The sequence below is a fragment of the Helicoverpa zea genome, chromosome 9 (genome assembly GCF_022581195.2).
Source record: "Helicoverpa zea isolate HzStark_Cry1AcR chromosome 9, ilHelZeax1.1, whole genome shotgun sequence".
Taxonomy (NCBI): domain Eukaryota; kingdom Metazoa; phylum Arthropoda; class Insecta; order Lepidoptera; family Noctuidae; genus Helicoverpa; species Helicoverpa zea.
The window spans coordinates 487,573-545,961 of NC_061460.1; the positions used below are offsets into that span (position 1 = coordinate 487,573).

The 58,389-nt window shown below is 36.7% G+C and overlaps 5 protein-coding genes across 6 annotated transcripts; 1 reads left to right on the plus strand and 4 right to left on the minus strand.

The window, feature by feature from the left end:
* Window positions 1-3,649: 3,649 nt before the first annotated feature.
* LOC124633316 (15-hydroxyprostaglandin dehydrogenase [NAD(+)]-like) lies at window positions 3,650-4,764 on the minus strand. The gene has a single exon (XM_047168494.1). The coding sequence runs from the start codon at window positions 4,484-4,486 to the stop codon at window positions 3,737-3,739; it is 750 nt and encodes a 249-aa protein (XP_047024450.1). The 5' UTR covers window positions 4,487-4,764; the 3' UTR covers window positions 3,650-3,736.
* A 942-nt stretch (window positions 4,765-5,706) lies between these two features.
* On the minus strand, window positions 5,707-6,691 carry LOC124633315 (alcohol dehydrogenase-like). The gene has a single exon (XM_047168492.1). The coding sequence runs from the start codon at window positions 6,549-6,551 to the stop codon at window positions 5,802-5,804; it is 750 nt and encodes a 249-aa protein (XP_047024448.1). The 5' UTR covers window positions 6,552-6,691; the 3' UTR covers window positions 5,707-5,801.
* A 461-nt stretch (window positions 6,692-7,152) lies between these two features.
* Window positions 7,153-8,220, minus strand: LOC124633314 (15-hydroxyprostaglandin dehydrogenase [NAD(+)]-like). The gene has a single exon (XM_047168491.1). It carries the CDS (start codon window positions 7,952-7,954, stop codon window positions 7,202-7,204), a length of 753 nt encoding a protein of 250 aa, XP_047024447.1. The 5' UTR covers window positions 7,955-8,220; the 3' UTR covers window positions 7,153-7,201.
* A 119-nt stretch (window positions 8,221-8,339) lies between these two features.
* On the minus strand, window positions 8,340-9,306 carry LOC124633313 (15-hydroxyprostaglandin dehydrogenase [NAD(+)]-like). The gene has a single exon (XM_047168490.1). It carries the CDS (start codon window positions 9,160-9,162, stop codon window positions 8,410-8,412), a length of 753 nt encoding a protein of 250 aa, XP_047024446.1. The 5' UTR covers window positions 9,163-9,306; the 3' UTR covers window positions 8,340-8,409.
* Window positions 9,307-22,732: 13,426 nt separating this feature from the next.
* LOC124633309 (cytochrome P450 9e2-like) lies at window positions 22,733-35,438 on the plus strand. Of its 2 annotated transcripts, none has more exons than XM_047168485.1 (11): window positions 22,733-22,824; window positions 24,226-24,428; window positions 24,992-25,155; window positions 25,446-25,583; window positions 25,845-26,047; window positions 29,121-29,256; window positions 29,613-29,705; window positions 30,560-30,781; window positions 31,651-31,751; window positions 33,991-34,159; window positions 35,091-35,438. In XM_047168485.1, the coding sequence occupies exons 2-11, from the start codon at window positions 24,229-24,231 to the stop codon at window positions 35,255-35,257; spliced, it is 1,593 nt and encodes a 530-aa protein (XP_047024441.1). In that variant the 5' UTR covers window positions 22,733-22,824; window positions 24,226-24,228; the 3' UTR covers window positions 35,258-35,438. The 2 variants fall into 2 exon arrangements, with proteins under 2 accessions (XP_047024441.1, XP_047024440.1); XM_047168484.1 differs by lacking the exon at window positions 22,733-22,824 and adding an exon at window positions 22,845-23,000.
* The last annotated feature ends 22,951 nt before the right edge of the window (window positions 35,439-58,389 follow it).

The following is a 58,389-nucleotide window of genomic DNA, read 5'->3' on the forward strand; positions in this document are numbered from 1 at the left end:
CTGCTTTGTTTCGCTTACATTATTCATTTGTTTTCATTGCGCTAATGACCTCCTGATGACAACCTTACAATTGAGTTTCAAAGAAAAAGTTCCCATTATCATTTAAACCTAAAGCAAAAACTATCACACCCAGGAGATGCATTAATTACATTACCATGTGGCGATTTCAGAACATTCAAACTACAAACATAATTTAACCAAAATAGGGTAATGTCTAAACCCATACAAATCCGCGGGGAAAAGTATATCTGAATAAGTTTACATCCGCGACGAAATTTACGATTCCCTGTACATTACTCGAGCTTTCAACACTGGTACGAGCAAGTCTACTGAATACATTAACTGGAGGACCATAGCCTAGGGTTGCAGGATCTATTTTTGTTGGTACGCTGGTGAAAAGTGATGTTTTTTGTGCTACGCGGGCTTAGCATGTGGGTGTAACAGCATGTTACTGAGCTGTGACAGATTATTAATCACGTTGGTGACGTCACGGACAGACTGACGCCCGTCATCCGGGTTGATGTTTAGTGGCTGATGGCGCAAGTTGGTAGTCTTAGCGACTGCACTACTCCCGTCATTCATATCCAAGTCGTTGAAAATTTTCTAAGACAGGCTAACCTTGACAGAAAAACTGAATAAAACTATAGTTCGGCCATTCAGAGAATGCGTTCCTGACACGTCGCGATTGAACTGACGACGTAACTTTGCAATGGCGTTGCAGTTACGATAAAAATATTTTTGCTGGTTGTTTACCGTTTTAACAATTGAGGAGCATTAAAACAACATTATTATATCAATAATCAATGAATGTTATTACGTCGTCAGTTCAATCGCGACGTGTCAGGAACGCATTCTCTGAATGGCCGAACTATAGAACATCTTGCAATAAAAAAATCTATCTGGGTATCTACCCAGATTCTCGCAGCTCTGTCTTCAGATTATTTAAAAGTAAAAGGTTAAAGTGGTCAACATTTGAGAAACTAAACAACTATGAAGATTTCAACCATGTGAAATATATGACAACCGTATAGCTGGTTCTTTTACATTCGGCAGTGAAACCAATATCTTATCCCTTGCAGCATTTACATAGCGTTTATTTCACGTTGTAGGCTGACTGCGAACACAAATTCGCGGCTGGTGTCAACTCATTTCGTGCCGCTGTCGGGCTGCCGTCGACCGCTTCGGGAAAAGAATTTATTGAAACCTATAGACTGGCTTATATGTGGTGTAGTATGACTATGACAGATAACTGCAGTCGTATTGCGGGTTTAAGCTGCTTGTTGAAAATGTTGGTATAAGGAGATTTACGGAAGAATATAAAATATATTCGAAACAGAGCCGACCAAATGATGAGTATAAATAGATAAATTGTTACAAAATACCACTTCATCGAAATAGAAAATCCTTTCCAATTGTCTTCTCTAAGTCTCAAGGGCTCCAGGGTCCCAATAAACAAATGAAACACATTGTGCCATAAGCGTCGTCTATAGACGTTAGGGGTCCTTAATCGTGGCCGGCCGTGTTGCCAACTCCAATGAACATCTATCACGGGGCTCATTAGAGACGAGAACTTGCCCACCAAACTGGCGAGATAAACTTTATATATCGCCCCACTGATTAAAGCAACCTTATTTATTCCCCATTCTTTGTTTTGCTGATTGTTTATTTGTTGAATAAAGCTTTCGGCTCAGATTGCTTCTGTCTTCTGCAATTTGTTTTATTAATTGTAGGGGGTAATTGTTTTTTTGTTTTGCTTTGTGTTTTGCGTTTAGGGTTGCTTGTGTTAGTTAAATATCGCATTTAATTTCCGTCATTAGAACCCTCACTGTCATAACCTCCATTTATTTCATTGTTGACCAATGCTGGATACAAGCAGTTCTCAGACTTGTCATCAAGACCAACATAGCTTGTGTTTAAAGCAAACAAAGTATTGTCCCATATTTTTCCTATACATATTTTTACATATTGTTAGCATACTAACCGGCAGTCACTCCGGAAGATCTTAATGGCTGCGATGTTTTAAATTCGCGTTACTTCAGTATTAGGGAGGAAATCCCGCGGCACACAAACATAGAATAATAAAAGTGTAGGAACAACTTTGTGGGAACAGCCGGTTTACGATGCGAGACTTACTACACATACGGGAATCGGGACCAACGAGCATAATAAGATGTAATCCTTACTTCTTTACAGACTATTCAGTACCTCAAATTAATCACCACCTTCCAGGCTCCGGGCTGCTATGTGAAAGTCTTCTAAAACCCACAAAGCGATTTCGGCCCGACTCGGGAATCGAACCCGAGACCTCGTGCTCAGCAGCCGCACTTGCGACAGCTAGACCAACGAGGCAGGCACCCGTGCATCGGAGAGCACGTAAATGTCGGTCCTGCGCCTGATCTCTTTCCGGTCGTGTCGGATTGCCGTCCCATCGGGTTATGAGAGTTAAGGAATAGTGAGTGCACCTGTGTCTGCGCAAATGCTCGTGCACTATAATATGTCCTGCGCAGCTGGCTAATCTCCTTACATGAGAACAGCCGCCGTAGCCGATAATCGGCTAGGAGAACATCATCATCATCATCACCTCAAATTAAATGGTAATTAGCGGGATCGATAGAATCGACTAAAGTTCGAGTCATTCTTTATTTAAATGAAGTAACGACTTTTTTATAGTTTTTGCAATTCTAATAGCTCCTGGTGAAGCCCTTGTACGGTGTCATTTTTACCAGAAGTTGAAATAATTAGAAATCAGTTCAATTCCAACGACGAATAAGAAATATATCTAGAGGTAAGTACATGAAAAGCAAGGATACTTGCATTTGCTGTAACCACTTTCCCCTCGTATGTCTCAACGTCCGCTAAGTCTGTAGCGCAGTTGATAGGAACTAATGTTGCAAAGCTTTTAGCTGCTCCCCCCCCCCTCCACCTGTCGTCATACAATGCCCCTCATTACACGTCACATAAACTACAAACGGTTCTTCGGTTTCTTGAAGAATGCCTTGAAGGATGTTGAGGTTTAACTAATTAGTTGTACTTAGTTATTTTTTGTGGTATTTGTTGGTTAATGGTTTGCTTTCTGTCTTTACGAGCTGTTGAGCTTTTCTTTATGCAGCTCGACAACATATACTTTGCCTAACTGTGAGACTCAAAGTATGTTCACCGCCTCTCCAAGGTATTAGTAGTTAGTCTACAAAAAAACTAGTTGTATTTAGTAAGTAATGCCTAAATTTTGATGTCTTTCGTCTCAAAAGTTTCGTAGTAGGTATATCCAATGAGATAATAATGATATCAGCCGAAGTGCAGCAAACGCTATTTATTTAATTTTGGCATTATAAACAGCAGATAAGAATTATCTCATTGTAAAAGCAAATTAAACTTCTTGTGCAATTATCATTTAAATAAATAAATTGCCTCACATATACTTAATTGCAAAAAAACAACCATATAAAACTGCATTATATTCTTTTCCAGATTTGAACCATAGATAACTACGGATTAATAGTATTAGTACCTATGTCAAACAAATTGAGGTAGTTTCCCATTATCTTAATAGTAAGGATGGTCATAAGTCAAGGGTTATACTTGAGCTGCTATCATTTTCTAAATATTTATGCAAGTACGTAGGTGGTCAGTAAAAGGTTAAACGATCAGCTTTTGAAGATTCAATATTTTTTTTATTTTGCCATTACATCAATAGAGATGAATGTATTACACACGAAGAGTTTATCCAGACGTCTTTTTAACATATTGGTGCAAGTTTGATGGGCTCATTGTTTGCCGCTACCCACACAGTTCCACTGTCCGCCACACCGTAGATCTCTACAGCGGCCTTACCAACTACCTCTGGTACCTGCATCACAGCTTCTGCCATCAGTTTCTTGAAACCAGCTTCTTGAATGTCCCATATTTTGCCATCCAATATTGAAGTTTTTGTGAATCCCGGACAGACGGCAACGACTCTCACACCAGTTATGTTGTAGTTAAACGGATGCCCAAGCGATCTGGTAAAGCCCAATACAGCATGTTTCGAAGTTTTATAGTAGGGTAGCCAAGAATTGTACTCTAATACACAAATTGAAGATACATTGAAGATTGTACCACCTCGACCACCCTGGTCGACTCTCCAGTGCTCGAAGAACTTCATGCTCCATTCCATCAAAGCTATGCAGTTGATTTCCATCGTCTTCCTGAGATCACTCTCGTCTAATATTCCCGCGTTGTTGATTAAAACATCAACTTCATATTTTTGGAAAATATCACTGCTGACTTTTTCCAAATCTTTTGTTATATCACATTTAATGAAAATTGCTTTATCTTTTCCATATTTTTCATTTAGTGTTTGGGCAGCTGTAACGCCGGCTGCTTCAGTGATGTCCAAAAGGATTACAGTTTTGACTCCATTTTGTAAAAACTGGTCCGCCATTTCATACCCTATGCCCCCTGCGCCTCCAGTTATCACTACCACTTTGTTTTTAGGGTTTCGATCCATTTTCAGTTAAAGTTTAATATGAATTTGGGTATCATATTATTATACTGCGGCACTGCACTTAATAAGATACTGAAGTAAAAAGTGGTCATATTCGCTAATTTATATGCATATTACATCTTATCTGATAATTCTTATTTTTTGTAGAGTAGGTATTATTAACGTTTTTGTTTTATATTATGCAGTTCTTTTTCTAAAATAAGTTGAATTTTAATTCATCATTTGAAATAGATTTATCAATTTAGATTATAGAAACGACAAAAAAAAAACTATTTTATTTCCAGGTTTAGGAAATAACCTGGAATCTTGCAACCAATTCGATACATCTTTTGGACGATCTTAGATCTTAGAAACAACTTACACATACGGGAATCAGGACCAACGAGCATAATAAGATGTAATTCTTACTTCTTTGCGCAGATTATTCAGTACCTTAAATGGAACGGTAGTTAGCTGGACGGATAGAATTAGTTGTACTTAGTTATTTTTTGTGGCATTCGTTCGTTAATGGTTTGCTTTCTCTCTTTACGAGCTGCCTTTCTTCAAGTAAGCAAGTTGCTTCTAAGGCTTAAGGTACCTCCAAATTCGTGTGAGTTTGTATCTATGTTTTGTGTGTTTGGTACGAGCAGACTGTCTAAAAAAACTAGCAGTATTTAGTAACTAATGTCTACATGTCGTTCGTTACAAGTTTCATAATAGGCATATCCAATAAGATAATAATGTTATCAGCCGAGGCGCAGCAGACACTATTTATTTAATTTTGTCATATACAGCAGATAAGAATCATCTTACTGTTGAAACAAATTATAGTTCTTGTGCAGTTATTATTTGAATAAATAAATTGCCTTACATAATACACTAATGCAAAAATAATTAATCACATGGAAATGGCATTACATCTCTTCTCAGACTTGAACTATGGATAAGTACGGATTACTAGTAAAAGTGTGACAAGGAAACTGAGGTAGTTCCCCATTATCTTAATAGTAAGGATGGTCATAAGTCAAGGGTTATTGTCGTGTTGCTATCATTTTCTACATATTTATGCAAGTACATATGTGGGCAGTAAAAGGTTACACGACTAGAGTATAAGGATTTAATAAAGTTTAGTTAGTTCTCTATTTTTAGTTTTGTATAAAGATAAGTAGTATAAGTTAGTTGTATGTTGTATATGTACATTTATTATTAAGATATTGTAAAAAGTTATTTGTAAATAAATAATATAATATTTATAAAGTTTTATTTTGCCACAGATTCATCATTAGGGCATATGAATTTACATTTTACATTCGAAGAGTTAGTTTATTAAAAGTTCTTTTTAACACATTGGAGCAAGTTTGATGGGTTCATTGTTTGCCGCTACCCACACAGTTCCACTGTCAGCCACACCGTAGATCTCTACAGCGGCCTTGCCAACTACCTCTGGTACCTGCATTACCACATCTTCCATCACTTTATTGAAACCAGCTTCGTGAATGTCCCATGATTTGCCCTCCAATATTGTAGTTTTTGTGAATCCAGGACAGATGGCAATGACTCTCACACCAGTTATGTTGTAGTTAAAAGGATGACCCAATGACCTGGTAAAGCCCAATACAGCTTGTTTCGAAGTTTTATAGTAGACTAGCCAAGGATTGTACTCGAATCCATAAATTGAAGATACATTGAAGATTGTGCCACCTCGACCTCCCTGGTCGACTCTCCAGTGCTCGAAGAACTTCATGCTCCATTCCATCAAAGCTAGACAATTGATTTCTATCGTCTTCCTGAGATCACTCTCGTCTAATATTCCCGCGTTGTTGATTAAAACATCAACTTCATATTTTTGGAAAATATCACTGCTGACTTTTTCCAAATCTTTTGTTATATCACATTTAATGAAAACTGCTTTGTCTGTTCCATGTTTTTCATTTAGTGTTCGGGCAGCTGTAACGCCGGCTGCTTCAGTGATGTCCAAAAGGATTACAGTTTTGGCTCCATTTTGTAAAAACTGGTCCGCCATTTCATACCCTATGCCCCCTGCGCCTCCAGTTATCACTACCACTTTGTTTTTAGGGTTTCGATCCATTTCTCAGTTAACGTTTAGTATGAATTTAAGTATTATATACTGCGGCACTGCGCTTAACAAAGATACTGAAGAAAAGTAGTGGGTCTATACGCTAATATATATGTACTTGTGTATAACATCTTATCAGCGTATCGAGCGCAACTACAATGGCTGCCGATAAGACGACAACGTGTGATGAGGACATTAACTACGCTTTTCTCTATTTTACATTCTCCTTCTTAGTTAACTCCTTGTTTCCAATATGTATGTTCTCAACATAGCAAAAATGTTGATTCTTAAAATAATTGTCTTCTGCACTGCCCTGCTCACCTTCAGACATTATTCACCCCTCCTCTTTTGTCCAATCCATTCTTCTCTAGACTGAGCTTTCTCTTGAGATCAGGGTAGTTAACAGTTATCAATTTAATTATTAATTAAGCTTTTAGAAAATGTCAAAACACAATTTTATTTCTAGGTTTAGGAAATAATCTGGAATCTAGCAACCAATTGTTTAGCGATTTTATTCGTAATCGTTCCTCATTCGATATATGTATGTATATTATCTTTCGGCCGATCTTATCTTATTGTGCAGACAGATAACGCGCTGGTATATTATGGTGGCTCAGACCAGACTTAAGAACTTTATAAAAATGCTTTCTTGATTATAGCAGCTAACACATTGGTGCAAGTTTGATAGGCTCATTATTTGCCGCTACCCACGCAGTTCCACTGTCAGCCACACCAAAGATCTCCACAGCAGCCTTACCAACTACCTTTGGTTTCTGCATTATTATTTTCTCTTCCATTTGTTTTTGAAACTCTTCCTTATGAATTTCCCAAGATTTACCAGCTAACAATGCAGTTTCTGTGAATCCTGGACAGATGACAATAACTCTCACACCAGTTATATTGTAGTTAAAAGGATGACCCAATGACCTGGTAAAGCCTAACACTGCATGTTTTGAGGTTTTGTAGTAGACCGCAAAGGGATTATATTCGAATCCATAAATTGAAGCTACATTGAAGATAGTACCACCTCGACCTCCCTGGTCGACTCTCCAGTGCTCGAAGAACTTCATGCTCCATTCTATTAAAGCTATGCAGTTGATTTCTATCGTCTTCCTGAGATCACTCTCATCGAGTACTCCTGCATTATTTATTAAAACATCAACTTCGTATTTTTCGAAAATATGACTGCTGACTTTTTCCAAATCCTTTGTTATATCACATTGTATGAAAACTACTTTATCTTTTCCATATTTTTTATTTAGTGTTTGGGCAGCTGTAACGCCGGCTGCTTCACTGTTGTCTAAAAGGATCAAAGTTTTGGCTCCACATTCTAAAAAATGGTCTGCAATTTCGAACCCTATGCCTTTTGCACCACCGGTAATAACTATCACTTTATCGTTTGGTTCTCGTTCCATTTCGTAGTTAACGTTAATATGATATTAGATGTGCTGTGCACTGACTATAATGCTGAACTGAGGTAACAGGTATTTACATATAACCTTTATATACTCTCAATCATCTGATGCTATCTAATCTGATAATAATTATTGATTTTATAACAATAACATTTGTGTTTATGTAGTCCTTGCACTGTCTGGAATCTAACGCACAAACAAAATAGTTTACATAACACTGTTGTCGTGCATGGTATTTTGTACTCACAGTACTTAAATATATTCCAACAATCACAACTAGATGCCGAAATATCTCTATGATAGCCATTAATTAATATTTTATCTATAGATATATACGGTCGATGTTTAGATAATTGAGATATAATAATTTGAAAGAAAACACATGTAAGCAAAACGAACTTTAATAAATTATGACACCTATTTAACAAAGTATAAGTTAGTAAATGTTAGACACATTATTTAGCCACTTCTACTATGGGCTTTCCACCTTCAATGAGCCAAGCGGTTCCACTGTTGGCCTTCTGGTAGATGTCCACGGCAGCTTTACCCACAGCTTCCACTTTCTGCCATAGTTGTGCTTTGAGGAACTTGCCGAACTCATTGTCTTGGCCCATTTCCCACGTGGCAGGCTGATCGGTCAACTTAGTTTCAGTAAAACCAGGACATATGGCTATTACTCGCACACCAGTCCTTTCAAAGTTGGCTACATGTCCCAAAGACTTCGTGAATCCCATAACCGCGAACTTCGAAGCTTGGTATACTGGCAGGAACTGGTCTACTCTGTAGCCGTATATTGAAGCTAGGTTGATGATCGTACCACCATTTCCTCCTTTGTCTTTCCTCATGTGGTCCCAGAAGGTTAATCCCCACTCAGCAACTGCAGTGACGTTGATGTCGATAGTTTTCTTGACTGCACGATCGTTGAGTATCCCAGCGTTGTTGACGAGAATGTCCACTTTGTAGCTGTCAAAAATCCACTTGGAAACGGTTTTCATGTCTTCTGTGACATCGCACCTGAGGAACGCTGCCTTGTTGTTTCCATGTTTAGCTGTAAGTTTCTTTACAGCTTCAGCACCGAGAGTTTCGTTTATGTCGAGAAGGATGGTGATTTTGGCCCCTTTTTGAAGATAATTGTCGGCAATTTCGTAACCGATGCCCTCTGCTCCGCCGGTTATCACAACAACTTTGTCAGTTAAGTCCCGGGCCATGGTGTCGGTTTGTCGGATGCTGTTTGAGAACTAATTGATTTTAGTATTAACCTCGTTTTATATAGAGTAAGTTAAATTACTATTGAGAACGCGATAAACAGTGACAAACAAGTCATTAATTTGTTGTTTCGATCTTCGTGACATATGTATAATGTTAACTATTGAAAGATAAATGCTAAACTAATCTAGAGCTGTGTGGTAATCAATTTAATTCTAGCTATCTGTATTAGTTATGTATAGTTTATAATAACAACCGGTATTGTCTTTCATTCAATTTATCAATAGGTTAAGACATCAGCTACACTGTTTATCTACTTGAAATCAAAATATTATCTACTTTATAGGTTCTGTTCAATCTTAGTACATTTTAAGATTACGTACCTGATGTGTCTTGAGTGATACAAAATACAAATCAGTCGGCATGAATTGTTTATGGAAAACGTAATGAAAATACAACCATGCATAATTTTGCTGCATTTATCATGCGGTTCTTAGTTCAAAACCCAGTTGAAATTGTGGTGGGGTCTTTCAGTGATGTAATTATTACAGAATTTGGTCATTCTTGTAATATCCAATTGAAGACCGGAGATATTCAATTTATTTCGATTTGTTGCCAGGTCATTTAGCCTGTAGTCTGCAAGCCGTTATCATTAATTAATACCTATCTTCAGTATTTCATATTTTGAACAGATAATAATGCTATTTTGATAAACATTATCATGAATAGGATTTATTTGACCTCTTTGCCCGGAAAACATAGGTACCTATTTATTCTTAAAGTCCAAAATGCAATTTTATATTTAAACTAACCGTTTTCCCGCGTTTTCACCCACGTCCCGTGGGAACTGCTTTTCAAACTGGAATAAAATATAGACTACGTTCACGAAGGAGAAAAGACTAGCGGAGATGCCCTAACGCAGGTAGGTCACGCGCCTTCAGGTAGGTCAAATACGTCACGACTACGTCACGGCAGGCGTGGCTGGACACCGCCCATATACCGTCCTTTACATCAAACTGACATCTTGTCATGGTTGTATTTTTACCACAATTTCAACAGATTTTATTTGTTACTCGATTAAAACGATGAAATGCGCTATCATTAATTGTAGAAATTTCTCAGGATCCAAACTCAAACATACCATAGGATAATATTTCACGTGTAAGTAATATTTTAGCTTTAAAACAAATTTTTTGCTAGAGACATCTGTCGTCGAATAGCTGCATTTCTAGAACCTCTAAGTGAATTTGTATTATTTTCGTATCAATCTTGTATCAATGTATATTATTGGTACCAATTTTTGCCTTAAAAAGCAGCTTCATTTTTCCTTGCATCCTACAAGTTTTTTTATAGATTATTTACAAACCAAAACATATGATATATTATCATGAAAATTGAATATTATAAAAACACCATCTTTCGGTAAGTAGTCGACTTACGTATATTTGAAGTAAAATTGTGTTCATCAAGACAGAGAGACCCGTTACAAAATTAAGTGCTACCAGACATCGAAAATGCAATCACCCATTCTTAAAAAAGGTCTTATTTAAAAAAGCTGCAATTATCTTAAAATTAATCATAACTCTAACTATGTATATTTATTTATATTCATCACTAGCCGTTTTCCCGCGGTTTCACCCGCGTACCGTGGGAGCTACTGCCCGCACCGGGATAAAATATAGCCTATGTTACTTGCAGATAATATAGCTTTCTAATGGTGAAAGAATATTTAAAATCGGTCCAGTAGTTTTTGAGTTTATCCATTACAACCAAACAAACAAACAAAGTTTTCCTCTTTATAATATTAGAATAGATCAGCAATGTTTTACATAGGTATGTATATCTCTCTTGCCGTACATACTTTTTGAATGTACCTTTACTCAGAGCAACATCCGACTCACATAAAGTCTGCTACTTATTTAGTGGATGCGCCGTTATGATACAGTTGTGAAAACTCTAATTTGATAAACACTGTCCCTATAATTTTAATTCCCATTTTTCTTGGTGAATTTCGTAATGTGGCAACATCGAAAATAACAACAGTCATCGCAGCACGGTTCTAGAACAAATAGAACGAATTTTCGTGCTTGTGATGCCATAGTGGCTAGTAGACGAACTAACACAATGCCATAAGTTGATACTTAAATTACACCGTGGGGGTATTTTAGACCCGTGGTGAATAAAAATGATTTTTCATCGAGTCTCCGTTTAATGGTTCCTAGATACCTATTTCATTTCTGGAGGAGTAAATAAATTGTTGTGGGGCAAGTTCTCTGCACAAAATAATACTTATATAACAATTAATTTTCTAACTTTTTTATCTCTCTCTTTTTCTTCGTTCATTTCAAATGAATACTATTTTAAAAGAATTATTAATTTTGAGTATTTACTTTACTTTTGAGTATGTCACTAGTGGTCGATGTTAGTTTAGGGTTAGATTTTAATCATCCTATTCCACGCTAGATGGATTTACAAAAAATGGGTGGCTTCCCATAAAAGGCGTATAAGGGTGGAGCACGGGTGGAGACAGTAACGTTCCTCGTCCCCCGCTCACCCGAATTTTGGCGCGCTGCTTTGTTAGGAGATTTTTCGTTAGGGCATCTCCGCTAGTCTTTTCTCCTCCGTGACTACGTTACTAAGAAGAGTGTAGCTTTCCTTTTAAGTAATTTTTAAAATTGACTCAGCAATTTCAGAGCCTTTACGGTACACACAAACAATGTTTCCTCTTTATTATAGTAGTATAGTAGAGTAAGGCATTGAAAGTAGGTACTATATCAAGAATTTACCTAATTATAGCTACTTAATATCATAATGACAATAACTCACTCATTACATAGGAAAACCGGGAAACCCAACAGACTAACTGACGGCCGATGATCGGCCAACGCAGGTGAAATCGCGAATGGAATTTAATGGTATGTTACCACTACCTAACACGAACACGACGCGCGACGGTTAGTCAGTAAGAGTCTGACACTCCCTCACCGCTTCTAACCCACAGCGGGACATTTGATGATTTTTGGCGTCGTTAGAAAAAAAGTGGTATGTTATAATTTTGTATCAATAGAGTATAAATGAAGTACCTATTGTCTTACCTATTTTCTATAGCTATGCAATGATTGCGTTGTTGCTCCCGCTATGTCTCACAATATAATGATGCTATATTAAGATACAATAATTAATTATTTGTATACGAAAAGTACAGACAAAACAACAGTTATGTCTGTGAGTAAATTTTTCTTTACAAATGGCAAGATATCACCAATTGAATACCTATCTATATTTTTTTTATCAATCCGGGACCTAAGACATTAGGTGTTATTAAATATTTATCTAGAGATGTTTAATTTCGTTAATATTATTTTACAAACATCTGCTTACGTATGGCAGTGATTGAGTAATTAAAATACCCAAAATTACTTTGCAATAATCACTGAATATTTCATTTAAGTTTGGACGGTCAGTAAGATGTTTGTTACTCTTTGAAACAAAAACTACTAAACAGATTTAGATGAAACTTGGCAGTAACGACTTACTCATTAGAATATATCATACCTTTATGCTGGTACTCAACTGTCTTTCAGTTAGACTGGAAGCCGACCCGAACATAGTTTGGGAAAATGATGATGATGATGATGAAGATAAAGAAAGAAGTTGGTACCACGGGAAATTTAATATATAACACGGTCTCGATACTTCTTCAAAACTGGCATAAGAAGCAAACAAGGCGTACAGACAGAATACCGATCTTGTTATAGTTAACAAGCTTGCTCTCGGCATGTGAAATAATTTACATGTAAACCGCTTAGTGCCGTCAAACGTCAGGCTTTCAGGCGAGGAACAAAAACTGCTTATGTATATATTGATGGGCTTATGTGAAACTCTCTAGACGTACTATACATGAACTTTGGCTTTTAACATGTTCTTGTTTTAGCTTTATATCAAGGAAAGGAAACATGCCTCAATTCTGCATTTTCTATCACATAAAACGAGTACTTCAAATAGATTCAGGCACAACCTTATTAAAACCGAATATAAAGCAATATAGTAATCTGGTGGATTACTGAAAAGTTTCATCACAAAACGATCTGTTTTTGGGTGACTGGAAAAACAGCCATCATCAAAACATTCATGTTTTCAGGATGTGAGTGAAGTAAATAGATAACTAAAGCGAGCCCCTAAAATGTACAATTCTTCGAAAGCCTATTTTAAGAATCCCATTAATTTTGATAATCTGAAATACCTTCCGAGAACACGTCTTTTCGTTTATTCACGTCATCGCAAGACGAGGGTGTCAAAATAAATATGCGAACCTTGCAATGTAAGGTAAATATGAAGCTTAGAACATTTCACAAACGAGAGACGCCATTATTGCCGTGTCTTGTCCTTCTACGAAAAAACACATACATACTTGTAATTAGATGTACGCGTCAAGTGTATGGCCGTGATTTCTCGTACATAGATTTATGCTGACGAATCCAGTTGGTTCAATGTTCTAAGGTGTGATTCGTCGCCGATAATACAGCGCTTTTGGCGCTTGTTTGTTCTGGAGGCAGCGCAGTAAGCGCTTATTAAATTACGTGTAAGGGTTGTTAAGAACTCGACAGTTTGCTTTACAAAAAGGTATGAATATAAATTAGTGTTTGATTGTCATTTTGTTGTTATACGTTGCAGTTTTTTTTGATCTCTCTAATCAAATGATCCATGACCATTATTCAGAATTAGTAAATGGAAGGACCCGACGACAGTTTATTTATAGAAATCACTGCCAAATTAAACCACCCTCTTGGGAAAGTATTCACCGATTCTGTAAATAACCCGAAGTAATTGCTTTTGCTTTTTATGTAGGCGGAGTTAAAAAAAAGTCCTTACTTTATTGCAATTCTATCAAGATAGCAGCTTTACGATGGAAAATATAAAAAATGGAAATAACAAGGTGCTCGGATTATGACGAGTTTCTCGTTACCTGCTGTCAGTTTTAATTGCTACCGATAGATGTCGCTAGCGGTCGTAGCATTCGCAAAAAAATACTGATTAAATTATTGTTTGTATAAAAATGCAGTTTTTATAGCATATTGTTTACGCATATGCCAGACCAGAGCCGGGTATACCTCTTCTCATATAAAGAAAGAATGTAAATGTTATAATTATTGACATCAAAATTTTTTTGACATATTATTCCACCTCGCCGTTAGTCAACCGGTACAATAATTTTGTGCGGGTATACCAAAGCTATATAAGAAAACTGAAGTTTCAAGCTATATGCGCAAAAATCACAATAACAAATGATCATGTTATTGATTAATGATCGTGTAGCAAAGGAAGCGATAGAACAAGCTCGATTTAGTGCTAATAATGTTATGTTGGGCTAACACGACGCGGTTCATTTGTTACATGCATGTTATGCGTGATGAATGGTCGCTGTTTAATAATACTAATATTATGTTATAGTAAGTGTATATTGTTTGGTACATTTTGAGTTGATTTTAGGGATTTTAGGTATTTATTTCATTTGGGAAGACAGGACTTGCCAGTTTTCTTAAAAGGCTCACCAGCAACTGTTAACACTTGATGTAAATCACTCTTAAACATAGCTTAAAAATTGTGTTTTTTTCTTATTGTTTTTCTTTATTGCACACTAAACAGTAAATACATACGGGATACAGACAGTTATGTACAACGGTTAAACAGTAAATACATACGGGATACAGACAGTTATGTACAACGGTTAAACAGTAAATACATACGGGATACAGACAGTTATGTACAACGGTTAAACAGTAAATACATACGGGATACAGACAGTTATGTACAACGGTTAAACAGTAAATACATACGGGATACAGACAGTTATGTACAACGGTTAAACAGTAAATACATACGGGATACAGACAGTTATGTACAACGGTTAAACAGTAAATACATACGGGATACAGACAGTTATGTACAACGGTTAAACAGTAAATACATACGGGATACAGACAGTTATGTACAACGGTTAAACAGTAAATACATACGGGATACAGACAGTTATGTACAACGGTTAAACAGTAAATACATACGGGATACAGACAGTTATGTACAACGGTTAAACAGTAAATACATACGGGATACAGACAGTTATGTACAACGGTTAAACAGTAAATACATACGGGATACAGACAGTTATGTACAACGGTTAAACAGTAAATACATACGGGATACAGACAGTTATGTACAACGGTTAAACAGTAAATACATACGGGATACAGACAGTTATGTACAACGGTTTTTTTCACAATTCTTTTTATTTATTTCTGTAATTATGGCTGCACAAAAGAAATTGCAAACGTAAAGGCCTAAGAACCTGACAATTATAAAGTTGTTACAGACTTATCTATGATAACACGATTAGGGCAATGACTGATACTGCAATGTTTGTTATTTGTTTCATAATTAATTTAACGTTATTTAGCTATTATATTAACACGCGATATAAAAGGAAATCCTAAAAAAATATTAAAATACAAAATTACTTATTATTGACGACCTCGATGGCGCAATGGTCATCATGCCGGACCGCCGAACCTGAGGTCCCGGGTTCGATTCCCGGTTCGGTCGACATTTGTGTGATGAGTGTTATGATATGTGTTTAGTTTTTTAGTAATTATGTATATATGTAGCTATATGTAGTTTATCAGTTGTGTTAGCACCCATAACACAAGTTAATAAATAACTTACCATGGTTACCATAAAAAAAAAAAACGTGTGTGAAAAAGGTGTCCCGACATTATTTGTAAAAATCCTGTAGCGACAGCGAAACAAACATGTTTGTTTATAATAATAATAATGTTATAATAATAAATAAATTTATTATTTACTCATGTTTGTTTCGCTGTCGCTACAGGATTTTTACTTAAATATACTAAAACTAACGAACTCGTCGATAACCTCTTCATATTGACATAAGTCTGGCACAGAGTAAATATTAACTTTATTATATTTAAAAATATATTTTGTTTATACTGCCGAAGCACAAACTTTGACATATAAGTACCTAGTGCTTCGAAAAAAATAACGAACGTCCCGTTCTTCAACGTTAATTATTCTTTAATGAGAATACATGTATGTTGTTTCTCTACCAAAGCCGAGCAAAGAAGTGTTTTTAGACAACCAATAAAGTTTTCTTAACAAGGAGAATGTAACTCTGAGGCATATGTAGTAAATGGACATATTGTAGGCAGAAGCTACATTTTCATTCGAACATAATTGCCCGAGCACGAAAAAAATAACCATTTTGTATTTTTCAATTTCCGTTTCCAGCTAAATATTTCATCATCATCCTCCGAGCCTTTTCCCAAACTATGTTGGGGTCGGCTTCCAGTCTAACCGGATTCAGCTGAGTACCAGTGCTTTACAAGAACCGACTGCCTATCTGACCTCCTCAACCCAGTTACCCGGGCAACCCGATACCCTTTGGTTAGACTGGTGTCAGACTTACTGGCTTCTGACCACCCGTAACGACTGCCAGCTAAATATTTGCAGTTTCAAATTAAACAACAGGCTTTCAGCGAGTACTTCAACGTCTTATATAAATTACCAATACCAAGAAAATTAATTCTGACAAAATAATCATTTGTATTATTAACAAATTCCTGGAGAAAGTTCGATGAAATATACAAAGCTGCTTACGTCAAACAAATCAGAAATTGAATTCTAAAAAAATATTGTTTATTTTACGCAATATGATCATCGATTTTTCTGTAAGTAGGCAACTTCAGATCATGAGGAAATCATTTCTTATATCAACTGGGATAAATTATATACCAACCATGCTACTATTCAAAATAAAACAATTAAAATCCTACCGCAGTTACTGTGCTCTGCTATATCGTTTTGTTCGTAGCTGTAAGCTATTGTAAAAGCAGTCAAAACATTGTGGAAAGAAAAATTAATATGTATATCGCCGTAACGAGTACCTTGTCAAAAGCCTAAAACTCTGACTAACAACCATTTATACTGAAGGATATCGGTTTGTCCAGATGACGGGTTGAGGACGCAGATAGGCAGTCGCTCCATGTAAAGCACTGGTAATCAGATGTATGCGAAGCTGACCACACCATAGTTAAGCAGAAACAGAAAACAATATGTACTTACTTATCGGATACAAAATACCTGAAAATTAGGGTCTTACTTTCACCTCTACACTGAATGTAGGCGTTCAAACTATATTCTGTATTGCTATAAATATAATTCTAAGTAACAAACAGTGTACAAAAATGTGTGAAGATAGTTTTTCTTGGTGCCAAATATTCCAGACCAAGTATTAGTTATCGGGATGTTTGCGCGCCCTAGCGTCACTGTCACACTGGCTTTGGTGTGTAGTGCAAGTTATGAGTGATTTTCAATATTAAAATAATTGGAAAAACGTTATTTTTGTCACCAATTTTTTGTATTACTCGCTATAATTAAAATTACATTATTCTTTCGTAAGTTGTCCGCATTTACATTTGTGCCTTATACCTACAAGGGCTTTGGTGTAGAAATATTGTTCAAAAGCAAAAAAATACTTAACAAACTACCATCTTACCTGATTTATCAGCTTGCGAAGGTTTTTCACAACTTTTATAATCCATATTTTATCGACCAACGCAGGTGAAACGACTGAGCTGCCCCATAGGAATAACTAACTGCTGTAAAACCAATTCAATTACACATACTGAAACCTAAATTTTCTAAAATATCGCGACCGCTTCTACTTGGTACCACAATGAGCCCTAACTCCAACAACTCCGAGATGAAGTTGATAAATGACACGGAGGTAATCCAGCTAGTAATCTCCGCCGGTGCGTCCCGTAATTTTTCACCTTTTCTATCTTTTAATCCTGAACCGATCGCGCAGAGGATGATGCGTCGCGTAATGAACGCAGACTCGGCTACGTAATGAGGAACGTTGGAGTTCGCACGAATGAGTTCGTTTGAGGTGTAGGCTTGTTTATTTTCAGGTGGGTTCTTTGGTTTATTTTTTTGTGAAAAGTTGCCTGTTGGCGGAGTTTTTCTTAGCAACAGGAAATATACTTTGTAACTTTACTGGTAACTTATTTCTGCAATTGATTTAATTTAAGCTTGTAATTATTTGTGAATTAATGTACGATAATTTTGGTTTTGACTTTATCATCGATAAAAAATCATTATAAATGACGATTATTACTTTTACTTTCAACCACAAAACAATATAGAAACGTCTGCCATTGAGCGGAATTAAAATAGGGATATTAATAAAAGAGTACGAAACGGTGATAATATTCCGGGCAATCCTACTAATATTATAAACGCGAAAGTTTGTATGTATGGATGTTTGTTACTCTTTCACGCAAAAACTACTAAATGGATTTTAATGAAACTTTACAATAATATAGCTTATACATCAGAATAACACATAGGCTACAATTTGTAAACATATTGTTCGAAATACTAAACCTGCGCAGACGAAGTCGCGGGCACCAGCTAGTATTAATATAAATCAGGAACATTAAATAAACCGAAACGTCAACTTCTGGCGCCATGATTAACCTGAGATAACTTCAATTAACGCCCGCACAAAATATTAATTAACAAAATTATAATGAATTTCCATGAAAATCGGTCTAGACGGATTCGAATGTAAACCTATGAATAATTATTTAAATTAATTTTCATGATAATATCTAGACACACGGCAGTGTGTCCGCCAAGTTCGAGCAAAAAAAGCGACACACCGGCCGTGGGTAATATCTAGACACACGGCAGTGTGTCCGCCAAGTTCGAGCAAAAAAAGCGACACACCGGCCGTGGGTAATATTACACGAACCATTTCGGGCCAAATTCGACCCCCCTGTAACTCAAAATCTATTTTATTTACGCATATCAAAATTCTAGTATCTATTGAGACCCCCTCACTTATCTAAAATACAAAATTTCATTAATATACCTATTGTAGGTCTTGAGATATTGACGTCAGAAAATCGCTATTTTTACCATACACTCACTGACTGACTGACTGACTCACTCATCAAAAACCTAGACCACTTCCAATGGTCGTATTGACTTGAAATTTGGCACGGAGGTAGGTCTTTATGTCAAGGTAAAGGGAAAAATCTGAAAATGGCCAAGTGTGAGTCGGTTTCAAAATAATGAAGGTGTTTTATACCCGGTGTAAATTTATACCCCAAAGGAACTAAAACGAACTAAATTTATCTATATTTATATAATATATCTTCGAATGGTCGTACCGATCTGAAATTCGTTACAAAGGTTTTTATTTAGTCAAAGTAAAGTAAAAATCTGAAAACGGCCAAGTGTGAGTCACTTTCGAAAATAACGAATGTGTAACTTTGATCCACGAACATAATATATGATAACATGTCATGTCAGTCAGTTGGTAAATCTAGTCCATTTAGTTAGTCTAGTTCATTTCTTTGTAAGAAACATAGTGCATATTAAAAAATCTGAAAGATAGTATAAATGAGACATTTCTTTAACTAACTTCATCATAAGAAAAAAATAAAATAAACAACCTTACAAAAATAAATGAAATCCCACCCAAAACAAAAATGTGAAAGACTGCCAAGTTCGATAATATGGGAATGCTTCGCTTATAAAAGAAGTGAGATCTGAATAAGTACCAAGTTCCATACACATACCTCAGTTAAAAATAGTTACTTTTTAATGATGTTACTTGGAAAGTTTTAATAGAAAATTAAATACTTGATTCATTTTAGTTTGTTGTTTAGTTTGTTTGTTGCGTTTAGTAGGTTTATAACAAGGTGTGTGAAAACTTGCCAAGTAACATCATTAAAAAGTAACTATTTTTAACTGAGGTATGTGTATGGAACTTGGTACTTATTCAGATCTCACTTCTTTTATAGGCGAAGCATTCCTATATTATCGAACTTGGCAGTCTTTCACATTTTTGTTTTGGGTGGGATATTATTGTCTCGACGTCGTGCTCAAAATGTCGGTCGATTCATCTATAATATTTAACTTATTGCTGTTTGTGCATGGGATAAGAAACAAAAAAAGATATTTTAGAGCACTTGGTTAAATTTCATAAAGTCTAAAAAAAAAACTGAATACAAAAAACATTGGGGTTTTATCTTATGCACCAATGTATAATTATGCACACTAGTGAAGAAGGTCCCTATTATATGGAGATAGGTACGATGTACTGTGTACGATTATGATAAAACTACTTTTTGCCCATAGCCTTCTTAAGATTCATGTGTCTGAATTGAAATCTACGGTAGGTAAATATAGAGGTATTTTGAATGGGCTAACTGCGTATTGATATCAAGCGAAATTTAAAGATAACACAAACACATTCACAGGTAAAATAAGGTAATCTCAGTCATTCATAACAACATAATCTAACAATATACCTAAGATTACTCGGTGTGTTTATTTTTTTAGAATTTTATTTGTATGTATTTATATCATTGGCACGAGTTTAAAGGTTTAAAATAATACAAATATTTCAATATTTTATTTATATTGAAATATTTGTATTATTTTGTAATATTTTATTTATATTGAAATATTTGTATTATTTTGTGGTTTGGTAATTATTACCATAAATTCAGATCAAGATTTGTACTACAGGAAAATAAGATCGAGGGCTGTCTCGCTTTCTACAAAGCGTGGTTAACCTAGTTCTGCGGTTTAAGAAAGATTAAACCTTCGATTGAAACTGTATCCAGGCTCGAGTATGCTAGTTCATTAGTGTCGCAGGCAAGGTACATGTGTGTAAAAAATACGTTTTAATTTACCGCGCATTAAAGAACTACTGGTATTATTTATTGAAATGGGAAAATAAGAAAAAAATACAAAAGTGAGAATGGTTTTATAAGCTACTGAATATAAAAATGTTGGTGGACATAACCGCGGAGCAACGCTAGTTATGCATTTCTGGAATAGTAATGATGACTTGCAAATATTAATAATAAATAATCTAAAGCCTGTTTATATTGTGTTTTTGATAATGCCCTACGAACAAACTGCGCGCGTGTATGTTTTTAAAATATACGACTCTAATTTATAGTTTAGGTATTATTAGTACAATTATAAAATAACAGTGACTGCAAGTACCAATGCAACTTTTCTAAGTTTGTATGTACTTTCTAAGTATATCTTAGACACCATTGGCTGTGTTTCGGATGGCACGTTAAACTGTAGGTCCCGGCTATCATTGAACATCCTTGGCAGTCGTTACGGGTAGTCAAAAGCCAGTTAGTCTGACACCAGTCTAACCAAGGGGGTATCGGGTTGCCCGGGTAACTGGGTTGAGGAGGTCAGATAGGCAGTTGCTTCTTGTAAAGCACTGGTACTCAGCTGAATCCGGTTAGACTGGAAGCCGACCCCAACATGATTGGGAAAAGGCTCGGAGGATGATGATATAAAATAACAGTGACTATCCACAACCCTTGGAGAGGCCTATGTCCAGCAGTGGACTGCGAAAGGCTGATGATGATGATGATCTACAACCCGATACTCTCAGTGCAAAACAGCCGTGGGCATAAGATAAAAGTAAGGTGATTGAAGGAAATGTGAATAAATATTACAATATGATACCATTCTGTTGTCATTGGAGATTTCAAATTGTAATCTAGAAAGGACAGAATATTTTTTTTATCTAAGCCGACTATAACAAAAAGGGAAATCCAATCATTGCTTACATATTATGAGATTTGGATAAGCAGGTACCAGGCTAGCATTAAACAAAAGAAGCAAGTGGGAATCCCACCCACGAGAATGTATGGTGATGGATATCAGAAAGAAACAGTATGCAGCATGGAAGTCTGAGAGGCCTGTAAGCGAGAACTGTTATGCAAGAGAAATTGAATAGAACAGGCGCCATAAACATGGCGGATTTCGTACAGAAAAAAAAAACAGAAGAAGCATGTTAAGAGGTCCTAAAGTCTGTTCAAACTCACACCGCTAACAATGCAATTGCTTCCAGTTATATTGATGTCAGATAAGGTCACGTCTAATTGACACAATCAATTAACGATTATGTACGATGATTTATATTTTATTATTTTGCATTCTTTTAGCTCAATTGTCCAACAAGAGACTTTGACAAAGAGTGGTACTAATTTTTTAAAAATATTTCGAACGGAACTTCGTGAAATCTTAAGTTCAAAAACATACACATTCATACGCTCAGCCTTTTTCTAACTTCGTCCGGGCAATTACCAGTCTAACTGTATGCAGCTGAGTTCCAGCTTTACATGGAGTGAATGCCTATCTGAGAGCATTAATCCAGTTAGCCGGGAAACCCAATGATACCAATGATGGAACCCAATGATGATCAGGTTTGGTCAAAGACATGCAGTGACAGTAGGGACCCACTAATTTAATGTACCTTCCGACATTATGGTCATTCATTCCCAGATCAACCGCACCAAGGGTTGCTTAATGATCGATGGACCAGTGCAGCTGTTAGTACTAAGACTCCATCCTCTTAATAATCCCCAAATTATAGATTAGATAAAAATATACCTACATGGACATTATCACGGTAATATTTTTCGTGATTATCTAAGTGATATCATAGCACAGGTATATAGGCAAACCGGTACAATGAGTGGCTTTATTTTGTTTCTACATAGCTTTACTGGACACCGGCAGTATCTATCGTGTATTCAGCCGTGAGTCTTGTTTTTACATTTTGTATTGTAATTAAGATAAAGAAATTTCTTTATGTAATTATAAATTAATAGTCATGTAATAGTGATAAGGTTGATACTTCAATGAACTTGTAGTGTTGTCATTATGTGTATTTTGACGATGATTCTGCGAAACTACTGGAAAAGATACGTTGGAGGTAACTTTTTGATGAATGAACAGGAGATTGAGTTTTGCCAAACTTTTCGGTTCAGTTTCATTTTTTCGATTTTAAAATTCATTTTTCTGACTGAATTTATGCAGACACATAGATAAACTAAGTCAGTCAATGGCAAGTCAGTTATGAAAAAAAAACAGGGAGGAATTGAGAACCTCCTCCCTTTTTTGAAATCGTTTAATAATTATGCCCCAATAGTTTTTTGGTGCAGTTAACAGTTGCTGTCAGTCAGTACAAACAACGGTATTTTCTTTTGAAAACTGACAGCTACAACTGCACAAAACATTCGGTACATTCAGTACATCCGTACTTTCGGTGTATTCGGTATAATTAATTCTATGTTCTATCTATAGAGATACACTATCTAACGCGAGTTTGACATTCATAACTCAAGGTCGTACAACCGGTTGCTTGTAAACAAAACAAAACGCGTCTAGTTATTTTAGTTGTTTGTTTGACGTCAAACAATAATCATAAAATCTCTTAAAAGCGGATTTAACATAGTTTTAAGGTTTTTTTTACAAGAATAGCAGCATAGCAGGGTATTAATGATCCTTCGCTCGCAAACCTTCGCTTTGAGCGGGTCGTCTGATTTGGCGATCAATCTTACCTTTAAAATCCCTTTTAAAATAGCTACCGATAATAACACGCGCTATCTAAATCAGTGAAATCACCAGTTTTTACTAAAATTTATCTATCATAGTTCATTCCTTTTGCTACAAAGCCGTATTTATCAAACATAACATTCTCACTAAATGTTCGTCACGGGTCGTAGGCGCGTGACTCCGAAACTCTCGAACAAATCAAACTAGTTACACTGTTATTGGTGTGTTTAAGTTCATAGGTTCAACTCTGTGAAAGAGAAATGTCATGAAAAATTCTGCTTATTTATTTATAAATACAAAAAGTTATGTGGTCTTTACATGATATCACTAACCAGGTTGTTATTCTCTTGCTAACCAGCCCTAAAGTTAGAGTATCAAACGTATTTATATCATTTGTATCATTCGCAACTATCTCAACTGAAATATATGTATTTTTATAATATGACAGCAACTTTATTGGTTCCGTAAGGTATAAAATCCATAAAAATCATTGGATTAATATAAACACGACAGAATATTAAAAAATATTTAAAATTTTCAACTAACAAAAGAAATAGCATCCAAAATCACTGAACACCACTAAACTACTCCAACTTTTACAGACAATGATAGCCCTACTATGGCTGGTGGTGCTCGTCGCAGCTCTGACGCTGTACCTGCGCCAAGTCTACTCCAGGTTCAGCCGCTTCGGAGTCAAGCACTTCGAGCCAGTCCCGCTGGTGGGCAACCTGAGCACCGTGCTGATGCGGAAGGCACATGCTTCTGAGGACTTCAACAATTTATACCAGGCTTTTCCTGGAGAGCGGTAGGTGCTAATCACATCCTCCGAGCCTTTTCCCAATCATGTTGGGGTCGGCTTCCAGTCTAACCGGATTCAGCTGAGTACCAGTGCTTTACAAGAAGCGACTGCCTATCTGACCTCCTCAACTCAGTTACCCGGGCAACCCGATACCCCTTGGTTAGACTGGTGTCAGACTTACTGGCTTCTGACTACCCGTAACGACTGCCAAGGATGTTCAATTACAGCCGGGACCTACAGTTTAACATGCGATCCGAAACACAGCCAATGGTAGGTGCTAATATTGGATAAAATAAAATAAAATGAATACATTTAAGCTCTGTGGGGCCTTATATCAAGTTTAGAAAATCGAATGTTTGTTAAATATAGAGATTTGCAATAAGTGGATGCTTGAAACCAGAATAGGATAAGCTAAAGATGAAACGTGCTATAATTGACGCGCCAGACTCAACAAGTTTGAGACATACGTGATGGGTAAAACTGTGCAGGGTAGAAGAAATATCCAACTTCCTAGATGACACATAAACAGCTTTTATTCGTAAAAATAATTCTCAACTGTGGTTTGTTAGGTTCGTGGGCCGTTATGAGTTCTTAAGGAACATCGTGATGATTCGAGACCTGGAGTTGGTGAAGAGCATCACAGTCAAGGACTTCGAACATTTTATCGATCACCGCATGTTAGCTGATGCTGACGTTGAGCCTCTGTTCGGCAGGAACCTGTTCTCCTTAAGAGGTATGTGTGGACATTTTATAAGGACCAACATCTGTATCTATGAAACTTACCAAAATATGGTAGGTTATACGTAGAAATATTCTCTTAACCCTCCTTATAATTTTCGACAAAAGAGGGTTTCAATCAGGAAGCAGAACGTGTTAGGTAACTGAAACTTAGGGAAGAGAAAGAATATTGTGTCATGATTCAGTTCTACACTCATCGTTAGCGGACAGAATGTCCTTTTAAATCCCACATTTAAATATAAAAACTTGTGTAGACAATACTAAAGTTAGACGAATATGTCATAGGGCATGAATGGAAGGAGATGCGCTCCACGCTGAGTCCAGCGTTCACCAGCTCCAAGATGAAGGCGATGGTGCCTTTCATGATGGAAGTCAGCGAGCAAATGATCAACTTCTTGAAAATGCAGATCAAGGAGTCTGGAGGTATGATATGTGTTTGAACATTAATAGAGGTAAGAAGGATTTAATACAGGGCAAAGGCAACAATAGTCACTTATAGTGTTACTTCAAAAAAGTTCACAGGCATTCGACACTTGTTGAAGGAAATTATTAGTATTAAGACCCTTACTGACTCTATTGATGATGCTGCTGTATTAGTTTTAAGATATCTGGTCTTTTTAAATCAGCCTTATGTTAAGCAGTTCTATTTCTTACCAGTGTTAATATTAATCATGTGATCCACAGGGAAGCATGCAGATATTGAATGCAAAGACCTGATGACTCGTTACGCCAATGATGTGATAGCCTCATGTGCCTTCGGTCTGAAGGTAGACTCACACAATGATAGAGAAAACGAGTTCTACTCCATCGGTACTGAAACTGCTAACTTTGACTTCAAGAAGATGCTGGTGATCTTTGGGTATGCTTGCTTTCCTGCTATAATGAAGGTGAGTGCACATTCACACACACGGTCTATTATTCCTGATGGTCATCCAATCATTCAATTAGGGAGTTGTACTGATTGTGCAGTGGGTCGTGTAATGATGACAAAGAAAATTCAATTAATTGGTCCACTGGAGGCTTAATGCTGCTTTGCAAGTTATTTCTAGCAATGAATCATTGAAGTAATGTAGTGCAGTCATTGAAGCGAAAAATACGGTCTAACCTCCGAATTTTTTTACTGTGAACCGATTTGCATGCAATTTTGGAATTAGGTTCATCTTACCCTTAACTTCAAAAGTGAATATGATTTGAACTCCGCCACCCCCCCTGGGGGTGGTTGCCACCCCTTCTTTGGGGTGAATATTATTTTTACCCGACTGCCAAAGAAGGAGGGTAATGTTTTTCGAGTGTATGTAAGTATGTATGTATGTCTGTTCCTTTGTGACCTCCTGTAGCCTAAACGGCTTGATGGATTTTGATGTATGAGGTATCGTTAGATTTGTCTTGATTACGGGAGTGTCATAGGATACATTTTATCCTAAAAGTCCCACGGGATATTTTTTCTAAATTTCCCTTTAAAAAAATATGTATGCGGTATCATTAGATTCATTTCAATCACGGGAGTAATAATTAATATAGGATACGTTTTTTCTCAAAATTCCCACGGGAACATGTTAATTCTGCGTCAACGCAAAGCAACTCATGCGTTAGCAAGCAAAAAGATAGGGCGTGGCCTGGCATGCGGCGCGCGGCGCGGTGCGGAGGGGGATATGCTCGAGTATACAGCCCGAATGCGGGCACACGCATAAGGGCACACGTCGTTGACGGTCTTCAGCAGTAATGACTCACCTAATTCTTTTTCTTCTTCACTACCAACAGTCCAGATTGGCGGTAAATTTATGTTGCGGAGTAACATCACTCGTAATCTAAAGCCAAATGTCGTCGAAATAATTTAAAATGGTACTTACATATACATAGTCTTCTACATCTACAACATTTTCGTTAAATAAAAACAGCCAAAAAGTTATAAATAAAAGAATTATTATTAAAAAAACAAAATACCCGACTGCACACTAAAAAAAGAGTAAAACAAGCCCCACAATAATATTTAATTTATAAATATTGATGGAAAGCATCGCAGGCGGGGACCACCTTGACCGCCACCAACGAAAATTCTGCTAAATGGTGCACAACCGAAATGACTATAAATAAGCCTCTGTTGGTCCCCGCCTGCGATGCTTTCCATCAATATTTATAAATTAAATATTATTGTGGGGCTTGTTTTACTCTTTTTTTAGTGTGCAGTCGGGTATTTTGTTTTTTTAATAATAATTCTTTTATTGCAAAATAACCTCGGATATCGATAGAAGACCTAATTTTAAGCAAAAGTTGTCTTTAAAGTTTAAAAAAAAATCCAATACTTTTCAAGTTATTGGCAATTGAAAATTCGCAATTTTTTCACGTTTTTCATCGGTTTTTTGCAAATATCTCCAAAAATATACGTTTTATCGAAAATGTATACAAAACAAAATTGTAGCAGGTAAAACAACGAACAATTTGTTTTTTTATAAAGTGTTCTAAGTGCAATATTAAGCTAGATATTAGAGGTCAAAGCCGTTTTTTATTTTGTCTGAAATTTAATCGACGTAGTTTATGCCATCTATTATTTTAGTAAGTTGATCAATTTACGAGTTTTATTATTTTCCGGTGACATATATACACATTACAATAGTTGTGACTCTTTATTATACTGCCTACTTTCACATTGCTCCAAATATTGACACTCCGAAGTTTTCAGTTACTAAGTAGAAAAAAATATGACAAGTTTTTGGACCATAACTCCTTCAATTTTCATGCTATCACAATTTATAAAAAACCACTGTAAAAGTAATTAAGAGAGCTACAACATCCATCATTGCAATATATAGTAAAGAACTTTTTTCTTAAACGGTGAAGGGTTAAAGGGCTTAAGAGAGGCTGTGATTGCGCTGCCACGCGCTCTTTAAACAATCATATCTCCGTCAATTTTTGTTCGACAGAAAAAACAAACAAACCAAATTGTTTGTCAGAAAAATACCTAATTTTTTTTTCAGTACACTTTTATACGTATCTGTCGTAATTTTTGAGATATTATGAAAAAGAAGTGGGTTTTTCTTTAATTTTAAATTTTGTTCTTTTCGTTAATCGTGACTTTTTTGAAAAATATCTGTCCTGAAGCAGCCAAACTGATACTATCTATCAAACTCTTCATAATAAAGTTAATCCTAGGCGGAATACGATTAATTTTAATTTTGGTGGAAATGGCACTTATGAAACCCATTGATTTAAAAGAAAAAATATAAGATGCTCCCCTTATTTGCAATACAGCTCACTTATTTTACGTGGAAAAGACTTTTAATAGTGCTCATCTTAAAGCTTATTTCAAGCACTACAAAACGCATTTGTATTAGAATGTATAAAATGCATCTACTCGCCGCTACATGGCATTGACCACAACGATTAAATTTCAGACAAAATAAAAAATGGCTTTGATCTTTAATATCTAGCTTAATATTGCACTTAGGACATTTTATAAAAAAAACAAATTGTTCGTTGTTTTACCTGCTACAATTTTGTTCTTTATACATTTTCGATAAAACGTATATTTTTGGAGATATTTGCAAAAAACCGATGAAAAACGTGAAAAAATTGCGAATTTTCAGTTGCCAATAACTTGAAAAGTATTGGATTTTTTTTTAAACTTTAAAGACAACTTTTGCTTAAAATTAGGTCTTCTATCGATATCCGAGGTTATTTTGCAAAAATAATATTCACCCCAAAGAAGGGGTGGCAACCACCCCCAGGGGGGTCGGCGGAGTTCAAATCATATTCACTTTTGAAGTTAAGGGTAAGATGAATCTAATTCCAAAATTTCATGCAAATCGGTTCACAGTAAAAAAAATCGTAGCAATAATGCTTCAATGACTGCACTAATGTCGGAATTACAATCTTGATTGATTTACCATAAACATTCGATAATATGTGACGGCTTATTACAATACAAACAGATTCAGAAATACCTATTTTCAATGTTTACAGAAATTCAACGTGAAAATGTTTTCGGAACTCATAGTGAATTTCTTCAAAAATATAGTAATTGGTACTATGAGGAACCGTCAAAAGAACAATATTTTGAGACCTGACATGATACATCTCCTCATGGAAGCCAAAAAAGGTAACTACCAAAAAACATGTTGGTGACAATCTATAAACAAATTATCAAAGAACAACAGGAAGTCGCATGTTGTGCAAACGTAATGATAGATAAAGTCAAAACAGAAAACAAAGCATTATGTATTCATCGCTATGCTTTTTAACACAAAAAATAATTTCATCAATGTCATCCACCATAATTGATTATTATATGGCTATTATCGTAATATTTCCTTAACAACTGAACAGTACCTATTATTTTCTCTTATAGTCGTAAAGATGGATCATAAGTACTCAGCTACACAAGTTAGACTGGAAGCCAAACCGATGAAGGCTAGGCAGATGATATGATAAGTAATGTACTTGACGATTTTTCAGGAAAACTAACGCATGAAGAGAAAGTGGCTGAAGCCAACACTGGGTTTGCAACAGTAGAAGAATCTGATATTGGAAAAGTTACTCTTAAGAAAGGTTTGTGTGTTTCAGATGCCATAAGAGTTGATTTAAATAAGACAGTTTATTTATTTATTTATTAGGGAAAACAAACAAAATTACACAAGTTTTTTTAACAAATAGTCTTAGTATCTAACGTAATTACTATATGTATAACTAACCACGTTATCCATATATTACTTATTATATTTTACTTATGAACTTCTAAGCATGCGAGTGAGTTTACAATATACATAATAATATTATGATTAAGTAACAGTATTTATTACAGTAGATTTAGTTAATTTTGCAATAAGACTACTACGAAATTTGGTACATGATAGTGTGTGTCCGAAAAAATGGTATTAAAATTATTTGCAATGCGATATATATTATAGAAAAGTTATATCTTTATAACTAAACTAGCTTCCGCCAGCGGCTTCGCCCGCGTGATGAGTTGATTAAAAGTAGCCTATGTGTTAATCCAGGGTATCAACTATCTACATACCAAATTTCAATCAAATCGGTCCAGCCGTTTTCGAGTGATTGAATAACAAACATACATCCATACATTCTCACAAACATTCACATTTATATTTATAATTATAATATAAGTAGGATATTAAAAAGCGTAGACTTTGGACTTTTTACTGATTATAAATTGGCTTCATAATCAATACCATTACCATTCATTTAATATTTGTTCAGCTTACATATCATATAGACACTTGCATATCTTAGTATAATTTTAAAACACCTTCTTATCAAAACTGCACCAATTAAATTCATTGTTTTTTCAAGTCCAAAGTAGTTGCTGGAAAGAAGATCAATTACAACGCCATTGATAAAACATATCTTAAAGACGGTAATTTTAATAACATCTACCTTTCTAGAATGGACAGAAGACGACTTGACAGCTCAAGCGGTCCTGTTTTTTGTTGCTGGCTACGAAACCATATCATCAGCTATGGCTTTCCTCATCTATGAGCTGGCAGTCCACCCTGAGGTACAGGAGAAATTGGCGAAAGAGATCAAGGAACATGACGCTAAGAACGGCGGCAAGTTTGACTTCAACTCCATACAGAATATGCCTTATTTGGATATGGTTATTTCAGGTGAGATATGAAACATAATTTGGTGAATACTGTTAGGCTGTAGTTAGCTGTAGTTAATAGTCGTGGTGGCCTAGTGGGTAAAGGACCAGCCTCTCAAGTATGAGGGCGCGGGTTCGATCCCAAGTCAGGCAAGTACCAATGCAGCTTTTCTAAGTTTGTATGTACTTTCTAAGTATATCTTAGACACCAATGACTGTGTTTCGGATGGCACGCTAAACTGTAGGTCCCGGCTGTCACTGAACATCCTTGGCAGTCGTTACGGGTAGTCAGAAGCCAGTTAGTCTGACACCAGTCTAACCAAGGGGTATCGGGTTGCCTGGGTAACTGGGTTGAGGAGGTCAGATAGGCAGTCGCTTCTTGTAAAGCACTGGTACTCAGCTGAATCCGGTTATACTGGAAGCCGACCCCAACATGATTGGGAAAAAGGCTCGGAGGATGACTGTTAGGCTGTAGTCAATTAAAGTATAGAGGAAGAGGACGGCGAAAGATACAATAGATGGATTGTGTGAAAGACGATATGGCGGTAAACGATGTAATTTTAGAGATGTTGAGACTGTTAGATGAGTAGGTATGAAAGAAGACCTTTTGCGAGTGTATTTAGAGGACGATTTTGTTGCTGATGGTGAACAAAATCATAGAAGAAAAAGAAGAAGAAGGGTGATTAAAGCGATTGCTAGAATAGTTCAAGAGGAACAAGACGGGCGAGTAATTCAAGGACCGAATCACGCAGTTAAATTACATTTATTTATTTATTTACAAAGTACACACGCACATAATAAAGAAAGATGACAGGAAATAAAGAATTGTAAATAAATTTTGTAAATAAATTAAATTAAATTTATTTCTAATATTAGATGTTTATTTTACAGAGGTGCTGAGATTATGGCCGCCAGCGGTCGGTTTGGACAGAGAATGCTCAAAAGATTACAATTTGGGAAAACCTAATGACAAAGCAGAGAAGGATTACATCGTGAGTTTAATATTAATTTCACCACTTTTTATTTTCGATTGATAAAAAATATCAGATTAAATTGGACACATTAAGAACGGAAATATTACAATATCAGTGTTATTAATCATTGGTATGAAATAATCTCTATTAAGAAGTACCTACATCTTTTGTTTTGATATTGTTAGGTAGGTATTAATCAATGAAATTATTTAATTCGTAATAGGCATGATGACATATTTTTAAATTCCTTTGTATGATGTAGGTATACGTCTATTTTATATGAAAAATTATTAATTTTAAGAAAATGCGAAGTTTTTTTATCAAATAATTGCATTTTTCTCTGTCCACTTTGAATCCGGCGCGAAAACGCTTGTCAGTGTCATGTCGTCACTTGTGACGTCACGACTGAAATTACAAGACGCAAGTAAACAACGCTCGTGCAATAATTAAGTTTTTTGTGTTATTAAATATGAATTTGAAAGGGCATAGGTGTTGTGGGGTCCCCCAGTGTAAGAACACATCCAAAACAACTCCTGATAAGTTATTTGTGTACGTTCCTCACAATAAAAAAATACGAAACAAGTGGCTTAAACTTGCAAGGCGAGATTCAAAAGCAATATTGCCCAGCGTACAACTTTATTTTTGTGAAGATCACTTTGATGTAAGTTATTACATAGTTCTCTAGATTCTAGCATAGTTTATAATGTAAATAACTATTTCGAGGTTAGGTTTCATCTCTCATTGTTTTTTAATTAAACTAGTATACTTACATGGATTTCTAAATTCAGCTGAACAAAAATCTTTATTTGATGCCAAAAACTTTCCCAGCATTATAATATCAATGGGAACAAATATAATGACCACCATAAAATGCTTTGATACCCTTAGTTTTGTAACCAGAAATATCTACTGAACACCAGAAAAATAAAGTCTAAAAATGTAATAATACCAGCTATTTTAGTCACGACTTCACTTTAAATTGTATTCGACCACCAAATTTAGTAAATGATCACCAACTCTTGACGACCAAATTAATGTATTATTTTTGCCTAAATAAGTCACTGTGATTGCCATAAAATGTAGGCTTATTACCAAACAAAGTATTATGATGCCATATTAAGTTATGTGTCCGGCTTGCAATGCATGCGTGAGTGTGAGTGACAGGGGAAAATGGAAGAAAATGACATATTGCGCCGACCCCAAGTAAAATTGGGAACAGGGCAGGAGAAAGAAGAAGAAGAATGTGTTTCTCAATACACTCCCTCGAAAACACACTCTTATCGCACTGTTTAGAGGCATGCAATAGACAATTTTCCACCCTAGTGCAGGAAAAGGGTCCCCATAATGTTATAAAATTTATTGTATCAGGCCGAACTTATTTTTTTGGAGTCAGTTTACTTAAACAGGATAGCAAGATGTAAAAACTTTGATTATTATTTTATATTAAAACGCTGGTATAATTTTGATGATCATTTACTACTTTTGGTGATCATTTACTACTTTTGGGATAACAATGATTTATTTGAACTCATTTTGCTTAAATAGGATAGCAGAATTTAAAAACTTTGGTTATAATCTTACTTTAAAATGGTGGTCTAATTTTGGTGATCATTTACTATTTTTGGCTTACGCATGATTTATTTTGGAGTAATTTCACTTAAATAGGATAGCAAAGTGTTAAAACTTTGGTTATAGTTTTACATTAAAATGCGAGTTTCATTTTGGTGATCATTTACTATTTTTGTCTGCTATTTGTTACTATATCTGGTGATCAGTTAAACATAAGCCAATATCAATTCTAGGCAAATTAGCGCTGTTTGCCTTGATAAATCCGGGCTCCATAACTCGTGTTATAAACAATTAATTAATTAAAAACAAAGATCGCAGTGGAAGTTCACAATAACGAAATGTGACGTTCGCGCGCTTTCGCGCGAGTTGTTTTGAGAGATGACGTCACGAGCTCTGATTGGTATTCAAGATATCATGGCGGATTGCCTTATTTCGTAATTTTATTTTATAAAAATACATAATTAATCACATTATTAATAAAGAAAACAATGCGCGTTTTATATTCCAAGCTTCAAGTTTAATTTAATAAATATATTATTTTAATGATTTTTGATTACTGTCATCATGCCTATTGTCGCTAGGTGTTGTTTTCATTTATTGAAAGGTGTACTTTGTACCAAGAAACGGTAACAAATAATCAACTTTCTCATTAAAAATATTATAATAAGGATTAAAACTTTTTCTTCAGCTCCGCAAAGGTGAGGCTTTGGTGATCCCGGTGTGGTCTATCCACCACGACCCTGAATACTTCCCGGACCCCTACAAGTTTGACCCTGAGAGATTCTCGGAGGAGAACAAGCACAAAATCAAGCCATTCAGTTATATGCCTTTTGGACTTGGCCCCAGAAATTGTATTGGTAAATATGTTATTTTATTATATTTCTAGTTTCCACCCGTGGTTTCACCCGCGACCTGTGGGCACTATTCTGTGCATTTGGTTATAAGATAGCCTACAGCTTGCCTCGATATCCAACATTAAAATGATTTTTCAAATCGACCCAGCAGTTTCTAAGATCATTTTAATAAGAGAGTGTATTTCACTCTTCATTATTGTGATTTATATTAGCATAGATTTTATAAATTACTAAACTACATACATATGAGAACAGCGAAAATGATTCTTGTTTTCTTCAGAAAACGTCAATAGGTCACCAGGTAAAGGTAGACGAAAGAATTTGAATTTTTGCGGCACAACCTCCAAGGTTGGCACGTCGAAGCTATTCCAGTCATAAATATTCATATCAAATCCGAAGTTACCTTGAAAGAATTGAACCATTCCCGATTCAGACACACAGAGATTGGCACAAAGATTTCTCGAGACAGGTTTAAATATGCATATTCTCTATACATACTCCTTTGAAGGTTAGCAGACAATAAATCCGATTCTATTTATTAGTTTTAATATTGAAGTGCCCCAAAACATGGCACTTTAATACTTAGATATAGCTGGAGTGGTATTTCATGATTGAAGTTATAACACAAAGGCTGGAATCTGGATTGTCGTTATTTTATTAAGATTTGATGGAACATGAATGTCTAATATCTAAAGCTAATATTGAATTCTTTTACTGGTGTAATAAAACATGTAATAACAGTCGAAATCATGTGGAAATTCTGAATGACGAACTAACGTTGTGTGTTCCGCGACCGACTTTTTTTTCACGGAAGCGAAATTTCTGCCGTCGAATTTCAGCAATTATAAGCTTGTTGACTCTTAAACTTGGTTTTGAAGTCTCATCCTCCCCTGCCATTATATTTAACATCTAACATCAATTTTAATAACTCCAGGATCCAGATTCGCTCTGTGTGAAGTCAAGGTCATGGCATACCAGCTGATCCAGCAAATGGAGCTGTCTCCCTGCGAGAAGACTTCCATACCTGCTGTACTGGCTAAGGATACCTTCAACCTGAAGGTGGAAGGGGGGCATTATATTAGGGTCAAGTTGCGCCAGTAAGGAGTTCAAAATAGGTTAAAATATTGTGTATTGGTAAGGGTTATAAGAGTATTATGATATTGTATATAAAATTATTATTGTACATATATTATTTTGTTTTTTTAATATGTAAAGAAGAAAAGAAAAAAGAAAAACGGAGTTCCGGTTAAGGTGTATCGAAATTAAAAAGGATTTTTTTAAATACTTATGTTTTTTTTTCCCGTAGGTACGTGATTTTTTTCAATAAGTTTTGGTTCCATTTGATTTAAGTTATATTGTTAGATGAAGAAGACAATTTTGAAACAATTTGTACACACATGAATAAATAGAATTTTATCACGAGACGAAGGATTATTATTCTTAAAACAATTTCCTCAATTTACCTTAAAAGGTGTTATTTTTACGGAAAGAATTAGTTAAGTATTTAAGAAGGAAGTGACATTTAACCAGCTGGTTACTCGTGAAGAGTTAGAATGCCTAAATATTTTTATTATTAACGGTTTGACGTAAGATTTCCCTGTCTTTACTTAGAATTTCCCAAGAAAAGATTATCACGTGGCTTTTTATTTTAATGTTTTCGCCAGAAACCTTTATCAAAACGGTTTCTTTGTTATTTATAAATATTAATTTTTCACCCCATTAACTTAAGCGTAAAAACAAAAATAGACATTTATTTGGGATCTTACAAAAGGATTCACCCAAAAATAACTTCGTATCGTAGTCTATCCGAACGTATATCGTCTTCGTTTATTTTCTTGACTGTACAGACTCCATACCACAATCCACTCCTTTTTCCCATAAATTAATACTCTATAGGTACTTTTAACACGTAATATTTACTTACACCACTTATCGTCAGCCTTAGGCGTCCTACACACGTAACGAGCTCCCTAACGATACTAGATGACGCGTATTTACGCGACAGAAGCGGGTCGCGTTTCCAATCAAGCGTGTGTGGCCGCCCTTACATCGTGCCCAATAACTACGTTAGAGAGGTATTAGGGCCTGTGGTGAGACTCGATAATCCAACGGGTTGAGGCCTCATTATGTAACTTAAAGTTGCAACTGTCATGAAATTGTTAGGTTATAGTCACAATTTGATTTAGAAGGCTGTGTCCTATCAGCAGTATTAAAATTTTCAGTACTAGAGCCTAATGGTAAGTTAATATAAAATAGTTTTTTTAGTTCAAAAATAAAAGATGAATGAAACAAGGGACATAAAACACTTCGTTGATGATATTTTGTTCTTCAGAAATATATTTTAAAGTGTAACAGCAGAAATAAGAAACGTTGGACGCTCGTTATATTATTCTATGCACGTCGTAAAATGTTACCGAGGATAAAGAATAAGATAAGACGAAACAGACAGAGAAGCGACCAGACGCAATTCACACTGAATCGCTGTTTGTTGCCATATTTTTATTTAAGTTATTTGTCTTTTCAGCTTTGTGAAATATACTGGTAAATTTTTAAATCAAATCTATGCAATACAAGGACAACTAAATATTATACACGGGAAAGTGTCATCTATGTAACATAATAGGAGGACTCTTAAGTCCTAGCATAGTGCAAACTTTTAGTCTGCTAATAGTTTGTTTGGTTTAATAAATTAATATGATTAGGTATTTAGCCGGTACCAAAACGACGGAGTGGAGACCACGTACTAGCAAGCGCAGAGTAGGACGTCCACCAACAAGGTGGACAGACGACCTTATAAAGGTCGCCGGAAGACGCTGGATGCAGGTCGCTTCCAACAGGTATCTGTGGAGATCTAAGGGGGAGGCCTATGTTCGGAAGTGGACGTCCTATGGCTGAGATGATGATGATGAAAACGACTGAAAACTTAAGACTGGAATGTTTTTTTTTTGCTGACTATCGGCTCAACTGTCACCCAACTGTTTGGTCTGCAATAAGGGCAATCTAAATCTTAAGTATTGAATTTAACAATTTACATTCAAAACCCAAAGATTATCAAAAAAATCTTCATTAATTTTCTCAACCCACTTCCTAAGTCATCTCAAAACTCTGATAACAATCAGTCGCGGTTGCCCGATATGCCATCAATCGCTCGACATCGGGCGCTCTAAATTATATTGACCTACTCCCATTGAACAGCTCTTGCTACGGAACCATACAAAAAGGCCCCTGAGGGTTCCGTGCCACATGACGTTGTTAGACGGGTTTAATGGGAGCAAGGGAGTGTGAATTGTAAGTGGAAATGTGTGAATAATTGTAACTACGAGCACTACAAGCGAATGTCCCAGTAAATCACCTAAAAGTACAGTATCTCATGAAAAAATAATTTACATTCAACACTCAAAAAAATATCCAAATAAATCTTCAACAATTTTCTCAAACCACTTCCAAACTCATCTCAAAAATGTGATAGCAATCAGTCGCGGTCGGTCGATACGCCATCAATCGCTCGACGTCGGGCGCTCTAAATTATATTGACGTACTCCCATTGAACAGCTCTTGGTACCAAACATAAAGAACAAAATGACTAGCGGAGGTGCCATAACGGAAAATAGCTTAGAAAGAAGCGCGCCAAAATGCGGGTGAACGGGGGACGAGGAACGTTATTGTTCGCCCTCATACGCCTTCTTTGGATCCGATTTTTTTTTGCAATGTCAAAAATCGTTGACAGATGTCTCTGTCTGTGTCTGTTAATTCACTCGTAACTAATCGTTTTGGTCATGTCCACTGCATTGCATCTCCGCTCATGTTTCCTTACTCCGTGGCACGGAACCATACAAAAAGGCTCCCGAGGTCTCCGTATGCCACATGACGTGGTTACCCGGGCTAATGGGAGTAAGGAACTGTGAATTGTAAGTGGAAATGTGTGAATAACGTTTACGTTGTGACAAACTATTCTGTGTTACGTATTGTGTGAACAATAAGGCTAGTCTATGTTTTCATTACCATAAAAGCTAGATTCTAGACATAGGCCTACATTGATCTATGGCAAATTGGAATTATAACGTTTCCAGGTATTTTTATCAATCAGAAGTGAGTTTGGTCCTGATTTTGCACAAGGTTTGACTGCAAGAACCATCCCACATTTCGGTTGATAGGTCAATCACTTATTATAATATATTAATTCTGAAGTACAATGTCTATATTTATCCCGCTAAGATGATATCAACAAAGCGTGGGGCGCTACCTACGTTTTCTCAAAGCCCTTCGTTGTGTTTATTTGAGTCATTCTCTGATTCATATAATTTCATACGACCAACGACCATTGATTCAGGTAGTTTTATTGTAAAAATCACTGCACTATTGTTTTAAACTATCGACATAGGTACTATAATACTAACGCACGTCTAACAAAGTATCGACAAGCTCGAAGCTCATTTATTTCCTTTACTTCAGTTACAATTTGCGAGAAAAATGAGTTCAATTTTTCACAGATTCTCAATACTTCAGCTAGTTACTGACATAGTTGCGCCAATGTGAACGTGAAGCGGGAATTTAAAATGTTTTATGTTAGCCACTTGCGCAGATAGGGCTCATGGCTAATTGAAACGGAGTGGCTCAATGAATCAGAGAGGTTATTGGCGTAGCTAATGTTGAGATTTAGGACCCTATTTAAGTAGTATTATGTCGTTAAGTTTAGTAACAACTTCAACTTACTGTTCTTCTTCTTCTTTCGTGTCGATGACAAGTCATATATTAAATTGAGACTACACTATGTCAGCCCAATATGCCGCCAAAGCGAGAGCACGATAACTTTCTGATTAATTCTTAACAATTAGTATCAATTCTAATACCACGGAGTATTGATCCCGTCTGAAGCTAATTATTGTTTAAGAAATCTTAAAGCATATTTACACAGATTTTGAAAGGAAGACTTGACAGATTAAGATTGTACAGTCCATACACCAGGTAGCCACTACCTTTAATTAATCTGTCTAGCATGTACCCAAGTACTGTCTAGCATGAAAAAAATCCTGGTATCTATCCTGCGCTCGCTGGGAGCGATGCGCGCGAACATAAATCACAATCAGTCAATACGAAGCCAGTCGTCGCGTTCCAATGGATGCGCTCTCGCCGCTCATTAATCCGCGTTTTTAACGTGTATTCCCTTTAGCATGAGGTAGGTTGGGGTCGCAGTGAAAGCTGCATAACTTACTGCACGCAATAGCAAAAACAATTGACAACTACCGGCACAAACGATGAATCTCGCGCATAGCATCGAGATGAAATGCGCTTGTGTGAAAGTGCTGTAAAACAATCAAAGTCGAAATAATATTATTATTGCTATAAAAAAAATCGTTTTTGTATTTTTAAGTTAGCTGGTTATGTCTTTCTGAATGATCATACCGCGTCTTTAGGTATCTTTACCATTGTTCTACTAAGCTTGTCTTCCACGCTTGGGACAAAAGATATAATAGGACTTCGTGCTATGCTGTGACTTCTATTTTGTGAATGACAAGATTATCTCGTCCCTCAAAAATTAGACACGCAATGTAAAGCATTTTCTTGGCTGTAACAAGAAGAATATTAGCGTCACTGAACCGAGCAATTCATTGAAATCGCTCAAATAGCTGCCCCAACTTATTATATCGGGAGTTGGATGAGCCGCGAACAAAAAAAACGTCTTTGTAATACGCGGACCGAAATTGCGCTCGGAAACCCGCAGATTATACAAAAAATATTAGCTCGAGTGATGTATCGTATCCTTTTTACTTACTCATTAATTTTAATTTTGAATATTCCAGCTTTATCTTAATTACAAGCTCAAACTGTTATCAGTTTTACATTTTCATTCACATACTCAAGTTGCAGATTTTTTATTAAAGACGTGGCAGGTTAAAAAAACCGTAACATATCATATACGAGGTTAGTTTAATGGTATTGTTTTTTATTTATCAAGAACCAACCTCTCGAGTATGAGGGCGCGGGTTCGATTCCAGGTCAGGCAAGTACCAATGCAACTTTTCTAAGTTTGTATGTACTTTCTAAGTATATCTTAGTCACCATTGACTGTGTTTCGGATGGCACGTTAAACTGACACCAGTCTAACCAAGGGGTATCGGGTTGCCCGGGTAACTGGGTTGAGGAGGTCAGATAGGCAGTCGCTTCTTGTAAAGCACTGGTACTCAGCTGAATCCGGTTAGACTGGAAGCCGACCCCAACATAGTTCGGGAAAAAGGCTCGGAGGATGATGTTTTTTATTTATTGGACAGTGGGCAAGGCAAGAGTCAAAATGTCTTAAATCTACTTTAGAACCTTCTTCTTTCATTTCTCATAATAATGTCGGGACAATAATGTCGGGACACCTTTTTCACACACGGTCGGTTAGCCCCATGGTAAGTTATTTATTAACTTGTGTTATGGGTGCTAACACAACTGATAAACTACATATAGCTACATATATACATATTTATAAATACATATCATAACACCCAGACCACGGCCAACAAGCATGCTCATCACACAAATGTCGACCGAACCGGGAATCGAACCCGGGACCTCAGGTTCGGCGGTCCGGCATGATGACCATTGCGCCATCGAGGTCGTCAAAACTAACAAATTCTCATATAGTAATAATCAAATTGAGAACGTTATTCCTTTTGGAAAGTCTGTTAAAAATTCAGAAGAATTTCACTCAACCTAGAAACTGCAGTCAGATTGCTCATTGCACATGAAATTGTTCATTATTTCAGATTTTCCACCAAGTTCAGCTTCCAAATCCTAGAACACACTGCAAGGCCATTGTTCGTAACAAACCAGGTTTCAATGGTACCTACTATAATTAACGCCGATACTCCGGTAAACATCATTAACGCTCATTCCGCCTGAATAACCGCGAGACGTAATTGATAAACCAAACAAACCTAGAAACCAAGTTTTGGTACAAAACATGAATTTATACGGAAAGGTAGAAAACTAAAACACAAATGGATTTGTTTAATGTAATGAGGACAACTAAACATAAATAAATTGTAATTTAACCTAGCAATCATTTGTTATAGTATCCAAATTAAAGAACTATATTCTGTAGTACCTATTATGGGCACTACAACTGTTGATTATTGTTTAACTAGCTGTTGCCCGCGACTTCGTCTGCGTGGGCAATATGGAATTTCCAATTTTCCAATTTCGTTTATTTAATCGTTCATTGCTCAACCCCCGTGGGTGATAGCGTGATAAAATATAGCCTATGTGTTGAACCGGCCCCCAGGTAATAGTCATGCAAAAGATTTAAATCCATGCAGAACTTTTTGAGTTTATCCGGGACAAACATACAGACAAACAGATAAACAGACATACAGACAAAAATTCTAAAAACTACATATTTGGGTTCAGAAACGATTATGGATCACCCCCCAAGTATTCTTTTAAAAAATATTTAATGTACAGTTTTGACTTTCCTATCATTTTACTATATGTATAGATGTTACTTCATCATGCTTGCTCAAGGCAATTAACTTCAATATACTATAAGTTAATGTTTGCAATACATAGGCTTTGACTGATTATTGCAATTGACTCAATTGCCAAGAAGATTATATATTTGCTTTGTATTCTATATTATAATAATTATTATAATATGTATATTATTGTCGGGAATGTATTTTCATAAATTACGTTGTGAGAAGTTATTTGTTTGACAAATGTTTTAGCGAGGGGACATGAACTGTGAAAACTTAGTATTTACTTAGTTACAAAATGCATCTTTCATCTCAGTTCACGAAACAAACAAATACAGAACTCATTTAATTTATTGAACTTAGAAACTTATGAACGAATCGCAGCCATCAAAGCTTCAGGTACTCAAATAGTACAACAAAACCTGATACTTAAGCTACACAATTTAAACTTAAATAACGGTGGTTAAGTTAGCAAAGATAGGACTAAGTTGGCAGTAACGGCACTGTTGGAAACCGCGTCGTGTTTGGCCCTCTCACTTTGTTGTTCGACGCTGTAATGAACGTTCGAGTCTTTGTGAGCGGAGTCGGGGCTCTCACTTAGTGATAATTAAAGAATTAGACGCCAGTGGAGCAGAAACCTAAGATCGTTTAGTTGAGATGGTGTGATATTACTAACCGCCTTTTGGAAAGTTTGTAAGAAGTATTTAGTTGGAGCTTTGATTGAGGTGGCAAACTTTTTAATGTACCTAATTAAAAAATTAAATTATAAATTTAAAAAAACCCCCGACCCAAAAAAAAGCACGCAATTATTATGACAAAAGGTTAAAAACGCTAAACCCTATAAAAATCAAAAAATAACTTTTAACACTACGTAAGTACCAACTAAAGCATGTCAGACTAAACTAAATTTTGTCGTGTCGGGGGACCGCTCTAATTTATTAGCCTAACGTTAGAAGTAATTATATACTACTACATTACATATACTTCTTATAACTTTTTATACAATTTTGTTTAGATACGTGTTTTTTTTTATACGAATGTTGTAATTAGGTAGGTATCATTTGATTTATGTAAGTATTTTTAAAGGTAAAAAGCGGTCCCCCGACACGTCAAAATTTAGTTTAGTCTGACATGCTTTAGTTGGTACTTACGTAGTGTTAAAAGTTATTTTTTGATTTTTATAGGGTTTAGCGTTTTTAACCTTTTGTCATAATAATTGCGTGCTTTTTTTTGGGTCGGGGGTTTTTTAAATTTATAATTTAATTTTATTTCATGCTTTTTGAAGGAGCTCCTTAATTTTTCCTTCTTTCATTTAATTTCTTTTATTTTAAGATGGGGTCGCTATATGCGATCTCGGCCAAAAGAAGCTGTTTAACAATCCTCATGACAAACCAGCTCTGGGAGAATTGCACAGACAACAAAGATTAACCTTTGGTCATTCTAGATTTTCAGCAAAAATATAAATCGGTTTATCCGTTTCATTCCGGCATTCCAGGGTTTCATCCGCCACATCCCATTTCCAGCATCAGGTTCTCGTCAATCAGAAACATGAAGAGAACTCGTCAAGACAAATTCAACGAGCCCAAACTCGATGGGTTTACTAAACGGCAGTTCAGGGTTACATCTCCTATCTTCGTGTCCTAAGCAGACCAGCTCAGTGGTTCCAGAAGACATTAGTATTTCAAATTTCAGATCCCACATATGCTTGCAAGTAAACTGAGCGTGTAACATTCCTATCACACCTAACAATCGAGCTGATGACCTTGAAGACCTGAACCGATTTCCACCAAACATAGCTAAGAACACTCCCGAATGACATTCCTTTCAAACAAAAAAAACCGCATTACAATCGGATCATCCGTTTGGGAGCTACGATGCCACATACACACACACACACACACACACACAGACACGTCAAACTTATAACACCCCGTCGTTTTTGCGTCGGGGGTTAAAAATATTGGGTCTCCTAGTCTAAGTGTGATTGAGAGTTCAGAAACTTGCCTCGCGTGATTTTTTCGTCTCTTTATGGTTCGGAACCCTTCATATGGGAATCTGACTCATTATATCTTAAAATACCACCTATACACCCATAACCGTACGCACTTTAACCCACATACAGTCTACGTCTTTTCCCCTATAAAGGCTCCCCCTAGGTCGGCTCATAACACCAGCAGCTTCCTTTATGCAGCAGCCATTAGCGTTAGTAATTCTATGCAGAGCTAAGTGCGTAATGACTTCCAGCGCTAATTGTGTGTTTGCTCACGCCTGATTACAATGTGCGCGCTGATTGGATGCTGTATTGTATCTTAGGATAGATCTAGAATGTTCTATTGTGCAGGTTATGAGGAGTTTAGATGAGATTATGTTTTTGACGTGTGTTGGACAAGTTCTTGGAACTAGAGGTTAGATTATTATTCTACGTTACTTGTTATAGTCTAGGTGTATTAAGTTGCCTATATTATTATAATGTATTTTAAGAAAACGATCTTCTATTGTTTATTTACTCTGCTACCTATCATGATATGTGGAAGAAAACAACATGTACGAGTGATTGATGAAATACTTTGACGAATGAAATATCCTTTTAAGACTAAAATCTATCAGTCCTTTCATCCCAATATTGATAAGCCAATGTTCTAAGCTTTTGACTTCAAATTAATTGGTGGCTGACTTAGACCCATACGTCATTATGTAAAATCTGCTGATGACTAAGTCGAATAGCCCCACAAGCCTTCTTCCCCTCAATATAAAACAATCCACAGCCTTCGAAGATATTCGTCCCAATTTAGCTCAAAACAGACGACATATTTCCACACACAAGGATTAGTATTCTCGCCAGCTAATCGGCGCGTATCTCAGCAGGGTCGCGCACAAATTCGTATACGTCTCCGATACCATTACTTGCTCGTTCGCGTATGATAACCGAGGGAATTAGCTTTCCTTTCCTTTCTTTTTGTATGACTGTCTCGGATATTGTGATTCGTATTACGTTCTTGTGGAACGATTGAAATCTTTTGTTTTGGTTTGCTGAAGGCGGGCTTCCAGTTAAGGAGTCATTTACAATGCGACTTGTAAGTATTCTTTTAATATACTCCGTGTCAGGAATGTACTAATATACTTTTATGTGCCTACGGGTGGCATTAGTATGTTTATCAAGTTACTAAACATCTCTACAGCTATCACCGACCAAAAAATAAGCTTCATCATATAACAGCAACTTAACATAGACTTTTTTTTTTAACGACGTCAAAAATCATCAAATGACCCCTCCCGCTGTGGGTTAGCAGCGGTGAGGGAGTGTCAGACTCTTACTGACTAAAAACCGTCGTGTTCCGTCATAGGCCTTTTATGTACCAGGGCCGCGGTATCTCTTTCGAACAACTTAACATAGACTTCGGTGGATTTCTGGAATGCTAATTGAAGCTTGTTTTCCACACTACAATTAACAAGATTGACTAGTTCATTAAACACTCGATTGAACACTAGAGCGACCAATACATTGTACGTTTAAATCTGCAAGTAATTATTGCACGCTCGTCTGGAACTACCGACGTAGTTAATGTTGGAAAAACGCGGGAATTCCGGGATCTTGATTAAGCGCTTGTCAACCGCGCAGCGCCGATCCGACACATTGTGACGTCAGCTAGGGATGTACCTCGCGGGACACGGGATTAAGGGATGTAAGGATAATCTATAAGTATAGGCTGTAAGAACCACTTTAGCTGTTTACAATTGAGACTTGAATAGTATTATAAGTATATACTGTCCAAGGGATTTTGAATTTTTAGGTAGGTATTTCAAAAAGTTTGACAACCTAAGTTTAATTTTGCAGTTCAAATATCGAAATTCAACACTACACGCTCCATAAGTACTCGAAATAAAAACCCACTTCTGAGCCTACAAACACGCAATATTGGCAAAAACATCGACATTCTCCCCGTATTTCAGAGCTGCCAATATACCACATCACTTCGCTGTATCTCGAGCGAATATAAATTCCTGTGGCATATTTTTTCGAGGGTAAGGAATCAAGAAAATATTCACCGATAAGATTGATGGCGTGTGTGACAGGTTGAGGATCAGCCTGGAGTAACACGTATGCTGATAAAAGGATCAAAATGGATGTATTTTGTTTTTGGAATGAAAAACAAATTTTGAAGATGCTTCGTTAGTGGGTAAAGAGGTTGGCGGGGTTAGTGTTATGGGTTAATTAGGTACTTTAGCTTTAATTAAAAAAGTGTCTACTACGTATATCAGTATTGTTTGGTAAATTATGGGAAATGAGGTTAGTATCATTCGTCTGTGGATTTACTTGATCAGTAACTTTGGTTTGGACTATGAAATGATCTGCAAAATTTTCTGTAAATTCAGCATTATCAATAAATTATCCAAATTATTGAATTAGTTTTTTACTTTTCCGTTGTTTTCAATTTGATTTTAACTCAACTTGGTCTGAAAAGCTGACCATAATTCAACACTATAAAATTCCGTTTTCAACTTAGATAACAAAGTCATATCTACAGAAATAGTAATGTTCGTGCAACAAACTCGTAATAAATTACAGTTCAACTTTCTCATTGTAACATTCACGTCGTTTTCAAATGAAAGTATTCACTAAAACGTGTTTCATGAATGCAGTCTTTTGTGTCGTAAGACCGTCTATCTATTTTGTTCTACTCTTTGTTGTGTTTCTATTGTTGGCCTGTTCGCTAAAGAATATAAAGACCAATAAAATAGCCAGTCCAGTACGCAGTTTACTTCTACTGCTGTATAACAAACACAGTTTGCTTGCTAATATTTAGAAATTGAAATGAACTCCACCCCTTTTTTGTATCGCTTGAAATTGCTGAATCGTTATTTTTTTAGAAAACTTTGAAACTGAACTCATAAATAATAGAGTTTATCCACTATCTCTTAATTTAAAGCAGCATGCGCAATGAAACTTTAGAATTTAGAAACTAAATTAAATAAATAACAACATTGAAGAAAAGAATTGAAAATTGTTTTGAACTCGTCTGACCATTTCACAGCTTAAAATAAACTGCCAAAAATACAATATAAAACATTAATTAGTTCTTTTATTAAGGCAGTTTGAGTGAAATTATCTGCGAAGCCAGGCGGCCGGCTTAAAAATAAGCTTACTACCACTCAGAATTAAGCCTAATTTTAAATTCCTGCTGAGTGAGTGTTTTAGCCTTCTACTGTATTACCTGCATTGTGAAACGTGTTTAATGTTGTATTAAATATGTTTAAGTATTTTAAAATATACTTGACAATTCAACAGGGGCCAATAATTGCTTATCACTAGCTGTTCCAGGAGAAAACTGATTTGCCCAACGACGTTAAACTCTGGGGGTTATTTCTTCATGAATAGTCGTTTCTTATCAAAATTCACTAAATTATAATAATTTACTTTATCAAAGGTAACAAGTTCAACAAATAGTTGTGCTTATTGTTTGCTGTTAATTAAGTTAAAGAGCTCAGCGATCGAAAGTGGGGCGTTGTAGTGGAATCGCGATCTAATTATACCAGGAGTGCAGCGAGTGAAGGAGTTTCCCAACTCGGAGTATGTTGGGAACGTAAGTAGCTAGCTTCTGCGAGGGAAACGTATTGATTTACGAAGCTCTCTTAATTAGGAGTTTTGTTAAGTGTATTTAAGTTCGTTTAAATGCTGCTTGATGTATTTTTAAAATCGTTCTCGGAGTAATTTTTAACCCCAGTTTTTTCTTTGACCGGACATTATGATGTCTAACTTTTTATATTCTGAAAACTGTAAAGAACGGTTGGACAAAACATTGTTTGAAACATGAAACACATGAAAAAAATTGTCCAAGAGCCCTCTCCAACTTAACATTCAGATTCAAAAGCGATTAAAAATCTTTAACCTATCTTCATGAATTAATTTTCATGCCATCATTAAATAATTTATATCCGACACAATCCCGTCTCGACAAGCATTGAATGTTGCAGTAAGCGCAGTTAAATGATACTTTAAACAGCTGAAAACTGTAACGTTTCCGAACAATATTCAAGCTGTTCATTATTTTCGGATATTTGCCTCGTTTGTAAGCCTTTTGCCAGTTCACAAGTTTATGTTCGACTGTGAACATATTGTTTTGTGTATTTTGAATGTCTGTAGGTATATGTATGGCATGAAAATATGATTTTAGTTTTATATTCGCGATAGCTGGCAGTTAAAAATGTGTAAACTTATAATTATTTATGCTGGTTTTGATCTGTTTGATCTGTTATTGATTTGTTAATTACTGTTTGTTTATTTTTCTGTAAGGTTTATGATACCTCCAAATTAAATCTATATCTATACATATAATAAATCTGTAGAAAAGTAATTTTTGTACATTGAAGAAATTGACAAAAAAAATAGCCAGCATGTTAAAGGATAACTAACAGAACCCATTTCCATCATTTTTGTAATTTTTGTCTGTTTGTCTGTTTATCTGTTTGTTTGTTCGGGATTCACGTAAAATCTACGAATTAAATGCAGACAATGCTTATATACAAAAATTCTACGTAACTTGGGGTATTACTTAGTTTTTGTTTCATCGAAATCGATTCACTCTATCAAAAGATATTATTAATTTTGTGAATTCAAGATGTAAAATATTACGACACGCAATCTATTTGTCAAAACTGTACATTTGAATGTTGTACTTATATTAGTTGATCGGCCTATTATTAATCTTTACACAGAAAATCACACTTTTATAAGTAACTTCGGAAGAAAAAAAAAAATGAAAATTTTGTTTAGCCAAGGTTAAAGTAGCTCCATCTGTGGTAAATAAAATACATCATCAATTTGTCAAAGGAGCGAGGTGGTAAATGACAATATTACCATACATTCTTTATAGAGGATTATTATTTCAACAGATGGAGTTGTGTATTTTCCGTAATTCACATATTTTAACACGAAGTGTAATTTTTCGATAGACATTTCAATTGTGTTTGTCAGTTTGCCGTGCCACATCAAAATCTAACTATAATTATTACCTTGATGAAAGGAAAATTAATAGTTCTCGGCCAAATTTAAAACGGATGGCACCGTCTAAATTATTTTTTGAACATTATGTCAAAAATGATGACTTTAGTGGAACAATTACTTATCATTTAAAGTTACAGATGGAGTTCATATCAGGATTTTTTCATAAACATAGTTTAGCTTATCTTCCACTAATGTGGTGGCCTTAAAACAAATTACTTTGAGTGAGTAGTATTAAGTAGACCTTAATTATTTTTTCTGATGCAAAATATGTAAAATTAATCCTAGAAGAAATGAGGATCTATCTCTCGCAGGCGCTGCTAAGCGTGAGGTAGGTAATGTAGGATTCTGTAGCTTTAAAAACAAGCCCAGATACAAAGTGCAGATAAGAAATGGGAGCTTTCTCGATTTAATACTATACACACGTAAAATGCTTTATGCGTCTGAAAACGTACAAATTACGCGCCGCATACCAGAGACAAGTTTACTTTCAACTTCTGATCGCAAATACACTGTTCACGATTACGAACAGTCTCAGTAAGACCCGAGCCAAGTCTAAAAAAACACCTTTTATATAAAACTACGTTTGATGTCATTTAATCACAAAGACAGAATTGTTATCTGTTGCAAATCCTATCCACCTATATCCTATCCTAATCCAGAATGCATTGCAGGTGTGCATTGCACAAAAACCAATGGTATCCTATTCGAGAAGTCAAAAGTCTTGACCTGCTAGCGTCAGCTTCTGCGCTAAGCAAGTGTTCTTAATAGTACCATCAGAATTACATTCATCGTTGAATGAGGTGATTAAATTTTCAGAAACCACAATAACAGTAGGAGCCAAAGCGTATGATCGCTTCATAGAGCTCTGATTGGCCCCAGGTGACCAAGTCAGGTCTGATTTGTTTGTTCATCAGATCTTTGACAGTGTTTCGGTGGATACTTACTGTCGTCCTGTTTACGTGTGACACAAAATATGGTATATAAACGTCCTCCGCAATAGCGAAATTTTCCCGGTATGCGGTAGTGACGCACAGTATACAACACTTACCTATGTTTCTTTTGATTTGCTGGCTCCACCAAGAAATGGCAAATTGCGAGCGTACATTTTGAAAATCTTGGCAAAACTGCAGGTTTCAAGTACGAACACATGAAGTGGACTCGCACAGATACGTACATTTTGCCTATTCGTGAACTAATGCAAACATTTCGGTGGAGTCCCGGCTTAGGCCACCACATTAGGCGTGCGCGATCCTCGGGCGTGTGAGTAGCGCAGGCGCCGCGCGTGCGTCGCGAGCGCGTTGCGTGACCGTCGTGTTTTGCTGCCCTGCGGCATTTGCAGCGCGCTCGCGGCTTGCACGCGCCGATCTCCTTGACGTTTAACTGCTAAGGCGTTTAGCGGGCGGCGGGGATAGCGGGCGAAGGGGTAAGAACGCAACTCGAGCGCCGCGTGCTCGCCGCGAGCGCGTCGCTTGGACTCTTCACACAGGCCGCAGGGCAGCAAAACGCGACGTTCACGCAGCGCGCTCGCGACGCCCGCGCTACTCACACGCCCGAGGATCACGCACGCCTAATGTGGGGTCAGCCTTATCATAGTGAGTAAGTGCACAGAAAATCCCCGTCATACAAGTGTTTCTCCCCAGTAGTGAAACTATCCTACCCTATGCGCCTGCTGATGATGATGACTCATTTTATCATCCATCCAGCTATTCCCCAACTATGTTGGTGTTGGCTTCCAGTAACCGAATCTGTTTGAGTACCAATATTTTGCTTGGAGCGACTACCTATCTACCTATCTTCAATCCAGTCAACTACACAAGACGATATCTATGGTAAGACTGACAGACTTTCTGGCTTCTGATTAGTCGCGGCAGCTGCAGAAAATGTACAAATGACAGCTTTGTCAGACTCAAAGCATATAGACATAGATTATAGCTGTTTCCTGTGAAAATTACTTACGCACCATACGTAATAATTTTCCAAATTGGCTGACTAGATCCAGAGATATTCACAACGTCACAAACTTTACTTCTTTTGTTTAGATAAATGGTCACATCCACAACACAACCTTGATCAATGAATCTATGTGACTGCTAAGTGCTAATCCTAATTATACTGTCACGTGAAAGAATGCACCTACGGGATAAGTAGTATTTTGACTATTCTATATTGCCCACGCAGACGAAGTTGCGGGCAACAGCTAGTTATAAATAAATTACCCGCGTCTATAGTGTTTAATTGTTCAGTCCATTCAACTTTAGGACACGATTTTAGCTAGTAATATTATCTCTTTTATTTAATGTAATTCTCTCTCTTTCCTGCTATGTATCCCACATGGTGGTGGGGTCAGCTTTCCTTATTTTTCTTTTCCACTTCGCTCTATCCATGACGTCGCTCTCGGACACCTGGCACTCTTTCATGTCTTTCGACACTACGTCCCGCCATCTGGTCTTGGGGCGCCCTCTCGATCTTCGACCGGGGATGGAAAGTTGCAGAGCCAAATTTCCCACGTAATCAGGTGGTCTTCTCTTTACGTGGCCATACCACCGTAGCCGATTCTCCTGCAACTTATCTGCGACATCACGCACCCCTAAACTTCCTCGCACGTATTCATTACGAATACGATCGAGCCTAGTGACGCCGCACATCCACCTCAACATCTTCATTTCGGCAACCTGGATGGTATGTATGTGCCTTTTGGTTGCAGCCCATGTTTCGCTGCCATACGTAAGGACTGGACGTATGATGGTTTTGTAGATTAAACCCTTGAGCTTGACCGGCATTCTTCTGTCACATATCACACCAGTTACTTCTCGCCACTTCAGCCATGCAGCCGCTATTCGGTGTTGAACGTTGCATTCCAGGTTTCCCGAACTGTGCATCATACTACCCAGATATTTATATTGATCGCACATGGTGACCAACTGCCCATCGATGGAAATTGGGTTATTGTCGCGAGGATCTGGTTCATTTAGGGACATGAATTGGGTCTTTGCAACGCTCAGCACAAGGCCACCGGCCTGCAACTGATGCTTCCATGACAGAAGCGCTTCCTCTAACTCAACACGGCTCTCAGTACAGATGGCCACATCGTCAGCGTATATAAATGTCCACGCTGCTGAGCTTTGTGCTGCCTCGGTGAGCGAGTCCAAAACCAAGCAGAACAAGAAGGGGCTTAAGACTGAGCCTTGGTGAACACCTTCCGTGACCGCTACTGATTTTGTCTCCCCCACCGTCGTTCGTATCAGTGATCTTGCATTCTTGTACATGTCGGCAATGATACTAATGTATTGTTCGGGGACGTTCTTCTTGCGAAGACTCCACCAAATTGTATCCCTTGGAACTCGATCAAACGCCTTTTCCATGTCCAAGAAAGCAACGAACAATGGTTTGTTCTTGGCGCGATATTCCTCAGCAATCGTGTTGAGAGCAAACATAGGATCCGTGGTAGATAGGCCAGGTACGAAGCCGTAGTGATTTTTAGACAATGAGCATTCGGATCTTAGTCTGCTATCTATCACTCTTTCAAACAGCTTCATAGTGTGACTTAGGAGCTTGATACCACGATAGTTGTTGCACTCGTACTTGCTACCCTTTCCCTTGTAAATTGGGACTATGGTGCTCAGTCTCCATGCCTTGGGCATTTTTGCGTTGAGCATTATATGGTTGAAAAGATTGGTTAGCAACACTATTCCATGCTGGCCCAGGCATTTCCAAGCTTCCACGGGTATGCCATCAGGTCCTATGGCCTTCTTGTTAGACATCTTCTGAAGCGCTTTCTTCACCTCCCAAGGTTGTATTGGAGGGATAAGACCTGTGTTGCATTCCACTCTTGGAAGCTCAAGGGTAGTTGGCTTGTGATTTAACAGTTGGTCGTAGTATTGATGCCAGGCTGATATGACATCGCTATCGCGGTAAAGTAAGTCACCATTTTGACCTTTAACGGTCTTACACCTAGCGGGATCTTTTGTGCTCTGACTGCGCTGTTTTGCGAGCTTGTAAATAGACTTTTGGCCTTCTTTGGTATCTAGGTGATCATAAAGGGTTTTCTGGGAGTTTGCTTGTTCAATTGCTATTATTCTCTTGGTATTTTTTTTGACCTTCTTATATGTTTCTCGATCTTCTGGTGTTTGACTGGCCTGCCAGGTCTTAAAAGCCATCTTCTTGTTTAGGACAGCTGTCTGTACCGTTTCTGTCCACCACCAGGTTTCTCTTTGGTGTCTTTTTCTCCCCTTTGTGCGACCAAGAGTTTTATTTGCTGCAGTCATGATGGACTTATGTAGGTGCTCCCAGATGGTATCTATATCTGAGTCATTTCCCACCTTAAGGTCTGCTAGGTGTTGGCAAAACTCAGTAATTTTGTCGCCTTTGAGATTCCACCATTTGGTGAGCTCTGAGTTGTTCGACAGTTTTTCTGTACCTCTTTGTTGATTTTTGCTAAAAACCATGTCCATCACAACAATGCGATGTTGAGGGGTAACGCATTCTCCCGGAATAACCTTGCAGTTTTTAATTCTACCAATGTGCGCTCGATTTACCAAGATGTAATCTATTTGTGATGATGTTTGGCCACTTTTGTACGTGATTAGATGTTCGTTTTTCTTAGCAAAGAAGGAATTTACTATTGCAAGATCGAATGCAGTTGCTGTCTCGAGAATGATCTTACCAGCATCATTAAGTGTACCATATGCGTGACCTCCGTGTACTCTGCTGAACGCGTTGTTAACTTTTCCAATGTGGCCATTCAGATCAGCTCCGAGTATAGTGGTCTCCTTTGTAGGTAGCTGCTGGAGAATGCCTTCTAGTGTCGTCCAAAAACTTTCTCTTTCTTCTTGGCTGCAACCCACTTGGGGTGCGTATGCGGATATTACGTTTAGGACCTCTTTTTCCACTAATACTTTTAGGACCATGATTCTATCGTTAATACGACTGACCTCCAAAATGTTGGCAAGATGTTCCTCTTTGACGGCGATGCCTACGCCATTCCTTCCATGCTTTGCACCGACGTACATGAGTTTGTAGCCCTCTCCGATGTTGCGGGCTTTTGATCCAGTCCAACGAGTCTCTTGTAAGCAGGCAAAATCCACCTTTCTTCTTTTGAATAGAGATGCCAGTTCCTTCGTCTTCCCAGTTAATGTTCCTACATTCAGAGTAGCGAAGCGGACCTTTAGGTTACAATTTGGGACTAGCGTCGTTAGCCGAGCCCGTCCTTGACTCGGTAGCCCTTGCATACTATTCACAGATTTAGGGCGATGTATCTGCGCGTCGGTTTGCGGCGACGCCCTATCCATTATACTAGATGCAATTTGTAACCTTTCCATTTTACTTTTCCAAGAAATTGGCTGTTTTTGGATTTATTAGGCTAGTACCGATTGCCATCTGACGTACTAAAACCTAACCTCTTGAGGTTAGGAAAATCCCGAGATTGCAAGATGTTAAATCTGTATACTGTTATTTCCTCCAGTATTTGGTGATATGTTTGGTTATCCCGCCAAAGTTTCGGTCGCCAGAGCCTCGTTCGTTAGACAGCAGGGTGCACCACGGGCAGGTGAGGTTGACGTTAGGGTTGGTAAAGATAGTGGTTCCATTCCCCATACACCCCTTTTTGTATTTATTATTACTTGTATTAAATCTAAATAAACGCTCTATTCTACCTATATTCGCCTTTAACCATTTTCTGATTATCACTGATTTCTACGAAATACAAAGTTACGCAAAGTTTAGCCACCAATTAGAGTTTCTGACAGTTTATAGAACCGACTCCTTTAATTCAATCCTTTCAAGTAAACCTTCTATTTACTAGATTAATACCTGGTGCACTAGAAGTAAAGTTATATAAGCTAAAGTATAAAATAAGAAATCTTGATCCATTTCAGATTAAAATATGACTAAATTGTCTTATTTAATTTAATCTTTACGTCAAATATTTGTTAAAAGACAGTTTTTTATGCAAAACTACTTTGCCTCAAAAAAGCAAGTATCATCATCATCCTCCGAGCCTTTTTCCCAATCATGTTGGGGTCGGCTTCCCGAGAGAGTCTAACCGGATTCAGCTGAGTACCAGTGCTTTACAAGAAGCGACTGCCTATCTGACCTCCTCAACCCAGTTACCCGGGCAACCCGATACCCCTTGGTTAGACTTACTAGCTTCTGACTACCCGTAACGACTGCCAAGGATGTTCAATGACAGCCGGGACCTACAGTTTAACGTGCCATCCGAAACACAGTCAATGGTGTCTAAGATATACTTAGAAAGTACATACAAACTTAGAAAAGTTGCATTGGTACTTGCCTGACCTGGGATCGAACCCGCGCCCTCATACTTGAGAGGTTGGTCCTTTACCCACTAGGCACTAGGAAAAAAAGCAAGTATCATCATCAGCAAATAAAATGGAAACACAAAAAGTAAACACAAACGTCCAACCAACAAAATCGCATTAAAAACAAAATGTGCAAAAATTCAACAATTGTGAACGAAATAATTCGCGAAAATGTCCCCGTAATCCGTCTGTTGACTCGAAACTTTTTGTCCAAAAGAATAATTCTAAGCGTAAAAGCCCAAGTAATAATAGCATTTAGAAGAGCCGCAGAAAACGATAACTGTTCTAACTGGGGATGATTGGCCCTCAAGGGAGGAACCAAAGTTTCTGGCCTCCCACGAACCGATTAAGGAATTTGGTAATAGAATAAAAAATCCCCTCCCCAAAGTTACGACTAAGTTCAAACTTGGGAACGGCACTTAACACGTCACCTACGTATGTGTTTTTATATGTGAGTGCTTAGAAGCTACTTTTTGTAACTTATTTTTGAGGAAAAGGTCGATTGTTGTTAATTTAAGGGTTGACTGTGGAAAATAGGAATTAATTGTTTCGGTGCAATTTTCTCCTTTACGACTAACACGATACTTACTTAGAATTCTTATCAATAATTCTTATTTAAGACAATAACACATTATCTAAAGTCGTATTTTATTTACAGAATTATTTTAGTAACATTCTAATATCTACCTAACTATACTACTTATACTTTGTTATCATTACAATATTAATGGCGTTCTTCTAAAATGTTGCTCTCTCGTCTACGTATAGGATAGTTTTAGGCATGTGAACACACACTAGTAGTTGTAGGTAAGTGTACACACTAGGTAGTTCTAGGCAAGTTTAGGCTCAGCAATAGGCGCGGTGCGTACTGGAGCAATATTTCTGAGACAGGAAGCACGCCCTAAATATGTTTCCAGCACGTTACGTGGTACAAGTTATGAGAAACAGACTATGTAATTGGGAACATGGAGAAAGATTTCTTTTCTCTCTCCAATACCAAATTAAATATGTATCTAAATTTGTCTGTTCCTTCCCGCACATGGATAAAAAGCAGCAGCTTATTATAGCAGATTCTACTATAATAAGCTGTTTTTCATCCAAGTTTCTTGAAAATCTATCCAGTAGTGTAGTGTATAGTGTAAAAGATTCGTAAACATACAGACATGTCCTTAACATGCATCCGTATAAGTTGTACAAGATAATGTTTATGTATCTATTTAAATAAAAATAAAACAGCTCCCGCTACAACCTACACTTTAGCCTCCCTCCTTCCAACAGCCACATCCGGTCGAGTACCCTTCCGGCCCACTCATAGAATAAATAAGCAAGTATCGGCGCGGCCTCCGATTGGATATAAATCGGCGCACACTAAGACAATCGCGTTTATAAACCTTGCTATAACAACGTTATGGGACTTCATGGGAAATGACGTTAGAAAGGACAATGTTATAGGGGATAAAATATTTCAGACAATAAGGCTGTCGATTATTTCAGTTAAGTATTATATATATTTAAGTCTCTATTTTTTCATGATGAATGTTGCGTAGGAACTTTTTCTCTGTGTTTCGAAACAAGCATGGAAATGTGTGTCCCAATTGTCATCTACACATTTTTGGCAGTATTTTTAAATCATTGGGTAAGGTAAGGCTGTTGCAATGCAAAACTCTGGTCCGCAGCTCCTTCCGGTTAGACTGGAAGGAACACTCAAAGTTCGAATTAAAACGAAAAACAATTACACAATCCAGGAAGTTGTTACCAGGATCTTAAAAACTTGCTTTAGACCAAAGAGGCTGTCAAATTGTTTTAGGGGAAATCCCTTAAGCATATAAACCCCTTAACAGAGAGCACCTACGTAATAGGGTCACCTAGGGTACTCTTTAATTAACTTTACCTTCAATAAAGTTCAGAAAAAATACACTCTTTAAATATCCCAATTTGCACGTAAACAATAAAATTATTTATGGTCACTCTATGAATATTCGAAACAACCTTGTCCCTTTTCCCTAGTCCCACAAAAAACTCTGAAAGAAAATCGATGAAATAATAAAAATAGGTAACATTCGACACTTTTATAGGGCATCTAAATTCACAGGAAAATTAACTACTGCGTGTACCAATAAAGTGGTTTCTTTATATCCTAGGCCGTTGGTAAATTTTCTATGAGAAATATAGGTGGCCTTTTAAGTATCGTTTTTATAGGGTAGCACATTTTTTGTTACGTATGCCGAAGTGTGTTAACGTTCGTCGGGGGTAGTCATTTTTATGTCCCCTTTTTAGTGTTTAGTTTCTTGTATCCTTGGTGCTTTTCGTTAAGACTGTAGTTTTATGTGGGACACTATTGGCGCGTCGTGACGGTAAAACCTATTCAAGGATTCCATTAGGTGCACTAACTTTGAGGCGTATGTTACGAGGTGCGGAAAGTTCAAAATATAGAGGTTTTTTTTTCATATTTTACCTAAATTAAGTTATATTAAATCGAACGTTTCTATAAACTGTTTAATACAAATAATTCTAATATTTCAAATAACATTTGAACTGAGACATTTAATTTTGACTGAGAGTATTCGGAAAAAAATCTTTATATGGACAAATTATTCAGGCTACTTATCTGATGCAGATGGGAAAAATGCACCTTAATGTGCCGTTCACGTTACGTGCGATATCGTAAAACTCAAAAGAATCAGGTCTTTTGTAAACAGAAACGAATTCAACGTTGATTTTAGCTCCAAAAATCAGAAAGCTAGCAGCAAGCAAACACGTTTTCCTACAGTTTCCTACGTTTTCAATTATTTCTACAAACTTCTGAACACTAAAAAGGACCAGAAAAACTAGAAACAGGCATTAACATGTAGCATTACACGAAAACAGGAACATACAGGCTTCGAATCGTGCCGCGGTACACTGCAGAACAAAAGTTAATTTAATACGGAAAGCGAGTCAAAGCGGACGACTGGCGTTCTTTGGCAACTCAGCCCCGAGCGTACTGGTGAGCACAAAACTTTTATAACTATTGTTTTTTTTTTTGGTGTAATGAATGGTAAATGCCAGTCGTTGTGTGAGTTATTTTGGTTTTGTATTCTCTTGAGTTATTTTGAATTTTAATTCGGGTTTGATTGGAAGTGAGATTTAGTTGCGCTCAATTTTGATAAGATTTCGCTCGTTTGTTTCGTTTATATATATATTTTTAGTGTTGAAAAAAGAAAGCAGATTAAAAAAAAAAACATCTGCTACAGCTTACCTATGTTTTTGTAGTGAATTTATCAGAAGTAGGTACTAATGGCGCGTTCGCAAATAAAGACTTGTTTTATTCCACTTCTCGAAAGGCATCATTTATTTCTTTTATCTTTATCGCTAATCTTATTTGTGTTAGACGCAGTAATAAAACTTATAAGTATCTCGAGTGCCCGCCTACGAGTACACATAGGTCAATTAAGCAATTTCTCTAGTCTCAGATAT

Bases quoted from the DNA above. Each gene is read 5' to 3' on its own strand.
- LOC124633314 (XM_047168491.1), bottom strand. From the start codon at position 7,954: ATGGAACGAGAACCAAACGATAAAGTGATAGTTATTACCGGTGGTGCA.
- LOC124633313 (XM_047168490.1), bottom strand. From the start codon at position 9,162: ATGGCCCGGGACTTAACTGACAAAGTTGTTGTGATAACCGGCGGAGCA.
- LOC124633315 (XM_047168492.1), bottom strand. From the start codon at position 6,551: ATGGATCGAAACCCTAAAAACAAAGTGGTAGTGATAACTGGAGGCGCA.
- LOC124633316 (XM_047168494.1), bottom strand. From the start codon at position 4,486: ATGGATCGAAACCCTAAAAACAAAGTGGTAGTGATAACTGGAGGCGCA.
- LOC124633309 (XM_047168485.1), top strand. From the start codon at position 24,229: ATGATAGCCCTACTATGGCTGGTGGTGCTCGTCGCAGCTCTGACGCTG. The intron at 25,584-25,844 runs GTATGATATGTG...TGTGATCCACAG, and splicing joins GCAGATCAAGGAGTCTGGAG to GGAAGCATGCAGATATTGAA. The intron at 30,782-31,650 runs GTGAGATATGAA...TTTATTTTACAG, and splicing joins TTTGGATATGGTTATTTCAG to AGGTGCTGAGATTATGGCCG.